This window comes from Camelus ferus, chromosome 35, assembly GCF_009834535.1.
Source record: "Camelus ferus isolate YT-003-E chromosome 35, BCGSAC_Cfer_1.0, whole genome shotgun sequence".
Classification (NCBI taxonomy): domain Eukaryota; kingdom Metazoa; phylum Chordata; class Mammalia; order Artiodactyla; family Camelidae; genus Camelus; species Camelus ferus.
The window spans coordinates 25,874,489-25,945,924 of NC_045730.1; the positions used below are offsets into that span (position 1 = coordinate 25,874,489).

Here is a 71,436-nt window from a genome sequence, read left to right on the forward strand (position 1 = left end):
CCACGAACTGGGCTTCTGTCTCCTCATCTGAGCAGCCCTGGACGAGCGGCGCACTTGCGCCCGGGCATTTCAAGGTCAGCAAACCAGATGAGCGTGAGTTTCTGGGACTTACTCGCTTCACAGCCCAGCTATAGAGCCCAGTCTCTATAGCGCCAAAGTGCCAAGCAGCCAGAATTCCTGTCTGTGTAACTTTTGGGGTCTTGGCTGCAAATACTGTGCAAAATGTTATGGTACCATTTTTTTTCCTGAACAGTTTCAACATAGTCTGAAGTTCATTGCTAATTACTTTTTTGAAAAACATTCGTGTCTAGTGGATTACAATTTTGAGGCTGACACCAGGAGAGATTAAATTTTTGCTGTTTCCTGTTCATTCCAGTCAAAATCTTTATCTTCTAGAATTTCTGATGTTTCCGGAGTGTAGTGTGTAAAGCTGGTCCACTGTCCTCAGGGCGTGCTCTCCGTCTGCGCCGTCCCTTTGTGGCTCTGGGGGAGGTGCGTCACGCCAGGCAAAATGCCAAAGTTATCTCTTCGGCAATCCCACCCAATTTACACAACGAGGGCGAGGGTTGCCTTCATGTTACTGACCAGCTCGAACAGAAACGAAAGGAACCTGAGAGTGAAGACTCACAGGGCGCTCACCCCTGTGGCCCTGCCGTTGCTCCGCCTCTGGAGGGCTGCCCGGTCTCTGGGGCAATGTTACCCTCTGAGTTTTGGGCTGGCATCACAGAGCCCGTGACACTACTTGGATGTGGACACACCTCTGAATTGTGAGAAACGGCATGTAGGTGGTTTCCATAAAGCCTCTCGATTTTGGGGGTGTGCGGGGGGCCCTGTTTGGACTGTAGCTCTTAGGGCACCGTAAGTCCGTGTAAGCGCTGGCGTCCCTACGAGGCAAGATAATACTGCGACCAGTGCAGCTGTAAAGTACTTTGCTGTCAGCATTTAAAATGTCTTCCACACCAGATAAAATAATTGGTTAAAAATCAGAAAACTATTAAAACATTTCACAAATTAATTGTAAGTTGATGATGATTTACTGACAGCAACGGAAAGCGAAGCAATTGGTCTGACAAAGAACATTCTTGACAAGACAAGTCAAGAGAGTGGAGTTGTCCGAACGTTCCCCGCGTGCCAATGAAATATTAATATACACATGAAACTTTCCCTGTTAATAAATTCATTTATTGTTAAATATTTGGATGTTATAGTGAGAGTTCTGTAAATATTTAACTTGGAAGTTCACTCAATTTTCCTAAAAGTGAATGAGATTATTTTATAGCCACAATTTCAGTCCAGATAAATGAATACAGTTTAATGTTTATGTCAAATCCATCACTAAAAGTTTCAGTTAATACGGCCATGTTAGTTTCTGGGACGGTGTTTATTCTAAAGGTCCAAATTTTCATTCAGCAAAGATGACCCATCTGCTGGATTCTGGTTGACACTGGTTTCATGTTTAAAGTCTGTTTCGTCCAATAATACGACGTTGGAAGAGCATAGACTTGTGCCCGTAGGACACGCTGGTTTGACCTTCTCTGGACGCCTCCTCTGAATCCTGCATCCCTGATGCACAGCTCTGTCACGTGACGACCTCCAGCTCTCGGATTCCCCTCACTTCTGTCTTCTTCCTCCTGGGTTGACTTACACGCAGGCATGGCTGCTAATTAGCTTCCGGGAGGGAGGAGGGAGACTCGTACGTCCTCTTGTCCTCTTGGTGTGGTCCCAGGAAGAGCCGGTCCCCTGCCTGGAAGAACGTCAGCTTCCACTCATTACCTCCCGTGAACACAGCCTGTCCCTTCAGTGACCAGCTGCTGCTTCCACAGCTTCAGGGAGGAGCTGAGCAACTTGCCAAGTTAATCTTCACCCCGCCAGGGTCGCTCTCGGCGGGGTGACGCCCGCGTACAGACACTCTTACCTGGATGACTTCTTGAAGGTACACTTTGCAAGATGGAAAAGTTGACAGTGAAAAGGGACCATCTTTCCCACCCCTTGTGGCTGGTTTTTATAGTTTTTTGAAAATTGTGCTCTTGGGGTTACCTCATGGGACTGTTTTTTAAGACCTCTGGCCAATTTTGAATTTATTGAAAACAAGATATATTGGCTTGTTTACATTTGAGGATTTTATTCTTGTTTGTTTTTTTGGGGGGAGGTTATTTGGTTTGTTTACTTAGTTATTAACCTATTATTATTATTTTATTCATGGAGGTACTGGGGATTGAACCCTGGACCCCGTGCACGCTAAGCATGTGTTTTACCGCTGAGCTCTACCCTGCCCCCTGCACTTGGGGGTTCTATATGGTCACCTGGTTGTAATGAGGAAGTAGGTTCTGAAAACATTCTTTCCAGGCGTTTCCAGGGAGAACGGCTTTCCCACCGCCATGCTCCCTCTCTCACGGCGTCTGGGTGCCTTTCTGTCCAGACCGAGATCTCTCGGCTGTGGCGTCTAGGTGTTCCTATTTAATTCTTTCTTCCCCTCCAGCAAAACATGATGGATTTTCCTGGAAGCCAGTGTTGACTAGGTGAGACTGTGTGTCGACATGAGCTTCCGGGGAAGGTTGACACACGGGGCGCCTGAAATCTCTGAGGGCAGACACAGGAATTTCACTCAGACTTCCTTCCACACACGACACCAAGAAGTATGGAAATGAAGGCTGTGGGTCTCACGTCTGATGGAACAATATGCTGCCTAAATTCAGCTAATTGTAAGGCATTTAGTGTTGAAAGACAAAGATATGCTAATCTTATTAAAATGTGCCTGGTTAAATTTAGCTATAAATTCCATTCAGTGTCCTGCTTTATGCATTCTTCCAAGTCAGAATGTCTGGAAAGAAACCACCCACCGTGCAGGATACAGCGTCAGTAATTTGGAAAGGTGAAAAGTTTAATTATGAGTCTATCTTCTGGGAAAAATGAAACAAGGCTGAATTCTTAATTTTTTTTGTTTGTTTAGATTAAACCAACCGAAGGGCTCTTTCCCGTTGTTTACACTGACGTTACTCTGACAGTCAGAAAGGCTTTTAGCATTTTTTTCTGTTTCATTTGAATTGAAGTTGTTTTTAATATATACAAATGAGGGAAAGCGCCTTAGCTAGAGCAGAGTTCAGCGCTGTTTAGACAGACGTGAGCAGTTTTAATTTTCCAGATAATGGAGGACCACAGCCGACTGAATCGTGGCCAGGGCTGCACCGCGGACTTAGAGGCCCAGGGTCTCGGCCCTGGCTTCTCGCTCCTTTTGTGGAAACTGGCAGGCCTAGCGGAGCCTCCTGACAGCTCAGTTTTCCTGGTGTGTCTCCCGGGATGAAATAAGCTGCGCCGGCTTCCTCGCCCTGGGGAAGCAGAGCGTCCCGTGAAGGCTGCGGCGATGTGTAAATCGAGAGGCAGCTTCCAGAGGACACATCTTGCTAAGAAATGCACAGAGCAAACGGAGCTCAAGCACAGATGCCTCGGGCCAAGCTCGCAGCTCCGGTGGCTCAAGGCTGAGCTGCAGAGAGTGGGTCCGGGGATGCAGGCTGGCAAGGCTGCGCTCAGTGCCTCGCTGACAGCCGGACACTGTTTTTAAGTTTTGCCTTTTTTCCTAAAGGTGAAAATCCCCCTTGGATTTCTTTTGGTTAGCAAAACCCAGTACTAGTGTAGGTTTTTTTTAAAAACTGAAGTGCAGTCAGTTACAATGTGTCAGTTTCTGGTGTCCAGCATCATGTTTCAGTCATGCATAGTATAGGTTTTTTTGTAAAAGCAAAGTGGCATAAGGTGAACTTTCGAAAAGCAGGGGATACCTGTGTTTAAAAAGGGCTTTTATTTTATTCTTGTAAAATAAAATATATATTCTTTATGGAGTATTTATAAGCATTCATATGTAACATTTATAAAATTTGGATAAACACAAATATATATATTTATTTACACACACACACACACACACACACACACAAAACACTACTATCCACAATCAACCACTCAAATATAATCTCCATTCTGTTTTGGTTAGATTCCAACCACTTAGCCATCCGTCTGTGTGTGCGTTAACGAATATTAGATCACACAGCGCCTATTTTTATAAATGTATAATTTTTATACATACCATTATTACACCATCTTTCATATCATGAAAATAATTTTATTTTTGAAAATCCACTCATAATTTATGGAACCAGGACCATATTGGGCATTTGGCTAGTTCTGTTTTTTTAATCATTATAAGCAGCGCTTCAGTGAAGAGTCTCCAGGCACATCGACGATTGTTTACTTGTCTGATTTAAATGTATTGTGATAATGTATTTAAAGACGGTATGTCTGTCTCACATGAGTGGATTCTCACGGCATTGCAAGAAAGATAATATCCAGAAAGCTTTGATTTCTGATTCTTTTTGCTATTTGAAAATGATAATAGTTTAGACCTGTTTAAAAATACACAGTATTCAAATATTTACATTTGTCCTGGAAGATCTGCTTGGCACCAGTGGTTATGAGTTGGTGGTGAAAGCAAGAGAAATTAGAAGGATAGAGTCCTCTCTAATGATGTCATAAACGGCCGAATCTGTTTTCTAAATTTCTGTTGTAGAAGAAAGATTTTGGAATTAGGTATTTTGAATGTGCTATGTCTGCTTCACTAAGTTATTCATTTTCTTTACATTACAATGTCCCCATGAGAAAAATGGCTACAGGGTCCCTTACTTGGGTTGTTTGGAAGACGAAGTGAGACCTTACTTGGGTAACGCTTGGCGGTGACAGTGGCGGAAGCTTGGCTGGTGCTGTGTGATGTGGCCGGTCCGTGGTAGCTACCGGGTCTCACCTTCCTGAGCCAAGTGTCAGCCCAGCCCTGCCGAGTCCACCACGTGTGTGTCCCGTCGTCTTTGTCCCTTCATCTGTCGCCGGCTGCTGGGATTGCTTTCAGTTCTTGGCTCTCATAAATAATGCTGCTATAAACACAGGGGTGCGTGTATCTTTTTGAATTAGTGTTTTTACTTCCTTCAGGTAAACGCCCAGTGGTGGCATTGATGGATCATGTGGCAGTTCTGTTTTTAATTCCTTGAGGAACCTCCATACTGCTCTCCACAGTGGCCGCGCCAGTCAACACGCCCACCAACAGGGCGCGAGGGCCCCTTTTCTCGCCAACGTTGGTTATTTGTTGTCTTTTTGGTAACAGCCATGCTAACAGCTGTGAGGCGGTGTCTCACTGGGTTTTGATTTGCACGCCCCTGATGACGCGGGAGGCTGAGCACCTTTCCCTCTGTCTGGCGTCTTCTGTGAAGAAATACCCATTTGAGTCCTGCCCGTTTTTTAACTAGATTGCTGTTTTTGGACACCGAATTGCTGAGCTATTTACATTTGGATACTAACCCCTGATCAGATACATAATTTGCAAACATTGTCTCCCGTTCAGCAGGTTGCCTTTTGTTTCGTTGACAGTTTCCTTCAGTGTGCAAACATTTTTATTTAATGTTGCCTCCTTTGCTTATTTCTGCTGCTGTTGCCCTTAAGGAGACATACACAGAAAAAATTACTGACACCACGTGAGCAGCTTTCCTCCTGTTTCCTTCTAGAGTCTGACAGCTACATCTGTTGTACTGCAGTTTCATTCCGGTTTTCTGTTCTTCCGCTCTGACCGGCTCTTTGCGGTGTTTTCTGTCTCGGGCGCAGCCCTCACTCTGCCCTCCGTTCTTCTCCTGAGTTCAGGGAGCATCTTCACGACCGCTGCCTCGGACTCTTTACCTGGAGGCTTGCTTATCTCCGTTTGGCTTGGTTCTTTTTCTGAGGCTTTTTCTGGTTCTTTGTCTGGGACACACCCCTCTGCCTCCTCGCTCAGTCTGACTCTCTGTGTGTGTTTCTCTGTGTCGGGGGGGCAGCTGCATCTCCGGCCTTGGAGGAGGGGCTTCTGTTGAAGGTGTCCTGCGGGCTCGGTAGTGCAGTCCTCCCTGGCCACCAGAGTCTGGTTGCTCCACAGGAGTGTCCCCTGTGTGGGCTGTGTGCTCCCCCTGTAGTGACTGGGGGCGATTCCTGCAGGCCTCCTAGCGTGTGGGGCTGGCCCTGGCCCAGAGGCTACCGGGCTTCGCCGCGACTGTTGCAGGTGCTCTAGTGTTTGGGGCTGGCCCCCCAGGGTGGGAGCTGCTTTGGGGGAGATGCTGGCCCTGGCTGAGGACACCCACAAGTTGTAGGGCAGGGGCTACTTTGGAGGGCCTCCAGCACCGGCCAAGGGCATCCACTGGGTCTGGGGGCCATGGGGCCATTTTGGTGGGGCTTTGGTGTCAGCTGAAGGCACCCACCAGGTCTTGGGGCAGGAAGCCACCTTGGGGGAGTGCTGGCCAGAGTGGGTTCACAGGTGAATCTGGGATAGGGTGAGCAGTGCTAGTAAGGCAGACGGGAGAGTCAGAAATGGCACCCCCAGTGCCAGGGTAGCTAGAAGATGAGCAAAAAACTGCCCCCCAAAAGTGGTGTCCATCAGCAATTCTGTACCCTCACAGATCCACTCCTCTTGGGCACATACCCAAAAATTAGCCCATGAGTTCCCCTTCACGCACCACCCAGGCACTTTACAAACCGCTGCCTCGGTGCCAGGACTCAGAGCAACTGAGGTTTTGCACGCAGACTTGGAGAGCGAAGTCTCAGTTTCCTACAGCCCTCCCGCTCTCCTAGACGTGAGCCCCGCCGGTTCCCAAAGCTGGACGTTAGGGGCCTCGTCCTCTGGCGCAGGTCCTCGGGCTGGGGAGCCTGACGTGGCGCTTGGACGCCTTGCTCCTTGGGGAGGCTGCACGCAGCTGTGATGCGCCCCCCGCCTGTGGGTCCCTGCGCTGGGGAGGGGGACTGGCCAGACTACCTCTCTGCACCCCCACCTCAATGTGGCTTTTTCTTCTTATCCTTTATGTTGGAAAATCTTTTCTGTTAGTCTTCTGGTCTTTCTCAGAGATGTTCACTCTGTCTGGAGTTGCAGTTCTGGGGTGTCCGTGGGAGGAGGCGAGGCTCAACCAGGTTTGTGCGGGTGTCATCGAATGATGTCATCACCTCAGCACCTGACTCCCTCCTCCTTTAGTCGGAGCATCCCGGGGCAGGTGCCCAACCACCCTGGTACCCTTCCCCTGCCCCCGCGATGAGAAGGAGCCTGGGCCAGTCCACTGGAGGGAAGCGGAGACCACCCAGGAATAGCCAGCCCCCAGTCAATCCATCCTTTTTTTTAAATTGAAGTACAGTCAGTTACAATGTGCCAATGTCTGGTGTCCAGCATCTTGTTCCAGTCATGCACATACAGACTTTTCATATTCTTTTTTCTTTATAGGTTACTACAAGATATTGAATACGGTTTCCTGTGCTCTACAGAAGAAATTTGTTTTTCTATCCATTTTAAGTACAGTAGTTAGTATCTGCACATCTCGAACCCCCCATGTGTCCCTCCCCACCGCTTCCCCCCAGTGACCACGTTTGTCTGCCGTGTCAGAGCGCAGACCCTGCGGTGATGCAGCAGAACCGCCCGGCCCGCCTCTGACTTGTGGGTGGAGTGGACGCTTCCTTTTGTCGGCCACTGATGCTTGTGATTTTTTATTATGCAGCGTTTTTGTGGCAACAGATAACTGAAAAAAACACATTCCTACATCATAGGCTCAGACAGAACAGTCATGCTGCTGTAAAACAGGTAGCAAAGCACCATAAGTTGGAATAAATTTCTTTGTAGGTGGCTGTTTTCTTCATAGGTAGGCTGTGGAGACTAATATTTTAATATAAGTTGGTACAAGCAAACAACAAGATAAGATTGAAGGAATTCCAATGTCACTTTGAAGGATGCTCAAAAACATAGGGATTGAATAACAGTTTGTAACTGACAGTAGGAAAAACTTTTAATTTACATAGAAACTAGAATTTTTGTTATGATTACAGTGACTGAGAAAGCAAAAGTGCACAGCTTTTTTTTTTTTTTTAACTTCTCTCCTTTCTCAAAATTTAGAGAATCATCATTTTCAAAGTTAAGTCACTCTCCCTTGTGACTTGCTGGCATGCACTGCAGCAGAAAGCGTCATCTTTGTTTCCTATCATTACTACGTTCAGACACTCATGTGCAGACAAATGATGCACGATCCTTTATTACCAGCCCTGTTAAAGTATTGATATTAGAGCAGGCATCGCACTCCTGGACCCACAACACTTGGGAGGGGGGGAAAATGATACAAAGGAAAGTAAATATTACAAAGGAAACTGAAAGAGATCGGTCAGGGATGCAGGAAGGCAGCCGAAGGAGGAGAAAATTCCTAGAAGAGTGGTCAGCAGGGGTCAGTGCTGCTGGAAGGTTAGGAGGATTCTTCTGGAGAACACCTGCTCAGTTGACAAGGTGCCATCAGGGGTGGTAGCGGGGAGGCTGATGGTGTGTGGGAGGATGTCACGCTGCCCTCGGATGCACAGACCAGGCGCAGGGTGCCAGCGCATGCATGCAGGTGTCCCTCTGAAGAGCCTGGCTCTGAGAGATGGTAAGAAGGGGTTGTAGCCAGGAGACACAGCACCAGGTGTGCTCTTCTTTTGTATTTCACGACGGAAATATCTGAAGACTATTTATGTTCATGGTGAAGGATCAGTAGAGAGACCAGTGCGGTGAGAACAGAAAATGAGCGTGCTTAAGAAAAGACTGCTGTGGGGAGGGAGTGATTCACCGCAGTTGAAGGTCTTAGAAACAATTCCGTTGTGGGAAACTGAGACCGACGTGCGATCACAGGAGGGGTGCTGTCAGATTTAGGACGGTTGAAGCGTGTTGGCTGGGCTCTCCTGGGACTTTGAAGGACATTGTCACTGACGTGGAATTGTAAGTGGACAGAACTTTCTTTAAGCACATTGCAGACGTCATTGCACCGTTCTGCATTGTTTTCGTCCGAGTTCCAGCAATTTGATCATGAAGCGCCTCTGCGCGTTTTGTTTCTTCTTCTTTTGTTTAAGTCCTGCTTGGGTTTGCTCATCTTGGGTCATGAATTTTGAAACCAATTCTGGCTGCTGTGTATTCTGTCCATCCTCGCTCGTCTCTCTTTCTGGGACTCCAGTTACCTGTGTTACAGAGTTATTCCAGAGCCTCTTATGCTCTGTCCAGTTTTTTTCATTTTTCAGTGTTTTGACTTGGAAATGTTCAGTGTGTCCGTCTTTGAGTTCAGAGATCCTTTCTTACGTGGTGTCAGTCTGCTCTCAGCTCACCCACTGACTTCTTCATCTCAGAGCACAGGTCCCAGAAAGACAGGAGGGAGCCTCCTCAGGAGAAGCAGAAGGAGCAGAGATTCATTTCAGACTCTCGTTTTCATCTCTTACTTGGAGCACGAGGAAGAAACCAGCCACCTGCCGGTGGAGACGGGAGAACCGTCGTCTTCTTACCTGGCTTAACGTGAAGCGGGAGGGATCCCTAGGTCACGGCTCTAACTCCTCTTTGATAAATAACCTGTGTGGAGAAAGCTGCCGCCCAGAGGTTCCTAAATGCCACCAGCCTCCTTGTAAGTAGAAGCTTTATTCACAGGGAAACGGCTGCAGAGGAAGTGGCCAGCGTAGGGCCCCACCGCCAACGTGGCAGCGAACTCACAGGCGAAGGGTCAGGGACAGTGTGCCAGCACGGCCAGCGCGCAGGCCCGGGGCGGTCCCTGAGCACTGCACAGTCCGGCAGTGCTCACACTTTTATCAGCATCACCTATTGGGAAATGCAGTATCTTCACCTCCTTTAATCCACATGCCTTCTCTTCAGTGAGAGTTTTGTTGAAGAAAAGTGAATTAAGAAAAAGTTGTTTTGTGTTGATCATGATTTCCCAAAGATCTCAGTTTAGGAAATCACACGTTCAGACCAGGAACTGTCTTCAGGCCGTGGCTGTCCTTATTTTCAGCGCTTAACGCAGCACCTGGCATATCGTCCGGGCTTAACAAACGCATCTAACATAAACTGGATGCCATTTCCCCGCTTGCTCCTGATGCTGTCTGGTTTAAAGTCGAGATGTTTAAAGCAGACCTAAACTTTGCAGCATTAGACGTATATACACGTCACCATTAGCCGAGAAAGCAAGCGCACATAGACTGCCCTTAGCGTAAGCCTCACGGAGCCACCCCTCCCTAGACGGGATTGACGCATCTCACCAATGAAGTTAGACAACGGTGATCGTTTTCCACACCGGCTGAACATAGCATAGGTGAATTTTCCTAGGATGAAATCTTTCTCATGAATTTAGAACCAATTTTTGACATTAGTTACTGCCTGGAGAGCCCAGCTCTATATTATAGACTGGATTAAAATGCTCTTGCCTTCGCCTTGGTCCACCGTGTAAAATACACGCTTTACCTTGAACTCCGTAGGTGCCGCCACCGCAGAAACAGCGCCGTTTGCGGGACCCTCTGCGCTGAGTCTCGCGCAGACGCCAGTTCATGGTGCGAAGACCTGGGCAGCTACATGAGTTGGGCCCGAACCGCACCTGCCTGAAGTAGCACATCAAAAGCGGAAGGCGGGTTTCCCTTCTGTCATCAGGGTGGCCGCTCTTGCCTTTCCTTTGCGTGCGCAGACAAAGAATACTCGAGAGATGGAAGTGCCACTCCCCCGTGTGCACGGTGGGGCAAGGGGGCCCTGCCTGCGACAAGCCGGGGGCATCTCTGGGTCAGGCCGTGATGTGGCAGTTGTGTCTGCTCAGCAGCAGCAGCAGCAGCAACAGCAGCCACAGCTGTGCCTTTAAAGTCACATCCGCGGTGTGGACCACAAAGCTGGTAGGCGTCCTCATTTGTAAACAGTTCCCCTTTGGCTTTGGGGCAGGGGCGGTGCTGTCCGATGCACCCACTGCTGCCGGGGGCGGGGCCTCCACATCTCCGCGTTCCAGACTCTCATAACTTTGGGGCGTGTGGAAGGGCTGGCTTCCCGCTCTCACTCCTGGCACACCAATAGGTGCCAGTGGTTTTAGAATTCTAAATGCAGGATAATTTGAATTTACAACGTTCTGAATCTAGACAAATCCCAGTCGTGTTACGACTGCTCTGATGGAGAATGACACTGTGAACTTCGGCACTTTTGAGGTTGGAGAATAGTTATGATTTCATTTTTTAAAAGTTAATGAACTTTGTTGTTTAACACTTCAATTTTTAGATTAGTTTTAGGTTCACAGCAAAACTGAACAGAAGTTCACACAGGCCACTCATTCCGTTTCTGCATCAGCTTCCAAACTCTGTGCTCTAAATCTCTGCATCGGCTCTTACCCGACTCCGGCCGCCCACCTAGCCCACTCCGTCTCCCTGCGGCGGGCCCCGTCCGCGGGCTTCTGGGGCTGCGGAGGCTGCCCGCCACTCCCCCAGAGTCACTCCACAGCGCCTCTCCGGGGGGCAAATTCACAATGGGGATCCAGGCTTGACCGTGGGTCCTGTCCTAGGTCTGCGCTCTCACCCTGAGCCAGGACTCTCCTGTGTCCACTCACAAACCACTTAGCCTGTTAAAGAACCCTGCTTCTTACTATCTGCTTTTGCACCACAGTTGCGTTTGCTGTGCTGATTCACTTGTGCATGGGTTCGTCTAGTCCTGAGGTATCTGTTAAGCTCCAGCCAGGTACACAAAGCCCTGCTGAATGCCGCCCCTCCCGGGGGGGGGGGGGGGGGGGAGGGAGGCCAGTCGCAGAGGGAGGGCGAGAACTTATCCTGCCTTTCTTCAAGGAATTTGCAGTCTAGACGGAGACCCAGGGCTTTATTTGCAGAAAGGTTGAGACTGCGTGTGAGTAAGGGACAAACGTTTGGTACGAGTTGGTACAAGCACTGTGTGATCTCGGATGTCGGACGTGGGAAGAGAGGAGAGTTTCCTTTGATGGGAGGATGGCTTCAGAGGGAGGTGTGTAGGGAGGCGGCCTTAGAGTGAGGATAAAATCTGAGAGGCGGGGAGGGTGAGAAAAGCCGAGAGGGGAGGGAGCGGGCGTGGTGTGCGGAGCCTGGGCTGGGGGGGGGGGGCACCTGCCGGCCCTTCTTTCACTGTCTGCAGCAAGATTTTTATTTATGTATTTAACACCTTTACGGCGCTAAGGCTCTTGCACAGTGGACTACACATGTTTCAGACGTGCAACCTGACGAGTTTTGACAGATGTGTAACTGCAGCAGGATTTTTAACCGAGACACAGAGGCAGAAGCTGCCTCTTCTGCCTCTGGATAAATGCTAAGACATTTAACATGGATACACCCGCAGTTTTCTGTGATTCTGAAGAGGTATTTAAGTCTCCACAAAAACACTGTCCCCTCCTTTGGGCTTGTCTGCCTTGAAAAGGGCCCTGGAGGTTTGTAAGAGTCTGACCCTGAGTTGGTCTCTCACATCCCCGAGATGTGTCGTTTATACACACGGGCGGTCTTGAGACTTGTCCCGGAAAAAAGGGCTTGTTTCCACCCCCCCCCATGCCAGTGGTACACAAAGTACAGTTCTCAGAGTTAGCTGAGGCTTGAAGACGATTCAGTCTGTTGGTCCTAGAGCCTGACCCTCACGCCCCTCTGTCTGTCTGTGGGCTGCCATCTTTCTTTCTCCCTCCTTCTTCAGTCTCTGTTCCATCTCTCCACCTCTCCTCCAACCCTGCATGTATGTTTGTAAACATATAAAAACCATATCCTGATTTTTAGGGAAAATTGAATCAAAATAGCACTTTTTACCAGACTAATGATGAAGTAACCTTAATTGAAATACATGAGAACAAAACACTATGTGCCAAGAAAACAGAGAGCAGCAGAGCCTACAGAGAGTTTCAGAATAATTGCAATTTAAAGAGTCTTGGAATTATTTCCACATTCAAAATCCAATTTTTTTTTATTTGAAAAGTTTTGGTCGAGGGAAAATTACTCCTTTCCCCGCTGAGTTGTAGTTAGAGTTATCCCTTCTTTGGCCGTTTGCCACACATCTTGGCAAATAAACCATGGATTCTAATGAACATCAAATTCCATGAGTTGAGGAGTATTAACGCAACTCGCGATTTTGCTTAAATCAGGCAAATCACCACGTACACGGAGAGTGAGACAAGGATGGTCTTACAGAGTGTGCCCCTGGGCTCTGTGCTCTCTGCAAACGCTGACTTGCCGTGGGTTTTACGTGCCGTCCACAGCACCCACAGTTTGGGGCTCACTCTGCTTCCTGAATGGTACGTGCTTCTCTGCACCCACCCTGATGCTGGATCCCCAAAGCCTTCATCCAGCCTCTCCCCCCCCCTTACCTCCCAACCGCCCCCATCGCCTTGTGCTGAAACGACGTCAAGTAAGTACCCATACTTTTAAACAGAAAAGACCATTCTGCTTCCTGGGGTCAAGTGACTGGTTTTCGTCTTTCCCCTGGAGAGCTCTGGTTCGCCTGGAGTGCTGGGAGCTATAGGGAGGGTCACCAGAAGGCACACGCAGTCAGCAGATTGGCCAATGAGTAGAGCAGCTAGTCAGCAGACAAAGGACAGGGCTCCGGGCCCACAAGGCTGGATGGGACTGTTCATGCCGTCCTGGGCCCCCGACGTGGACACGGACACGCCAGCCCACTGGGCGGGCTCAGAAGAGTAAGTTTGTCTTTTTGCTAAACCAGGTCTTTCTTTAGCTGGTGTGGTCTGTCTTTACTCAAACACCAGACAGGTGCCTGAGCATCGTGCCGCCGGACGCCACGCGTTTCCTCACCTCATCTCAGCTGCCGTCCACTTTCTTCCCTCCCCCTGTGCAAATAAACCCCCAAGACACACACAACCGAACAGCAAGAACCAGCCCCAAAGCAACCAATCCACCAACCAGCCCTCAACAGTGAAAAGGGAGAAAAGAAAGCACAGTGCAGGTTTAGTGACGCGGATCTGCAGTCAGGGACCTCCGCCGTCCCCGCTGCCACCAGGAAGTGAATGGAGGGGGAGGCCAGCACCGTTACCCGCCCATCAGGAAGTGGCCTTTATTCTCTGCATGGAGGTGCCCTAAGTACATGCAAATCCATGCAGATAAGCATCGGAATCTTAAAGTGTTGCAGGCTGCAAGTGACCTCAGTTGCGGTGTTTCCGGCGAGAAGTCTCGTCAAATTCCTTTGCGGCTTCGGATGCAAGAGTTAACCCATCAGAATAAGGTTGCCTTTTCTGGACGACGCGGATGTGGTGCCCTGGCATTGTGAGGCTTACCCACGGACTCCTGTGATACGCTGCAAACGCGAAGTGGTGATTATTAAGAAAATGAATTTATCAGTAACACCGTGCCCGGGGGCAGTTCTGAGCTCAAGCAAACAGTTCCTCAAACAGAATGACGCCTCTTCCCCCAAGGAAAGCATGCATTTGGCATAAAGAAGGCACGGTCACATTTGCTTTTTAAAAACGGAACTAGCTTAATAGTTAACTTATTTCCTGAGTGGAGTGCAGGCCTGGAAAGAAGGCTGGGGTTTTCTCCTCTCCCCGAACCCGTGTGCTGTTTCACCTTCTTGGGATGCATGTTGGAAACAAAGGAATGTTTAAAAATGATTCTCTCAGGCCTTGTGTTAGAGATGCAGCTCTTTTTGAATAATTAGCTGCATTTGTTAAATATTTGAAACCCTCTTTACTCTGAGGTAAAGAATGGCCTCGCGGAAGATGGGTGAGCGACGCGGGTGTTTCAGAAGAACACTTCTTATCAGTCAATGAGGAGAGGCCTGTGCTACCTCCGTTTCCTCTTATTTGGAGCTTCTTCTCTAAAGAAATACTATTTTTTCTTCAAACATTCCCGTTTCCTGTTTCCTGAGTGACATTGTTTCAGAGATTGGCACCCACAGCAGGAGGCGGGAGGTGGTGTCACTTCGAGCCTGCGTGAATCACGGGCACAGCCCCCAGAGCCATGCCCGGGGCCTCAGTCCCCCCCCCCCCCGGGCAGAGTGGCCTTTTAACTGCGCTTTTTTTGGACTTTTTTGGACCCACAGGGAACCTATTTCAAGTGTTACTCGTGTCTCGGAATTCACCTGGGACTTAGGGCCAGGAGAGCAGGCCTCAGGTTTGCTGCTGCTGCCTCGGTTGGGTGCGCGTGGCATCCTTAGCAGCTGGTAAAGCTTGTGAAAGGCCTTCCTTTCTGACCACTTTTTCCTCATCGTCCTGATTTGCCTAATTGCCGACAGTCTACCTTGTTTCCTGGTGGATAAGGCTCCTTCATCTCCTGGGGACTGTTTTAATTACCTCGGCCTTTCCCACAGCCCGTCCTCTTCCTGCATCTGTGGACGCTCTCGGCTGGACCGGGTTTTAGCACAGAGCAGCATAAGGAGCGGCAAGTGGGGCCCGGGCGAGAGTGGCAGGCAGTGCCGCCTGCACCACGTGACGTGATCAAAGTCTTCCGTTCCAGTCCGTGTCAGATTTTTTTGCCTTTAACTCTCACACCACCTGGTGATATTCTTATATTTTACTCATGTGGAAACCAGGACTTGTCATGGAATTAGTAAGAGCCAGGTCCAAGCTCAAGGTCTTCTCGACTCCAAGGGACCTGCTCTCAACCTTCCCTGTAGAGAAGTCTGGTCCCTGATCCCAAAGGTCCTCCAGCTTGACGTCCCAGGGTCCTACACTGGGTGATCACCCTCCAGATATCACAGTCACCTTCTGTTTTAGAAGAAGTATAATTTTAAGAAATTGGAATTTTGTTAAATTCTTAGTTGAATGACCTCGGAGTAAGCGTAGCAAAGCTCCTCACTTATTCGTGAGGGGGGCCATTGCCCTGAAGTCTCCAAGCGCAGGAAGCACTCAGGGCGAGACCGACGGCTTTGGCTGACAGGTGGCCACCCTCTGCGTATGGCTTTTTGGGTTGCCAAGGGCCTCCCGCCACGTCCAAAATAACTGCTTCACCAGGCTGCCATGTTATTAGCCATTCCCACCCCTACGCATTCATCTCTTTGGCTTAAAAATTGTCTCTAGAACTCCCTTGATAACCTACCAGTGATAGGAGACTGATTGAAATAAGGCACATAAGCTTTAGCCTGAATGATCTGATGGCATTAGAAAAACTTTGAAATAATAGGAAAAAGATAAATTATAAAGTATTTTATTTAAACATATTTAATAGTGTCTAGTATCTCGTGAAAAAAACCCCAAAAAACCAAGCACTGTTAAATGAGTGAAAACAAGGGACAGGGGTTTGGAAAGGCCGGGTAAGCAGACTTGAGGTGTAGCCGGGGTGGTGACCGGCAGGGAGCAGGCTCAGTGTGGGTGGTGGGCGAGAGAGAGCGGGACGGATCCGGTCACGGGGGTGGTGGTGGGGCAAGTGCAGCTGGTGCCTTCCCTCCGTCACCAGATCAGAAATCAGGCAGACATTTGCCCACGACCTGCTCTCCAGGCACTTCCTGGTTCCACTGTCTTGGGCCATGGTTTTACGTCTTCTGTTGAAACGTACATATTTCAAACACGATGATCACACACCCAGAGAAGCTAAAGAAAGAAACAGATGTGACACTAAGACAGAGGGACAAGCGTTCTAGGCTTCTGCCTTTGCGGGGCATGGAAGCCGGAAGGCTGCGAACTCAAATCCTGGGGAACCGGCTGCAGCGGGTCGTGCAGACAGTGTGAAATTTATGGGCCCCGCACGCAGACGGTTATTCGGCCTCTTGTACTTCCTGTTCCCAAATCCTGTTTTAAGTTGAAAATGGTAGAAAGAATAAATTATGTGATAATGAAAACTTCCTTCCTCTTTTATTTGTGATCAGGAACTACCGTTTGCCTGTGTGTCACGGGGCTGCGGCGGCGGCAGAGCAGGCGTGGGCTCACACGCCTGAAGAGCCAGAGCAAGCAGGGCCAGGCCAACGGGCAGCGGCTGCAGGAGGAGCCAAAGGAGCGGGCTGGGCCCTGGGCTTTTGCAAAATGAGCCCCTTCGGGGCCGAGCACGTGATGGCTCCTGCACATGATGGAGGCTGATGAACAGGCAAGGGCCTCCTGCCTGTGATGGAGGCTCTGGGCCTGGACCCGCTGGGGCTAAAGCAGACCCGCTGCCTGGGAGCCGTGCACCGGCTAGAGTTCCCGAGATGTTGGTCGCCAAGGTGGAAGGGTCACAGCGGCCAGCTGGCAATTCATGTGTGTATATGCCTGACTGGGACAGGATGGCAGACACCAGAAATGGACACACTGTAACTGAGTGTGCTTCAATTAAAAAAAAAAAAGATCCATTTGGTGATGGACTGGATTCCAAATAGGAAGTGGAGTCCAAATTTGGACCAGATGATGAAATGTGGCCCCTACCTTCTGACAGGCAAGGCCAGGGGTGGGGTGTGGGTGTGTGTGGGGTGTGGGACCCTCCCCTCCTCCTCGGGAGCTGGCGATGTCTATCCCTGAGGCTCGGCTAGCGGCTCCCACAGCAAACACGTGCCGGCACCCAGTCAGCCCCAGCTGTACGCACGTCACCAGGCGTCCGGCTTGTCCCTCCATGCCTGGAGACGGGCCTTTCAGGAACCACCACCTGAGAGCAGGGAACAGAACCCACGTGTCTCTGCCTGCTTACTTTCACTTTAATAAGTGGCTCTGAGAGCCAAGCGGCTTGCCTAACTATTTATTTTTCAGCTAATACCAGGAACCGACTAGAAATACATTCACAAGGAAAACACAGTAATTAATTTGTCACTGAAACCTGAGGGGTCCGGCTCCACTTACAGGTGATAATGAATGTTTTGCATGTAATTAGCAAGAATAATTAGCACCTTCCTGGTAACAAACAGACTGCCTGGTGCTCTGCAAACAAAATTAATTGTCGTCCTAACAGAGGCAATTGTGTCTCTGCTGTCTGACAACGTCCCATATTTGCGCCAACAGCTCCCTGAGACCGCCTGGCTTTGTGAGGGTAGGAAGGGAATCTATGAATTGCACCTCTTCCATCTGCTTCCCAGAAATTTCGGGACCACCAGGGGACTTGTTTGTCAAAACCTGCTAAACAATTTGTAATCTTTGACATGTGTTTCACTGTATTAACGGATGAACTGTTCACATCAACTTACCGGTCAAGCCAGGAGAGCTCCTCTAATCAGTCAAAGGCTGACATTTGAAAACTCCGGCAACTTTTCCCCCCTATTTTCCCTGGGAAAGGAATAGATAAAATGCTGAAGTGGAAATGAGGGGGGCAAACTCCAAGCTGGGTTCTCCTGAAGCCTCCTGAGAGGTCTCTGCCCCTGGAGGGAGGGGTCTGCACGTGGACACCTGCCCATGCTTGTGGGGCTGCATTTTCCAGTCCTTTGAACCATTTCAAATGACATAAAACTTGCACACACACTGGGTTCCTTTCTCCCTAACTTGGAACCATGTGTTTTAAACTCCTAGAGCTTGCAGTTTGGGAACATCATTTTCACGACCGCGAATATTCTCGCGAGGCCCGGGGTGTTCACAGCAGCTGAGAAAGCCTCACTTTAAAGAGGACCCTCCGACAGACTGCGTCCCGAGGGGGCTCGGGGAACGAGGCACCGCACAGCCTGGATGGAACTGGGTGTGGAAGCACAGGCTGTCTTCAGACCCCGTCCCGGGGAGTGGCCCCACTCTTGCTGGGGGCACGGGGGTTCATGTGGGTGCCACGTGGAGACCCCGGGGGGTTCCTCCCGTGCGACTTCTCCTGGAAAGCGTCTGTCTGCCTTCCTGAGACTCGGTTCTCCCGGGGCTGCCCTGGCATCACCTCCAGCCTTCCCACTTCTGCCCTCGTGCTGGACCTGGCCCTCCAGCTGTCCTCCACCCCCTGCCCTTGGCCCCCACCTTCAGGGCACAAAGGCCATCGTGTCAGAGCTTGGCTTCCATCTCTGTCTCAGGTTTCCAGCTCCTGGTTGGTGACTTCAATCCATGCATCACTTTCCTCCAAATGCCACACACTGACCTGGGAGAGACTTGATTCTCCTCAGATGTCTGTTCACGAACCGCCCCCCTACCCCGGAAGCCTGCCATCTCTGGGTGACCTCTGTGTCCTCCGCCCCACCCGGTCTCTAGCCCGAGCCAGCATTTCTGGGTAATGCGTTTTCTCTCTGTTCCTCTTCCTTCCACCTGCCCGGCCATGCTCACGCCCTCCTTGGGACAGTGCTGCCTCCCCACTGGCTTTCCTGTTGTGGGCAAACTGCTTCCCTAGTGCTTTGGTCCAAAACCCGAACTCCTTCACTGAGATTCAGAATTCTCCATATCTTAGCCCCGAGGCGCCCAGACACATCTGGCATGCTGTGGCTCCAGGAAGCCCCCCGGCCAGCCCCGCCCTCCTGCCGCCTATCTCTTCGAAGTCTATTGGCCCCCAGCACCTGGCCTACTTTTCCTTCCCTGCAGAAGCCCCCCCCCCCCCACTGGAAGCCCTGGAAACAGTCTTGTCTGCGCCTGGTCTGCTCGCTCGGGGCAGAGCCAGCACCTCCCTGCGTTCACCCTCTGTGCCTGTGATGCTTGTCTCTCAGTCACATTTCTCAGGGCCCAGGACTGCGGCAGATCTTAAAAGTTGCTGATGATTCAGTTTTGTATCAATCATATTTAAAAAAAATTTTTCTTTTCAATCGTTTACTTATTTGCCTTTTTTGGCAGCGCAGCTGATTTGCAGCATGCCCGTTTCCGGTGCACAGCGCAGTGGCTCAGCCGCGTGTGTGGGCTCTTCGCCACTACAGGTCGCCCCACGGTACTGGGCTGCGCGGGAGGGCTGCGCTGTTTATCTAGTCGACGCACAGTGGTGTGTGTCTGCTCACTCCCAGCTCCGGGAGTAGCCCTCCCCCCCGACCTGCCCCTTTGCTGACCGCACATTTGTGTTCTGTGTCTGCGAGTCTCTTTCTGTATTGTAAATGAGCTCATTTGTATTATTTTTTAGATTCCACGTACAAGTGTCACCTGACACTTGTCTTTGACTTACTTCACTTAGTATGATCGTCTCTAATCACGTTTTACTTTCACTTCAAAACAATTTTATCAGCAGAACTGTCTTTTAAGATCATTTCCCCTGTTTGGGGCTCAGCCTGAGGCTCTGGGCCTTCCACTTCCTGGGCTTCGGCGCCTGCTCCTCCCGATGCTGGGCGCCCTGGAGCGAGGATGCTAACTCACGCAGGGGAAAGGGCATGTGCCCAAGGCCGTGCCTCTGGTGCTGCTGTGGACACAGGGGTCATCTGTCAGAGAGTGAACGGAGCTGTCGGGTGGCTGCAGGATTTCCCAGGTCACACGGCTGGAGAGCGGAGAGCTGACTGCAGGTCAGGGAACAGGCTCTAGCCCTTGCCTGCTGCTGACTTGACTGGCTGTGTGACTGAGAAAACTGCTTGCCTCTCTGAGCCTTGCTTTCACACCAGCAAAATCCCCCCATCCTTTCATTCACTGGGTACTCGCTAAGCTCCTACTGAGCAATTTTGACCAGAGGATCCTCACGTAACGGTGCTTGTCTAAGGCGCAGGTCATCCCTGTATGACAACTCACATCACACTGCCCTAAGATTAACTCCACATTTGTCCTCCTCAGACTAAAGGCCTCCGTGGGAGAGGCCACGCCCACTGCCTCCATACTTCCCAGCACCCAGCACAGTGCCCTTGGGGCAGGAAGCGTTCGGCCAATCATTCCCAAGTGACTGAGTGTAGCTGTTAAAGGACAGTTATTTTCCTTCGAGTCTCCGTATAGGATCCGGTCTTTGAGCGCTTCCTTCGGGGAGGTGAAACACATACTCAGTGGAGACTTCCAGCTCTGGTCAGTTGCCTACCAACTGTAAACAGATTGAGTTGTAGCTAATATTCTGGCCCTGAGGCACCTCTGTTGTGTGAATGCACCCTCAGAACTTCGCAGCTGGGTCTCAGTTTGACCACATCTTACATGGATGCCACATCTGTATCTCACTGATCGGGCTGAAACGGTGACATGAGTTTTTGGTTAAAGTCGACTGCGGTGGGGTTTACGTTCCTCGGCACTTGGGAGGAGAAAGGTGCCCCACAAGGGGGAAGACTGCAAATGCCAGAAACGTGGCAAGTGGGGAGAGATGAACCCACGATCCCCCTCCTCCAGTAGACAAAGCTGGGTTTAGCTTCCAGCTGCGTCTGTGCCTGCCAGGCCGAAGTGGCTGCTTGTTTTCTGGCACAGCTAGAATTTGCATGTCCTGTTGATCTTGTTTGCCATCCTTCTGAACTGAGAATGTGGCATTGACTGAATTCTTAAAGTGAATATGGAGATTTTATTAGGCTAAAAAATTACTTTTTTGGGGTGTTGACTTTTTAAAATTGAAGTACAGTTACCATGTGTCAACTTCTGGTGTACAGCACAATGTCCCAGTCATCATGTGCATACATACATTCATAAAAATTACTTCAAAGTATTTTCCTTTCAGTGTTCAGTAAAGATGAGTGAATCAAGAAAGCTTTCTTTTTCTTGGGAATAATCCCAAGCTGGGCTTCCATCAGGTGTTCAGGAAAAGAAAATAAACGTCTGGTTAGATTTTTTTCGTATAAGCACTAAGAACTGTAAGTGTTTGGAAGACCTATGATGCTACAGTAGGATCCGGCACTTTCAGAGTCCCAGGTAAAATGGTAAGTTAGAAGGCTCCCAGGTTGCCTTCTCCCTCACCACGTCCGTGCGACCTGGCTCTGGGAATGGACTTTTTCCTCTTGCTTACGGGGCCACTCCTGTCATTTCCCGTCCTGTGTCAGGGGACGGGACAGGGACCATTGGTAGCCGTCTCGAAAGAGATGCTGTTTCTGGCTGCTGTGAGCTGCTGGGGTAGCTGGGGGGCTGTTTCCTAGCTGGGAGTTTTGCACAAGTGCAGCAGGAAGCCTTGCCACACGTCAGTGGAAACGGACAAGTTCATTTGATGAGTAATCAGACTCTATGGAATTCGTCATTTGAGAAGAGTGTGTTCAAGAGTATGTGAGTCCTGCCCGTCAGAACCGGAACGTCTTTCAGTCGGGGTTTCTGGAAGCACATGCATTAACCAGACCATCCTTAATCTGCATGCGTTTTGTTTTTTCATGTGCATTCAGACTTTGACTAAGAGCTCACAAAGAATGACTAGTAGAAGGAAACTAGGTGCAGCGGGTACAGAAGCCAGGAGGTGGACACACTTAGTCTTTGTTATTTTCTGGAAGCAGAGAGTCACATCTGCATGCTTGTTTTCGTACAGTTTTTGGTGCAAGTGATACCTAAAATGTCCATCTTAACTGTATTATAGTCTCCATGTGGAAAACAGTCATAAACACATAACATTTGAAACCCAAATTCTAAAGCTTCCTCATAGTAAAGCTAAAAATCAGCTAAGGAATAGTGAATGACTAGTGGGACAATACAATTAAGTTTTATTTTCCTGAACAGAATCAAGCTGTTTTTCTTGTGGGAATGCTATTACATGACAGAGAACTGGGAGGCTACACCAGACGTTTGGTTAAAGCTCTATTTAGCTTTTAAGCCTTGACTTTCTGAACTTTCAACTTAGGAGTCGAACATTTCCCCGTGTTTCTTTAGCATATTTAAATGAATTCCTCAAGACTCCTGAACTTAACATTGTGTCAACTTACAATAATAAATGGATGTGAAAAGCAGTCAGTGTAAAATCAATCTCTATTTACTTTCCAAAAAAAAAAAAAAAATGGATGCACATATGTGCTGTTCTGGAAATTTGTGGCTGCCGGTCTAAGAAGTTAGAAACAGTGGCTGACTTGAATTTGAATCAAAGAGGCTGCTGTTTTAATATCAGAATCCCTGTCCTACCGGAAAGTTCTTCGTGGCAAAATTTTCGATGAGTTTACTTTCAGCGAGAGCATTTTCAGTAGCTTGTACCTGATTCATTGAGCACATGGGGAAGGTTCATCCTCCCCTCCTGATTTCTGTATGAACGTCGTTTTTTAGTATGTGAACTCCTTGTGGCAGTGGGATGGGGCCAGCGTGCTCTTGGGTTCCGGACGTAACCACGGCCCCTCCCGTCCCCCAGCCCACACAGTCTTGAACTCAACTTCGTAGTTTGATTTTCCCTGAACCACAGCAATGAACTCAGAAAATGACTTTAAGGTTGAGTAATTATGTCTCCAGGTGTCCGACATTTAAACCTTGACACTGAAACAGGAGTCTGGTCTCTGGATTCACTTATGATGAATGTCCTTGAAATATTCCACTCCGTTCTGCTGCAGGCTGTGCTTCAACTGTGGACATCATTAGGGGATGGAAAAAGGAGTCTTTACTCCTTAATAATTGGGAGGCAGGTGTTGCTGAAAGTGGAAAGGCTTCCCCTTGAGCTGGCGCGGTTGGATCCTTCCCCTTCCACGCCTCTCCCCCAGCCGCTGTCTCCAGGGGACACTGGGGGCCCCCGGTGGTGGTGACTTTCCTTGCCGAAGTTGTGCGCATGTTTATTTACCGTCACAGTAAGCTTCCAAGAGTAGGCCTCCGGGAGCCTTCTCAGTATCCCAAAGGGGTAGGTCAAATCGCCGCAACTCTCAGACTCCAAACGCAGTCACACGAGTGGGCAGCACGCGACCTAGACCATCCACGAGCCAGGCTGAAGTAAATACCACAGCGGTGATGAGGCTGATGCCAGAGGGTGTCCGTCCTTTGCCTCTGGAAGTCTCTGCGTAATGATCTGCTGTGACTGGGGAGACTCGCTGTGTACTTGGATAACTGTTTAGTGGAATAAACTTTCCAGTGGAGTCCCTTTCTTATTGCTACGGTAATCCTCTCCCAAGGAGAAACATTTTGTTGTCTCAGGGATGTCCGATATCTCCTCTGTGTCTGGGCCACAGCTGGGCCACTTCTGCCTCCATTACGTCAAGCACGAGGCTTTGTCTGAGAATCGGTGCTCGTTAGCTGACCTGATGGACCATCTGAAGGAAGGGGGATGAGGCAGAACTGGAAGAAGTAAATGAAGTGCTCCAAAAGCAGTTTAGAAAAAAGAATTAGTTCAGACGTCAGAGAAGTCTTTAGCAACAGAATCAAGCGCCACATCTACAGACGGGGCTGGAGGCGTCCCAGGGCCCCATTATCTCACGTCTGTGAACCTTTAAAGGAGCCTCCTGGCGTTCAGGAGTGAGTGTGAGCCCCTGGACCACTCGGCCTGCTTACACTGGACAGATGCCACTGCCAAACTGAAGACCCTTTTCAGTCTCTTCTTCCATCCTCAGGCGACAGTGGCATCCCAGGATGACAACATGCGCATCAGCCACCGCCACTGGCTCAGCCCTTGGCAGCTGCGCCCCAGTATCTGTGCGCTAACGACCCCCTCCCTCAACCAACCCCTCCCTCAACCAACCCATCCAGAGCAGCCCCAGGCGTGGCGCAGTAATTGGCACCAGGTAGGCGATGAATGTGCATTTTCATTTGATGCTCACAAACCCAAAATAAATGGTGCAGAGATGAAGAAACCAGGACCCAGAGAGGGGGGTGCGTTGCCACAGCCTCCATAGGGTGCGTAAGGCACATTTCAAGCCACTGCTGGCCTTTAGTTTCCACGGTGGACTGAACAACCGCACGGGAGGCCCCAAAAGCCCGTCCGTTACTCTCTGGTGTCCCGTCCTCAGTGATCCAGCGTGGAGACCGCACGCGCTGACGGCAGCCCGCCAAGCGCCGTGTTCTAAGGGGAGCTTGCTGCATCTGTACTGGTGGGTTCTGCAGCGACCCGGGAGAGCCACACAGCCATCAGACAAGGAGCGGAGGCACATAGGGAGAATTGACAGCCCAGTTTTCTCAACCAGGAGGTAGCAGGGCTGGGGGGTGGCCTCAGGTGGCTGGAACCCGTGCAGCCACATCTGGGGGTTCTTGCCCTCAGCTGCAGGGTCCAGCGAGGCCAGCTTCTGCGCATGCTCTTCCAGATGCCCGTCCTTACCAGGAATTCACCCCATGGTTAAGGCTTTCCTAGGGGAGGCCTGGCCTAGCTGGAAGTGTTGCAGGAAAATGGGACAGTAATCTGCCTCTGGGCAAGGAATGAAGCAGCACTCTGAGAGCCGGAGAACTTAGGATTTATCACACCAGTGGGGCCAAAAGAGTTAACACCTCAAGGTCTGGACCCAGCCGTATGTTTACACAGGCTTTTATAGGCTGCCAGTTTACACTTTGCAACATCGTATGCAAATGAAGTATAACGAAAGTTGGCTAATTAGGAACAAGCTTTGTAGAAATGGACCAATCAGAAGTGAGCTCCATGCAAATGAAGTGCTACAACTGGACCAATCAGAAGTTAGGGAAATGGACCAATCAGGGGTGAGAGAAACAACCAATCAGGAGTGAGCTCAGGGAACCAATAGAATTTTAGGGGTAAGTAAGCCGTTTCAGAGGCAAAAAGTGAGCTAGAGCCCCTGGGCCAGGGAACCCAATGGTGCTGGCAGGAGAGTAGTGGCCCTGCCTGGGGGTCCTGCCGGTCTTTTTATGGGGCTTTCTGCCTCAGGGGCTCCACCAGGCTGTGTTCCCCACTCCGTCACCCACGCCCCCGCCTCCAGTGTGCAAATCCGCCCTCATAGGGCCGCGCACGAAAACATCGACTTTGTGGGACCCCCGGAGAGGAACCGGGCCTCGCGTCTGCGCATCCCGGCCACACTACGGGGTCGGCTGCCCCAGGCCGCCCCGGCACGTGGGTCGGGCTCCGCTTGTGTCTCCGCGTCCATTTTGAGCTGTGGACACGAAACCCGGACACAATGCGTTTGGCAGTCAGTCCGCCTCAGCTAGCTAGAACCTGGGCCACCCCCACACTGGCCTGTCATTCGCCTCTCATCACATCTGGGGCCAGGCCTGCTTTCCAGAAGCCGTGGTCCTACCGTGGGGTGGGCATTGTCACTCCCGGGTCCTGCCTGTCATGTTAGTGTCGCCTTCTTTAAGGATGTGTTTAACCTCCAGATTTGATGACTTGCCTTAAACTCTGGGACTTCCTTCTGTTTCTGATGAGCCATTATTCTTCGAATAACACTGTGAACATTTTGATAATACAAACCTCCTTTCATTAAAGGAAAGGCTTTTGACAAAAAATGCAACCCCAAATACACTTTGTAAATTATGTTCATTAGCAAGAAAACCAAAACACAAAATGCCAAGACTCTGCACTTTCTTTATGTAGCTGATTGTTGGAGTACACACACAGACACATGTACAGACACATGGAAACACACACACACAGGCAGACACACAGACACATACAGACACAAACACCTTTGAGAAAGTTTTCCCCCACAAAGTCCAGGGTCAATTCTAGCAAAGTCTATATGCAGCTTTGTTTTCCACCCCACTACCAAGGGAAGTGGTGAGAAGTCCAGCTTCATGACCGAGCTGGGACAATCCTAGAACAGATAGGGAATTGCTGTATCTTGGCAGGAGGACAAACGGCTCAGAAAGTTGCTGTGGTCTGTTCTGCAAGTGTTGGCTCCTTTGTGCCAAAGATTTCCTAGTCAAATCTCACAGTGTTCAATGGCCTACCCAGAGGTATGTTTTTTATTACATAGCTATCATTTGACCATATGTATAATAAAATAATGTAATAAAACAGTTCACTGTTTAGAGAGAGAATGTTATAAAATGATAATTGTCATGTTCTCAAGGCACGTAAATGAATTTATTACTCAGGACAGATGCAAATGTCGAATACTGTCTGAATAAGAGGAGCCCTTGTGACAACCCCTAATTATTCCTAAAATAAATTTAACATTGATCCGGCTTGTTTTCATGATTTAAAAACGGGAAAGAGTGCAAGGAGTATAAATATGGAATTAAAATAAAGCTCCGTGTAAGGACACTTGGTGGTTGTCAATTACTACGTTCTAATCATTGCTTTGCTAGTAGGTGTGTTTGAGCACGTGTGGTCTATGCACATGTGTGCACGTGTACCTGTGGATGGTGTGTGTGTGCATATACGCAGGTGATGTGTCCGTGTGCATGTCTAGGGCACACACATGCCATATGCATGTGTGAATGCATGTGTGCACATGGCATGCAAACGTGTATGTGTTTGTGGGTGTGTACAGCATATGTGGTGTGTGTATGCATGGCATGTACATGCACACGTATGCACATGCATGCGTGTGCACACGCAAGTGTGTGAAAGACTGCATGCATTGTGAAGCCAGAAACAATGCAAGTCTGCATATGTGCTCTGGCAGCTGGCTCTGCCTTCCCAGATCTTGCTGTGTTTTGACATCGTCTGAAACAGAAGCTTTATTGCCCCAGGGCTACTAATTGCACAGACCACATTTTTCTCTCCGGATTTCTCATGACATTGTGGGTGACACACAACATTAACGTCCAAATGCTGAAAAAACTTTTTTAATGAGACGACAGCACACACAGCTGTTTTCAGATGCAGATGTTTTCTCATGGTAACCGCTGACTTCCAGCAAGACCTCCTGGAGGGACGGGAGAGGCCGAGGAAGTGGGATGCTCTGGGACCAGTTCCCCCAGCCAGCCCGCCGAGTCCCACCCAGGCCAGGTGCACCTCATCTTCCTAGTTTCATCTCTCTGGCTTTGCTCAGTTTTTCTGTTTTTGCTTTTCTTACTGTTTCACCTTCCCTAATTCTACCCCGTCAAATTCCAGGGTTTTCACAGGATGACACCTGCCACAGCCCCTCCCATTCATTTTTCCATTTCCATCCCACATGCAGGCACTGTGACAAGGACTTTTCATATTTTATCTTGTATGAGCCACACAATAACCCTGTGAAGTGGGCACTGGTCCTGTCTCAGTTCTACTGCCTTACAAAACAGTGCAGGATAAATGTTTGCCCAGGCTCGCTCAGGCGCCGGGCTCGCGCAGACAGACGCCAGGCAGAAGACTGAGGGGAAGCCCTGCTGCGTCTGCTGCCACCGCGTTACGCTGCCCGTCCCCCTCTTCCCGGCACACCTTTAGCCTCCAGACTAGTGATGCATATTCTGAGTTTTAATAAGAGGCCATCTGGTCTCCGGAACTTGCTTCCTTTGTTTCCTATGACTGATCCCATTTGACCAAAGAGGCTGTGATTGTGCTGTGTCTCTTAGCTGGTGAGTTTGTCTCTTGGTCTTTGGGTGTCTTCCTACCATTTTGTTTAGTTCTTGCTTGTCCTGCTTTTATTATAATCCATCCACCCCTTCCTTCTTGCTGTCTTTCCCACACCCCATCCCTTTCATTTCATCTCCTGCTGTGTGGAAATTAAATTTTGTTTCTATTACTTACTGGTTTCCTTTGAAGGTACGTAAAAGACATGTAAAATGTAAAGTAAATCCGTAACTTTCTTTCTCCTCTGGAAGAAATGCGAGGACCTGTAGCGCCGCACGTGCCCGTGTGCTAATGCTCCCCGTCTTTAGGATTAATCTTCTATTTTCTAGACCTCACCAACTGGATGTCACCAAGGTTGCTTTTTATCATTTAGATTTTGCATTTTTATTCAACTCGCCAGTTTCTGTTTGCCAATTTCTTTGCTGGCCACTTCTTCTTATACCCTAGATTTTTTTTGTCTGGAATCATTTCACTTCTTCCTAAAGCTCTTCCGTTAGACATTGTTCAGGTTTTTTAAAATCTGAAAATGTTTTGATGACCATTTTGTCCTTGCAAGAGAGCTTTGCTTGATACACCTTTCTGAGCTGGAAGAAACACCTGTGCACCGCCTGGAAGGCATTCCACTCTCACTGAGCTCCCACTGCTGCTGCTGGGAAGTCTGCTGTCTGCCTCACTGACCTTTTGTTCGTGATCTACATTTTCACTTAGGACGCTACTAAGATCTTTGCTCTCCTTAAAATTGTTCTTCAACTTGTCTGTTTTGAAGAACTGATGTTTTTGTTTTGTTGACTTGCTTCACATACTTTGTGCTGACTTAATCTGTGGTTTCATGCTTTTAACTGATTCTGGGAAACTTGAGCTATTACCTCCTGTGTGTGTCCTGTACGCTACGCCTCTGCACTCTTTGGTGAAGGAGCCAGTTAAATGCATGTTCGAGCTCCTCCTTCTTTCCTCCACATCTCAAGACTTCTCACCTTTCCCCATTCTGCCTCCTCTGTGCCACATCATAGTCATTTTTCAGTTTTACGTTCCAGTCCAGCCAAGGCATGTGCTTCATTTTCCAGGGTATTTTTTCAGTTCTATTTTCTTACGATCCCGCTTGTGACTTCCCTCTTACATTTTAACCTCTGAGCCTCACTGGCGTGTATGTATGTGTGAGGCTGAGAATGCTGAAACACATGCAGCTGCTCTTACTTCAGTAATCAGGCATGTGAGCACTGGCCCAGATTTTCATCCTATGTAACTTCACGGGAACCCTCCCAAGACATGATTCAGATGACTGACCTTAAACAACCGCCTCCCTGTTCATCCATCAATCATTCACAAACCCATCTGTTTCTGAGTAGGTTACTGCAGTTGCACCGAAATACCTAGAATCTGCAGTCCTGGGGGACGTGTGTTGCAATCCTCATCAGTGGGAATTTCCTTAAGGAAATGTTAGCACAGAAAACAAGCCTCTCACAGTCAACTGTGAGTGTATCTTCCATCATCTGCTTTGCCTCCGACAGAGCCAGAGACCATGGACGTGATGAGTGCAAGAGTGGAGCTGGTGGTTCACCCAACAAGGAAAATTCTTCTTGGGATGGAAGAAGCAGCCCCGCGTTTCCCCTCAGCTCACGTGTTGACCGTGAGTGTGCTCTTGTCGCTCGTGCTTGGCTTGCCTCACGTTGCCGAGCTGCCAGCTGTTTCCTTCAGTTGGGTCTGTGTGTCATCATTTAGAAGATGCCTTTGGGTGGAGGCATTTAGAGACCTTCCATAACGTGGGGAGCTTATGTTCAGGAGTGAGTGTGTGGTGCATGCGTGTTGGGTATTTACGGACAGTGAAGCAGGAAAGCATGAAGAAGGTGTGGGTCCCCAAAGCCGTTCCTATCAGTTTCCAGCACCTCCCTCTTCAGCCCACGTCCTTGGGGAGATTGTTCCCTTCCATGGTTTTCAGTGGCACCTGTATGCCATTGATTTTCGAATGTGCATGAACCAGACGCCACACCGGACATACTTCCTGGCCGTCTCCGCCTGCATTTCTCTAGCCGCTTCAAGTGTCGCAAGTACAAACTCAAGATGATCTGTCTTCCTCTTCAAATTAGTTTCCCTCCTTGAATTCTTTTTTCATTGCCGTGTAGTCAGTGTACAATGTTGTGTCAGTGTCTGGTGTCCAGCGTCATGTTTCAGTCATACGTGTCCATGCGTACATTCCTTTTCATATTCTTCTTTATTGTAAGTTACTACAAGGTATTGAATATAGTTCCCTGTGCTGTACAGAAGAAACTTATTGTTTACCTATTTTATATATAGTAGTTAGTATCTGCAAATCCCAAACTCCCAACCTCCTTAACTTCTTCATTCTCTTAGAGATTTTGCAATCATTTAAACTCTTGTCTTCCCTTAAGCCCCTCAGCCAGGTCTGGTTTATCCGTTAGGCTCCATAAGCACACGCCTAGGGCCTATTATCATAATAGGGCCCATGATAGTTTTAGGGGCCCATGAAAATGCTTAATTTCTTTTAAAATATGAAGAAAAGGTGGGGGAGGGTATAAATCAGTGGTAGAGTGTGTGCTTAGCATGCATGAGGTCCTGGCTTCAATCCCCCAAATAAACAAATAATAAACAAACAGATAAATATATAAACCTAATTATCCCCCCAAAACCCCCCAAATTAAAAAAAATGAAGAAAAAATTTAGGTGAAACAATCTGTTCCAATATGTAATACTTATATTTTCATTTGATACCATGACATCATTACCATCATATAACGGGCACATTTTATATAACGTATTACATACAACGTACATTTCATGGAAGAAGGGGCCCGTGATGACAGAGGGGCCCAGCCCGCAGCCACTAGGCCATCGCTGAGTCTCGCCAGCTCTCCCGCTGCGCCTGCCCCTTCCCTCTTCGTTCCTCTCCGCCCGATCAGTTTAATTTAGCCTCTCACGGCCCCACTCTGGACCTGAGGCAACTGTGCAGCCTCGTGAACGTGGCTTCCTTTGCGTGGCTCTGTGGCCGACCTCGGGCGCCTTGACGGCCCCGCCCTCCTGGGCCCCTGGCCCCTGCAGACCCCCAGGTGCCGGTCCCTCGGGCCTCAGGCACCCGCAGGCCCACCCTGGGCTCCCCGCAGCCCATGGCTGGGAAGCTCTCCCGGCCACCTCTCCTTCTGAATTGCAGTGCCAGCTCTGTGTGTATTTTCCCAACCAGTCTCATATTCCTTCAGGACAGATTTTCTTCTCTGTTTATCCCGCGGAGCCTGGCGCGGGGTCGCGCATCTGTTTCATGTAACTGCTTGATTTCCATGCCTGTGTGCTGTTCCTCCAGCCACAGCTCTCCGCCTCCCCAGCCGCCTCTCTACAGCCCACTGAGCTTTCAAAGTCCCACTCAAGGCCTGAATTCTTCCTAAAGCGTTTCCACTCCAGCCCCAGGGACGCCCTCCTCCGCCGAATTCCTGCTGTGCTTCCTGAATGGTTTAGCACCTGGCTTCGCAGCGAGGCCCTTTCTAGAGCGGGAAGGAGAGAAAGCACTTGGGTTACAGCCCTGCCCGCCTTGTAAAGAGATTAAGACCACTTAGATGGGCCTATTTTGGGCCCAGTGTATATTTTTCATAATTAAAAGTGACCAAAGATGAGCTTCATTGGGAAATGCAATGTAGAGGACGTCTAGGCGGCCCAGACGCAGAGCAAGACGGCGTTTGTTGCTGTGGTTGAGGGAATCGCGGCTCGTTGCTTCAGCTAAAACGCGGGCACCCCAGGTCCCCAGACTGCCTTAAGGAACCGACGGCAGCCCTGCTCTGCGTGGTCCCCGGCGGTAACCTAACTCTGCTCCAGGAGCTGGGAGCTGGCCCCACACCTCCTTTCCCTGCCTGATTGCTGTGATTAAGTTTTGCACTTGTAACACAATACTTGGCTCCGCCCCATGACCAGGACCCCAAGGTCTCGAAGCTGTTCAGTTCCTGGATAACTGAAGCAATTCACAAGTGACCTGAAGGTGCGGGAACAGCCGTTACGAACAGCAGCTGGCCGTGTGGGCTGAACGAGGGCTGTTTCTGGATTCCTGCAGTTGTAGGTATGGCGCGGGAATTCTCGCTGTGGCACGAGGGAAATATCTAATGACAGCAAATTGCTTCTTTTGGACCGTTTTGAACCTGGTTTTAACATTAGGGGAAAACACACCATCTCTGCTAAGTGCAGACCAGACAAGGCATTTCAGTGTGTCTGGTCCTGGTGGGCGAGCGTCGAGGCTTCCCCAGGCCCAAGGAACAGTGAAGGTGGATGGGAAGGTCGCACAGACTGGAGTCTTCCGGGACGTCAGCGTAGCGGACCTGGAAACTCCAAAAGCAGGGGGAGTGGGCGTCTGGGGCCTGGGGACCTGGGTGTGGGGACACCCTCCCTTGGGGATCCGGCTCTTGCAGGAGAAGAGGCTTCCGGGGGTTGTTAGGCTGTGCCGCTCGGTGCAGGGAGGCCGTTCGGACCATACACATCTCGTAAAACAAGGCATTTATCCTCCCAAATGAAGCAGGTTGTGATGGGCGGTGGGATAGTGCAAAAGCCCCAAGTTTCTTGTCTCCTATAGAGACAAAAAGTCCTGCTTTGTGATTGTTGTTGGTAGTTAGATGCACATTTCAGTATTATTTTGGAAAACGTGGTTGCCGTCATAAGAATTATAAACTGAAGGTCTGGCTTCGAATCCTGTGGAAGAAAAGGAAACTCTGCAGCGTGTAAACGCCCCCCCACCCCCCCGACTGATGAACAACCCGCCCAAGAGACATGGTAAAAGTAGGTCTAAAGGAAGAGGACATCAACAAGATCACATCAAACAGTTATAAGGAATCTAACATGAGCTATACTTACTAAAAGATTTGTGGCCTGAAATCGAGTTAAAGACAATATTCAACTCTCCTGTCTTTAAAAAGTCTGCAAATAGGGGAACTTGAAACGCTGCATTAGGGCTGGGACACCTCGAAGCCTGGCTTGGGCACAGGGATGGGGGCAGCCCGGGAGGTATGACCCAGGATGAGAAATGGAAACAGAAATGCAGGCAGAGTCCCAAGTGTTGTCCTAAGCAGCTCACCGCTGAGGCAGGACGCAGGTCACCTGACAGGCGCAAGGGATTCAGCATGAAGTTAATGATGCGGAGTCTGGGAAGAGTTTCCGAACCACTGGGTAGTCGCAGGATTAAAAAAAGTGCCTTTGCTTCACTGTAATGGTGAAAAGAGCTGATTAAGGAATAAGACCAAATCAAAGATGCTGTCTGCAAGGGACACTGCTGCAATAACTGATGGGGAGAAGGTAATAACTCTGGGGGGTGGACGCCAGGGAAAGAGTCATCTGTGCCCTTCCCAATCCTCACCTGGCTGTCTCCTGAACACTTTCCAGTCAGACTTCTGCCCCTGCTGCCCTCACTGCCTCCCTGGATTGTTATCTGAGTCCTCGTGGGCTCTGGGAAGCGGTACCGACCAGGTGTCCATCTCTGGGAAGTGGAACCCACCAGGTGTCCACTGGGCTTGTCTTGCCTGACTTACAGGCACTGGCTCGGTGGGTCACTCTCTGGCCTTGGCTTCCAGGACACGGCTCTTCTCCTTCCACCCCCTTGGCCTCCCTTTCTCAGCCTCTTTTGTTGATTCTTCCTCATCCTTTCAATCTGTACATGTTGGAGTGGCCCAGGACTCAGTCCTTGGACCTCTTAAAACAATTTTAAAAATTGCTCTCTGTATTCACTTTCCAAGGGAACTCATTTAGTCTCATGACTTGAAACCCCATTTATATGCTGATGAAAAAAGGGGAGAGGTTTGGTCTGTGTTTGAGCTGCTTCCTGTCGCGCTGACCAGTCTCAAAGGCTGGATGAACGCACCATAGCGGCCGAGGGGTGAGTACCGTTGGCCCAGCGGAGATTCTCCATCGTGGGGGTTTCCTGTGCGGTGTGGGGTGTGTGGCAGCACCCACGAGGCACCAGTAGTGACACCCGCCTTCCCCAGGTTGTGGTAATCAGAAGTGTCTCTGGGGGGGAGGGCACAGCTCAAGTGGCAGAGCGCGTGCTTAGCATGCATGAGGTCCTGGGTTCAATCCCCAGTGCCCCCTCTGAAGATAAAGAAGGAAATAAACCTAACCGCCCCCCCCCCCACCAAGAAGTGTCTCCAGACATTGTCCACTGTCCCCTAGGCATGTAGTTACCCTGGCTGAGAACCGCTGGTGTAGACAATGAAAGAGGAAGGCTAGAAAAAATCCCCATAGGCCAGGAGGAAAGAGTGGGTGTGAGTACTCGAGAAATTGAGTCAGTTTACAACTTAAATATGAGGAAGATTAAATCTAGAGAAGCAGGAAGGTCCTGAGTGAGGCCGGGCCGTTCTTCTTCTGACTGTGAAGAACTATTCTGTGTAGAGCTGGTACCAAAGCCCACTTTGAGGAGCAGTGGAAAGCCTCCAAGGGCCAGGCTGATGGCTGAATTTGCACAGTTTCTGTCTGTGAAGGGAGGGAGTGAGCTAAGTCGCTGGCAAGAGAAGTTATAATTCTGGGTGTTCATTTGCTTGATTGCCGACCCCCCTGAATAATATTCTTTTTCCACTCAATGTTGCCAAGTGAAACTGAGTATTCCTTAAGGATGCAACCCACAAGCCCAGGAATGTTTAGCTCAGGTGATATTTCTCTAGGGCCAATCAGTATGGTCAGTCGGATCAGCTGTTCATTCATCAATCACAAAATGGTGATTTTAGGTCGACTGTGCAGGCTTCGGTGGGCCACATACTGTCTTAATAGCTGAGCAAATTAAACCGAAAGCTGAAGGTTAACTTTACAGAGGCACTGAGATTTGAGCCCTCCCCACTCTGCCTTCCTCTCCTCTCTCGTTAATTTCTTTTCCTCTTTTTTTATGTTAGTATTCTTTTCTGAATTCAGAGAAAAAAGCAAGGAGCAGAGTAGTTACTATGGGGAGACGGCCATCTATTTTTGACAGAAATTAAGAAGGAATTGCAGTGTTTTAAACAAATCAAACCCTGAAGTCTTGTTCCTTTTCCAGTGGAGCACAGTCAGTTTGCAGTGCTGTGTCAGCGTCTGGTGCACAGCGTCATGTTTCAGCCACGCTTACGCACACGCATGCTCGTTTTCATGTTCTTTTCATCCCAGGTCACTGCAAGACGTGGAGTGTAGTTCCCCGTGCCCTGTAGAACCCTGGGGCCTTCGCGTAATCATTGGTCTATTGTGGGGGGAACTCCTTCTGGATTAGAAAAAGATGACAAGTTCATGTTGTTCTTAACATTTATCTTTTGTAAATCTTACATTTGTCAGGCTGTGGTCTTATTATAGGCCTTTATTCATGTGCCGAGGCTAACTGTGAACGCAATCTGAATAATCTTGTGATTTGTTCAGAGTTTTGTGCCGTGTTTTGCAGTATTTCCTGTAATTTAAATCCATCAAATGCCTGCCTTGTGCAGTTTCTGTTGAACCAGTGATTATTATTATTTGAACTCACAAATATCAAAATTCAACAACATCAATCTGATTTTGCTTTATGTATGTTCAGATGGTTTTAAGAGAAAAGGCAAGGTGGAAAAATGAGCATAACGCTACATTTATTATGATGACATTGCAGGAGAATGTTGAAAAGGAAGCAGGAAGTTTGAAAAAGTCTTGATTATGTTTCCATAAATACATGTTCTGAAGATGCAGCAAATTCCAATATGCAAAAGCTACTAAAATAAACCTGTTCTTTTTTTCCTTCCCCTGGAGTTTTGCAGAAATTCTAACTACATTTTTCCTCTCTCCCTGCAGTACTATTCATTTGCACGTTTTGAGGCTGCATATTTAATAATAGAAGCAGAAATCTAAAGGCAAAGCTTTATGCCGTGGACCACAGGTCTGGACGTGTAAAACTGCTGATGGAATCAGACACAATGGAATGAGTGTGTTAGCCCCACGTGCTGCACCCTGACGACTTCTGAAGGAAGTGGTCCAGACTTCGCAAGTTCTCATGCAAGACAAGAGGATATTTCAGTTCATAAGATAAAAACGTGCCTTCGTGCACAGTTGCATTTCTTATGCATAAGAGAACTGAACTGTGCTCTCAAAGATAGATTGAGAATCTGCTCTAATAATCAAATTCTTAACATTACAGACCAAAGGCAAGACTTTACCCAGGAAAAAAGTAAACATCGTTCAAACAACTTGGTCAAGCAACTTGGTCAAACTACAACTATGCTTATTTTGTCCCTGAGTTAAAACCCACCGATTAAAAAGTGTTCTGGAGATGGCAGCTTGGTGTCTTCTCTGACTACAGGGCATCTTTTCAGGATGTTCCCTGTGGAGGCACGGTCCTGAATCTCAGCTCTGGAATCCACAGTTCATCCCGGGAAAGTCGGCAGACCTTCCGAGCCCCCGTCAGCTCTCCCGACGTCCCGCCCTGACCTACTCGTTGTCTTTAAGGGCGATGGTTATGGCAAATCAGGGAAACCTCTGAGGGTGATGAGTTACTTTAAATCTTAGACCAAAAAAGGGGGAAAAAAAGGTAGATATTTTTTCTTTAAAGTTTTGTTCTTCGGTGAACTTGTGTTTTTGCTACAAATTAATTTCTTCCTCTGTCAAGGTTCCTCTGGGAACCTAAGTTCCAAAGCAAACCTAAGTTCTCTGCTCTTTTCCCTCTAAAGCCCCCTCATCCTTGAATTTTTCAGAAGTTGGTTATGACTGTCGTGTTTTATTTCAGCCGTGGGGGAGAAGCATAAACCAGCTGAAAACGCAGAATAGCAGGAAACCTAGGTCCCGCTGAGCACTCGGCCCAGAGCTCCGGGCCCTCCTGCCCCAGCGTGGCAACACGATTTCCTCACAACCCGCCTTGCGTTTAAGTGATCGGAATGGTGATTGTTCAGTCTTCAACCAAAACAAAACAAAACAAAACACCCCATGGAGCAGAACATTCTTTTTTACTGCCTCTCTTTCCAGTTTTCTTTCATTTGCGGGACCGGCTCAGAGGGCCCAAGTGCACAATGAATAGATGTGAGAGCCGTGGGCTGAGATCGCCCTTCCTGACCTCTCTCGATGGGTTACGAGGAGATGTGAGTTACTGTAACACAGGGGTTCTCAGTCTGGGGCAACTCTTACTCCCTAGAGGACATTGGCCATGTCTGGAGACGTTTCTGGTTGTCCCAGTGGGGGTGAAGGGTGCCACGGGCATGTAACAAATGGACACAGGGATGCTGGCAAATGTCCGGTGAGATGGGACCGCCTCCCAGCATCTCAGTAGTGCTGAGAAACCCTGCACAACGTTGTGATAAGCATTCCTGAGGTTTACCAGTTGGTTAACTTGCACTTTTGTTTCAGATGCTTGGGTGTTACAGAAACACAGAACCAGCACGGAAGTGGAGACACTCCTGCAGGCTAATAGAATTATGCAGCGCATAAGGGCTGGGGTAACTTTGAAGATTGTCCAGTGATGACTTTCTGTTTTAACCTTCCCCATTAAAGACGAATTCTGATTTTATGCCAAACTCCAACGAGAAGACCGAGGGTAGGGCTGTGTCCCCAGGCAGTTCCTGGGGCTCCTTTCTGAAACCCTAGGCTTCTGTGCAACACAGTTTGAAAAATATTCACTAGGCTGACAGTTCCTCAGTCAACCTATAAGAAAATGGAAGGTTAGAGAGATTAAATGATTTTCCTAGAACCTCACAGCTGGCTGGGGATAGACCAAGGTCTTCCAACTCAATGCTCTTCCAAAACAGAGTAGACAAACAATGAAACCATGTGTAATTGCTCTTTTTGAAAGTAAGTTTTATCAAGCTGTCTCTGTGTGGTCTATGGAAGCAGGGGAGACAATCACACACAAGATCGCCGCGCTGAAGCCGCTTTCCAGCAGCCTCCCTCTTTGGCTTGCGGATGGCCATCTTCTTACCATGTCTTCACATGGGCTTCCACGTGTCCCCGTGTCCAAATTTCTTCTTATAGGGACATCAGCCATATTGGACTCAGGCCCACTCTAATGACCTCATTTTAATTTAATTACCCTTTAAAGATCTTATATTCAAATGCAGCCACATTCTGAGGTCCTGGGGTTACAACTTCAACATACGAATTTGGGGGACACAGTTCAGCCCATAACAGTGTACAGATATCAGTTTTGTGTTTGCTGAAAAGAGTCACCACTACTCAACTTTCTCAGCACCACCTCATTATATAAGACTAGCTCTTATTTGTGGAAATGGGAAAAAAACTTACCTACCCCTTTTAACCAAGTCTCCATGACAGTGATCTACAGAAAGGATTGTAAAAACCTAATATTGGAAAGTGATCCAAAGATACTCGATGTGCTGTGAGATCCTTTGATAAAACTCAAATAAAATTTGCACACAGGTGGGTCTGGACTATAATTATATTGGAGTATCGTTCCTGCCACAAGCACATTTATGGCAAAGCTGGGAACTCCCCGAGCGCTTTCTGCCTGGCAGGAATAGAGAAAGCCGACCCGAGGAAATGGAGGGGAGGGATTCGCCACTCATTAGCTTTCTGAATTTATCCAGAATATGAGCTTTGAGATTTTATGCCTGCCGCCTTCTGCCTTCAGAAACATAAGAGATTAGGTTCAAACTCCACGTTTGAACTTTGGAGAATGGGCTTTCTAGTCTGGCACTTGAATTGTGTAGTTGGGGACTTTCATGTAAAATATCCGTATTCAGTCGTACAGTGTGGGGTTTGTTCAAAGCAAGTGAGGCTTCCTAACTTTGGGAAGATGTCCAAATCTAGGTTGGGAGAATTCTCCACACAGAAGGAGGAAATTCAGTGGTATGACTCTGGGCTACACGGTGGCTTGGACCTGGTCTAGTCTCTGCTGCGAATGCTCGCAGCCTCGAGCTAAGTTGGAGCATGTGTTTGTGTAGTATGGGGTATGTACATATAATACATACACAAACATACATGTAGTGTCGTATGGTGACCCTAGTTAACAGCAATCTATTGGATATTTGAAAATGGCTAAGAGAGTAAATCTGAAAAGTTCTTATCCCAAGACAAGAAATTGCAACTGTGTGTGGTGATGGATGTTAACCAGATTTATTACTCTGATCATCTCACAATATACACAAACATTACACCATTACCGCGTATACCGGAAACGAATGTAATGTTACGTGTCGGTTACATCCTAATTTTAAAAAGCAGGAAAAGGTAACGTGCCCAGTTCAGATGCTCGTGTCCTGCTGCGTACTTGGGGTGCGTGGCTCATCTGAGCGCTGGCTACTGATGGGCCCTTGCCACCCCCCAGGCCCTCCCATCCGTGTCTTTTCTGTAACCTGCTGTGGACCTATGCTGCAGCCCTGATTCTCAACAGGAGGCACTTTTGCCCCCACAGGGGAGATTTGACTATGTCTAGAAACATTTTTGTTGTCACAACTAGGGGCTGCTCCTGACTTCTCCTGGGTGGAGGCCAGGGGTGCTGCTAAATGCCTACGAAGCCGAGGGCAGCCCCACGATAGAGAACTGCCCCTTGCAGACGTCAGTAGTGCCTGGCTGAGGACGTCACCTGAACTCATCCTCAGATCTTCACTGGATTTCCACGTGTTAAACGTGAACTCTTCATTTCTTTTGGTTGTATTTTGGGTACCTTCATCAGCAGCGGGTCCCAGGTCTCTCATTTAGTCTCTGACTGTTTTCATCTTAACATGTATCCACTCGGGTTTTCTTTTTAAAATTTACTTAACTGCATTTTTTTATTTCCAAGATTTTTGAATGGTTTTTAAAAATAATTAATGCCTGTTTATGCCTTAATCTTGTCCCTTCCTCCCCAATAATTTCTTACTTTCTTTTAATAGAAGCTATTGCACGTTTTTCTTTAAGCACTTAAGTATATTTTTAAAGTCAATATTCTCCTCTTCCATCCCGTTTTTTATTTATTACTTTTGGGGGGGACCTCACACAAACTGAACATGTGCTCTGCCACTGAGCGATATCAGCCCATCCCATTATTTTTACCTGGAATTTATTTATTTCCATTTTAAAATTTGATGGCCATCATATTTTTATTAGATTTTTGCATAGTTTTTGGAACTTAGATTTTTCAGGCTTATTTTAAATGGTGAGTTTTAGTGGTTTTTTTTTTTTTTAGTTTTAGGTTTACTTACATATATTTTTCTTTTCTTTTTCTGTTCTTACTCCTCCTTATCTATTGCTTTTCAGTTCTGTCCACCAGGATCTCTGGGCCTTCGTCCAGACCAGGTTTATAATGTTATCTTGGGGACACCCATCCCAGGTCAAAGCAAGGACGTTGCAGATTCAGTTACTGGGTCAGAAGGTGGCTTGTTTAATTTTTGGTCAGGAGGCCGTGTCTGAGCTTTGAGGTTTTTTAGATCAGATGCTTGTTCACATCTGTTACTTTAGGGAGTGTTCAGTATTGTCTCCTTATCTGCCGGCACAGAGCGTCTTCCCAGCCCCTGGCCCCATGCCTGGCCTGGCCCGTTGTGTGAGAAAAAGAACATCTGGTTCTGTCCAACCTGCAGGAACCCACCTCTGGCCACCAGCACCGGCGGCACCGGCAGGCTCGTGGCTCTAGTCAGACTCGCTGTTTTGTTTCTTCTGTGGTGCCCTTTCCTCATTTCTGAAGTGGGTTCTGTCACTTTCTTTTTAATTTCTGTATTTTATTTGTAATTGCTATGTGTTTGAAAGAGCAAGGGTACTTCAAATGCTGTTGTGGCCAGAAGATTTTAAAAACCTCCAATGCCCATTATTTCTTTCAAGTCTTGGTTAAAGGGCACTATTCCTGCTTCAAGCATCTGTAACGCTCTCATCTCTACAGCTTTTAAAAAAAAAGAGATTAATCTGCTTCTGTCTTACGAAGTCTTTTCTATTCTTAACTTGATCTGCTATTTTTATTTCAGTAATTCTCTTCATTTATTGCTTTTCATTCCAACTAGACTGAGTTTCTTAAGTGCAAGGACTCTATATTCTACAGTACATAGAATAAGACTTTGAATCGAATTAATGTTCTCTATTTCTGTTTGCTTTTGTTGGGGGGGGTGAGGAGGTAATTAGGTTTATTTATTTATTTTATTATTGCTATTTTTTTTTTTTAATGGAGATACTGGGGACTGAACCCAGGACCTCATGCATGCTAAGCACGCATTCTACCGCTAAGCCATACTCCTGCCCCCCCCCCCATTTCTATACTTCTGTTGCATTGATTATTCTGCACAAAGAGCACGTGTTAATGAGCTCTAATTAGGGAAACCATTTGATCAGAATGTAGCCTCTAGAGTTTGGGAAATAAGCATTCTGGTGTTAGAGGTAAGATTTCTTCGATCAAGTCCTATCGATGAGGTGAATTTGCATTGAATCCTGTCAAAGATACTGACAGGGACTCAACTTCTTCTATTGACCTGTTCCTCCAACTTGGTGGATGTCTGGTGTTAAAGCGGTTGCCATAACTCCAGCTGTTGTGGATGCATTCCAGATGGGAATGAGAAGGGAGGGAAAGGATGAAAGGCCCATGTCAACTCTACTGTTTGATCAGGATAACAAAACTTTCTAGAAGTGTCACTCAGAGACTTCTACATACATCTCATTGGCCAGGATAGGCCATGGTGTGTCTAGGGAAAAAAGTGTTTTTAACTGGGTACATTGCCACACAAAACTAGGAGCACTCTCAATTTTATTTCACTGTTAGATTTTGATTAGTTCAAACACTGAAAACATCGTATTCTTAGCAAAGGATCTGCATTTACATATTTTGCATAGGAAGAGAAGAAATAGGTACAAGTCAGCCTCAAATTTCAGGCGTCAATAAGACAGTGTTGTCTGGCATTTCACAATCGAATGTGTGATCTAAGAGCTCCTGATATGGTGAGCACTGAGCTGCAAACATTGTGAGAACGGCTCTTTTTTTGGGAATTTGGACTTGAAGCAGCACACACCAACTAATTTTTTAAAAAGCACTTAAATGCTATTATAAAACTCACCACCAGTTTCACATAATATGACTGTTCTATTTGGACCAATTTACTCATCCTTAGGGCCATCCTGGGAATAGGGGTGGGTGTCATGACACCCCCTTTGGCTAAATCAGTAAGAACAGCTTGACTTTCTAGGTTTGAGAGAGCAGTGGGCACCTTCCTGAAGGCTACGGTGTCTGAGGTGCAACTGAAATGTGAGCACAGCTCTCAGCTGTGGGTCAAGTCTCACATCTTCCTTTGACCAGGGAACAAAGTAGCCCAGTATTAACACGCTTGGGGATGAGCATAAGAACTGAAGACTAGCAGTTTGAAATCTCAAGATTAAAAAACATGCCGTCCTGGAGGGTACGGACTTCACCTCCTCAAATCTCTCTCATTTGCAAATATTAGGTTTGCCTAGACAATGTAGAGTTAAATTCAAAGTTAAAGTGCCACATAAATTCAAAGTTAAACTGGTACAAAAGCGAAACCTCAGGAAAATGAAAGATTTGAAGGGGTGTTCAGGCCAAGGAGAGAGGAAGCAGCTTTGACTGGATTTATGCTCTGGCTCCCTGGCCCTGAACTTCTGGAGGTTTCCACATGTGGTGATGAGTCGTAGAGGAAATAGATCATCTGGGTGCCCGACTGATGTTTTTACGTCTTGCTCAGAGAGTGGTGTGTGTGTTTTTACTGGATTTATCAAACACATGTCTGGCGTCCACGACTTTCAGCCATGATGGAAGTTGCTTTTAAATTGGTAAAATGAAAGCTCCGAGCCCAGATGGAAGCTTTGTAATTTATTCTTCAAAGATTCGTAGATTTCACATTATAACGATTACTTATAGGAATAAACAATCAGCTCATTTAACTTTTTAAAAGCAAATGTCAGGGATTCAGGTCGAAACCGGGGCTGTGGCGTCCTGGGGGTAGGAGGTTCATCGCGCTCGGCCTCACATGCGCCCTCAGGGTCCTTCCCGCTGTGGTGCCGGTCTACCTGTTAGAAGTTCCGGACCTACAGACTGAAACGCAGTCTGCCGTCGTCTGAAGGTTTGTGTCCCCCCAAAATTCATATGCTGAAACCCTAACTGATGGGGCCAGGCGGGGCCACTGGGAGGTGCTCAGGTCATGAGGGTGGCGTCTTCTCCAATGGGATTAGCATTCTTGTAAAAGACACCCCACAACATGGTAAACTGCCTGTAACTCAAAAAAAGCCCCCCAAAACCAAAAAACCCCACAGAGCTCTGGCACCTGCCCCCACATGAGGATACAGCGGGAAGGTGCAGCTGCAGGCCGGGAGGAGGCCCCCCGCGGCCCGGGCCTCCAGCCTCAGGACCATGAGAGCTGCCTTCCCGCTGTCCGTCGGCCGCCCAGCTGGCGCAAAGAAGTCTGAACGACAAACCTGGGGGAATGACATTATTTTCTTCCCAGAAAATACCATGCCAAGGAAGATGGGTTCCCTTGATGAGTGGACGAACAAAGCCTGTTGATCATGCCCCCAAATCAGAGGGCTTTTCCAGGGCACTTTTGAAAATTTTAGAGTCAGACACAAATACAGCACCATGTGAGCCTCCGTGGATTCAACGTTTCTGTCAATGAGAGTGGCTGCAGTGTTCAGCTGAGAAAGATACTGGGGGAGAACAGTTAGCTTTATTGAACCCAGGGCCTCGCACATGCTAGGCACACACGCCACCGCTGAGCAAGCCCCTCCTCCCTGCTCAGAACGTTACTGTGTTAACTTGTGCTTCAGATGATTGAAGGTATTAAAGAATTTACATAGTTCTGTGACCTAGCAGCTAGGGTAGAGTGTAGTTTAGATTGTCAGTCCAATATAATTCCTTCAACTGATGTATTTCTAATTTAAATGATGCAAATTTTTTTAAAAGGAGAAAGAATTTTTTTAAATGGGAGTACAGTTGATTTACAATGTTTCAGATGTAAGTAAAGTGATTCAGTTATACATACAAATATACATATATTCCTTTTCAGATTCTTTTCATTATAGGTTATTATGAGATCTTGAATATAATTCCCTATGTCCTGCAGTAGGTTCTTGTTAATCTATTGTGTATATAGAAGTGTTTATCTGTTAATCCCAAATTCCTGATTTATCTCTCCCCACTTTTCCCCTTTCATAATTATAAGTTTCTATGTCTGTGAGTTTATTTCTGTTCTGTAAATAAGTTCATTTGTATCTTTTGTTTTCGATTCCACATATAAGTAATAACATGTGATATTTGTCTTTCTCTGTCTGGCTTACTTCACTTAGTATGATGATCTCCCGGTCCATCCATGTTGCTGCAAATGATATTATTTTATTCCTTTTTATGGCTGAGTAGTATTCCATTGTATAAATATACCACATCTTTACCCAGTCATCTGTTGATGGACATTTAGGTTGCTTCCATGTCTTGGCTATTGTAAATAGTGCTGCTATGAACATTGGGGTGCATGTCTCTTTTTGAATTAAGTTTCCCTCTGGACATATGCCCAGGAGTGGGATTACTGGATCATAGGGGAGGTCTAATTTTAATTTTTTTCCTTGTTTTTTTTTTTGTTTTTTTTTTTTTTTTTTTTAGCAAGACCAACCACAGCAAAGAGCTCAGCTTTTTACTGAATGTGTTACTAAAGACGTTTAGTCAAAAAGCCCAAAGCCCACGTCGTCATCAGACTCCTCGGACTCTTCTTTCTCTGCTTCCACTTTCTCGTCCTCAGCGGGGACAGCAGTGGTGGAGGGGGCGGGTCCCCCTCGTGCTGGGGCGGGACCTCCACCCCCAGCCCCAACGTTGCAGACGAGACTCCGATATAGAGACTCACCAGAGCCTTTGCAAACAAGCCTGGCCAGACAGGTTCAGCATTCACACCCGGCTGCCTTAATGAGGGCGTCGACCTTACCCTCCGTTACCATCACCTCATTGTCGTGCATGGTGAGGGCCGGGTAGATGTAGGCGAGCTTGGGCCGAGGCCGTGGCACGGGAGAGCTGTGGGCGGGTGCTGCTGGGCGCCGTGCTGGTCCCGGAGGAAGTGAGGGCCTCGCCCCAACGCGGCCTTGGCTCCCTTGGAAGAACTGAGCACCTTGGCGGCAGCTGAGGAAAGAGCTATTTTTAGTTTTTAAGGGAAACTCCATACTGTTTTCCAGGGTGGCTGCGCCGAACTGCACTCCCAGGAGCGTGTAGGTCCATGACCAGAGTGAAAGAGTGTCCCCTTTTCCTCCACAGCCTCTGCAGCACTTATCGTTTGTGGACTTTTTGATGATGGCCATTCTGACCCGTGTGAGGTGATACCTCATTGTAGTTCTAATTTGCATGTCTTTGACAATTAGTGATGCTGAGCATCTTTTCATGTGTCTTTTGGCCATCTGAATGTCTTCTCTGGGGAAATGTCTATTTAGGTCTTCTGTCCATCACTCAGAGAGTTTTGACCAGTTCCATCAATCCTGGGGTGAATCATGTACCAGAGGTATGTCAGGACCAGGAGAGGAGGCAGGGGTGGAGGCGAGGCCTGTGGTGCACGTGCAGCCTCTGCATGGGGCTGACCTTCTGGCCGTGCGTCCTGGCTTCACACCGGGCTCACGGCTCAGCCATCTGCCCTGCAACACAGAGGTGATGGCAGTGTCCATTCCCAGGGCAACTGAGAACAAAAAACATAGTGCCTGTGAGACACTTGGAACTGTGCTGTGCACGGGGCCATGTCAGTAATGTTGGCTCCTTTATGATGTTTCTAACAAGTAGATCGAGGGCCATTTCTCTTTCATATTTAATTTAACTTCACTTAATTCAAAATGATTTGGAGAGAGAGGAGCTTTTCAGTCACACCCAGGTGCCTCAGGGGCTGGCACAGGTAGCTGAGTCCAGTTTCAGAAATCCAGGCAAGCCGCACCGCCTGATGGAAAGTCACCAATGTGCGTGCCTGGAAGCATCCCCAGTCCTCTCCTCTGACTGTTCAGTGACTGCTGAGGGACAGACGTCTCACTCTTCTTTGGCAGAGTCTGAATCTGAGCCTCAGTGCTTCAAATGCGTGGAATCTAACTCTAATTGAGAGGGATTCCATCTCCTCACATTGATCTAAGCTCCCTTTACCTTTTTTATGGACAACGAGCTACGCTGAAATGAGCACTTTACTCAATCAAGTTTGCCCTAATTGCTGAATGATTATAACTTGACCCGAGTTCCAGCTTTTTCTGTTCAGATCCAACTGGACCGGTGTGATTTCCTTGACATTTCAGTTGCTGAGAGCTGAACAATAAAGGCTGTTTAATTCTAAGAGAGATGTTTTTAAAGATGCAATTGCACCCTGTTATTGGACATCATTTCTACAAGAGTGGAAGTGACCAAAGCATGGGAAACAAAAGGAAAGTCCCACGAAGGGATAATTATTTCAAAATAGAAAGAGCCCCGCACCTGTGGCGTGCTGAAGGAGCTGAGGCAAGTGCGGGACTCAGCGTGGCGCCTGGTGCACGGCACGTGCTCAGTGGCACTGGGGGCTGGTACAGCAGTCTGACCAGCAAGGAGAAATGAACGCAGGAAAGTCAGCAGTCAGTATTAATCGACAGACCCCGGAGACTGGGTATTAACAGGTAGCTTTTATGAATTAAATGTCATGCTGGTTCCACAATTCTCCAGGTCCTGGACAAGTCATGTCGCTCCTGCTGTCCTGAGACAATACTAAGATGAATTCTAGGGGGCAGAGCTCGCAGCTAGCCTGTGGTTATTTTTTTTCTGTCTATGAGGCTATAATCTTATCTATGTGATCGTGTGACTCTGCCTACTAATTCTGTTGGTGCCCACAGTCCAAATAATGCAGGTGGGTCATATGATTGTCCCTGTATCTGATGGACTATGTGATTTGGACTTGAAGACACAGGAAGGGCATGTTAGGAGATGGCAAGTTCTAATTCATGTCTATTAAGTGAGGGCTGACCACAACTGAGACAATCAGGGAACTGAAATCTGGAGAAATAAGAGGACAGGTTTTCTAAACGCTTGGGGAAGAATTAATTTTGCAGATCTTCTGTTCTTTTAGCTCTAAAATAGCAACATAAAAATTTGTTGATAAAGGCTGAGGCTTAAATGAAAACCAGAAATTCTCTTTCCCGGATATTTTATCATGAAGCAGGATTTTTGCTTAATTTTCAAGAATTATTCCCAAACTTAAACCTATTTAGCAAATAGAAAACATCATTAGATCAAAAATGTTCTTAGACGTACAGCAATCAAAGTTAGACCAAAAGTCAACTTGATTCGAAATGATTTTTCATTTGTTTGGAAAATTTTCTTGTCCAAAATGTCTGTAGAATATCATGAGTGACCTAAAACTTTTGCCAGTGTTTTCCTCACTGGGAGCGATGACAGACGTTTAGGAACAATTCTTGACCTAGTTTGAGGTTTGAGTGTGTAAGTTGCCTCCTGTAATTGTCAGTTAACAAGCTGGAATGGCCCTCTTTAATCACCAGAATCCAAATGGCAAGTGACTTCACCCAGGATTCAGCTTGTAGAAGGAAAGACTAAGAAGGCATCCACCTTTTTATATTCAGCAAGTATCGTAGCAACATCACAGTCAGACACTATGAATGTCAGAGCTCACAGTCGTCCCACTGGGGTGAGGTGAAGATTTTGTAACTATGAAAAAATATTTCTTGCGATAACTGACTTCAGGGATTTAACATAATTTTTTAAAATTTTTATTTTTTTATGGGGGAGATAATTAGGTTTATTTATTTATTTGTTTAATGGAGATACTAGGAATTGAACCCAGGCCCGCATGCACGCTGGGTGTGCACTCCCCCACTGAGCTATACCCTCCCCACTAGGGATTTTTAAATAAATCATACACAGTCATATTTCACAGTATGAAAATTACAGGTAAAAACTATGGTTCTTTTTAAAGGTAAATAAACCCTTGTAATTCCACCATCCTCCCGTCATTCACAGCGCACGTCGCCACGTGAGTAAGAGTACCTGGTCCCCTAGTCCCAGCAGTCACTTTGTAATTGAGGTGCCACTTATGTACAGTAAATAAGTCCATGGGTTTTCACACAGGGACCTTGCTTCCCCCAGGGCATCCTGGAGGACCACTAACTCACAGTCACACAGCTCCCAAAGCATGACTTACAGGGTCTGGCTGACACACAGGACTCAACACAGCAGACCCTCATGGGTTTGGGCTTCTGGGTCAAGTAGAATAATCCAGAGTGTGCTTTGCACCCGCCGGTGCAGCCCCTAAGGGCACCACCTGTCTTGCAGGGTCATGATATGCTTCCTCCACTGGGCTTCTGGTCTGCGAGTGACTCCTGGGCAGCACACACATCCTAAGGACAAATTGTAATTTGCAGAGAGACGGACTTTTAAAATGAACCCAGAGAATTACCTTCCTAAAGACAACGTGCCCAGGGCTTCCCTCTCCCGGTGAAGATAGAGTTTGAGGTTGTCACTCAATGCTGTCATCAGGACCCCATCTCACCCTTCCCTGTCATGCCCAGAGCCCCTGTACGTGGAAGCAGTGCCTCCCACTGCGCCTTCCCAACCCGACCGCCATCTCCCCTGGCCATGACTGTTACCGAGTCCAAATTTGTTCTGCTCGCCACACAACAGGCCAATAAATTGGGAGATGAGGTGTTGGGGCAAGGAAGAACAACTTTATTGGGAAAGCCAGCAGAATGAGAAGATGGGGGACTAATGTCCTGGAGAACCATCTTCCCCAAGTCAGGATTCAGGCTCCTTTTACACCAAAAGGGGAGGGGGTGTGGTTGGTTGTTGCAAACTTCTTGGTGTCGGAATCCTTTGTTCTTGCAGCTGTGCATGTGGGGCAGGTCATGGCGTCCCTGTAAAACCCTAACAAGACAAATGCTATTCTCTGTTCTGCAACTTTTCATCTCTGTATGAATGGGAAAGTGTTCTCCCCTTCAAGGTCAGAGCCTTGAGACTGGTCTCCCCTGTCTATTTCAGGCTCCAGGCCACATTCTTTCACAAAAGGTGCAGACCCAGCAGGACTGAGCCCAGGAAACAGAGCCCAGGGTTAGAGCCGCAGGGGCAGATCCAGTGTGGGGTCAGGCTTGTTCTCCCCTGGTACGTGACTGTGAGCGAGCCAGGAACAAACTTCCTCCACTTAGGCCAGCGGAGTTGTGGGCGTGGCTCCCTCCCTCCCAGCATCTCTCTGGGAGCAGAGGTGCCTGTTTCTTCCTTGTGCAGAAGCGTCTGTGTCCCTGGCCGGGCTCTCCAGGTGGCGTGGGAGGAAGGAGACAGGTCACCACGTCTCTCTGGCAGAGCTCTCCCTCCACGGATGCTCCTGGCTGCCGGCTGTGGACTAGATTCAGGACTTTCTTTCCTCTGGGATTTCTTCTCTAGCCCTTCGAGCACTGGCTCTGTCCGGGGGCGGTCTCCCCTCCCGGAGCGCGGCCGGCTGCCCTGGCCTCTCCGGCTGGTCTTCCTGGCTGTCCGGCCCTGACCCCGGCCTGACTTCCTTTTGGGGAATTGCACTTCCCTCACTGGATGCAGAGTGTGGGACTGTTTATCTGGGAGTCCTGCCCTCCCCCAGCTGAGGAATGCGAGTCTCCCCTGTGGAATTTCACTTCTGAGCGCAGTGATAAAGAGCCGGCTCGGATCCTCAGTGACGGTGTCAGGACGGGGCTGCCAGCTCCCCCTCCCCCCCCCCCGCGCGCAGCGGGCGTCCCGCCCAGTCCAGCCCAGGTCCCCAGCCTTGCTGGACGGCACAGCGAGCTCCCCGGGGCTGCCAGCGGCTTCCCTTCGGGCCTAAGTCAGCCGGGCGGCTCTCGGAGGCCCCAGCAGCCAGAGAAGCCCCTCCGGCGCGGCCCGGCCAGCGCGCGCCTCCTGGGTCGCGCTCCCTGCGCGGGTCCCTGCTCTCGTGTCTTCACCTCTCACTGAATTCGTCTTGCCCGTCAATACTTGTTTTAGCTGCTTCCAAAACTTCTGCAGGTTGTGGTTGTGGCTGTGCCTTCATCGCAGTGTGGCCCCAGCGTATTTCAGCTGCCCCCCTCCCGCTCCGCACTGCGGCCGCTGTGAGTGGCCTTCCCTCCCGCCCGCCCTTCTCGCCTCAGCCTTCCCGCCGCGCGCGCGGGCGGCTGCCCTACGTCATCCTGAAACGCTCTACAACATCTCGCTCAAACGCCGCCTCCCCTTGGCAGCCCGCTCGGGTTCCCTGGACGAAGACGACTCCGCTTTCCGTGTTCTCTCTCGTGCAATCCCTGAGCACTTTGATCTGCCCCTCGAATTAACATTATTTCATCATGTCTGTCTTTTCCAACAAACTGAGCTTCTTGGGGATGAAGTCTGTGCTTTGCTTGTCTCGGCGCAGTCTCACACAGCGCCCGGCACTTCTGTCCCCAGCCAGTGTCTGTTGAGTGATGGGATGGCTGAGTGGGCAGGTGAGGGGTGCACACAGAATCCGCAGCCAGGCGTGGAAGGCGGACTCGCTGGCAGCGAGCTCTTGGCCGTAGTGTGTGGCGTGCACTTGCTTGTTTAGGTGTGTGGCTCTGCTTTGCAGCAATTGTGCCATGGGAGTGATACTGACCTTTGGGCGGTCATTGGCTCTGGACCCCCAGCATCAAAATATCTGCTTGGCTTCTAGCCTTGCCGAAAACAAGGAAGGCTGCTGCACACGCCCTTCCCAGCAGTGTGCGCTGATCCCCCACCATGCACAGAGCTGGTCAGTGCGCAGGACGTGAAGGTGAATCCCGGACAATGCAGTCCTCCGGGGGGCCCGGCGGAGCGACGTGATGTCACAGGTGGCCACATGCTAGGCAGAGGGCGTCCCGTCAGACGCGTGCCTGAGGCCCACGGTCAGTGCTTCGACATCGGGGGATGAGAAGGAGACAGTATGAAGCACCGGTTTATAAGGGGTGCCTTTAAAAAAAGAATGAAGTGCATGTTTCTTGAATTATAAAGGCCCCTTTGGAAGACCTTTCATTCATAATGTGAACTGATCCTGAATTTCTCGCAGAGGTCATTGACCTTGGAAGCTTCAGAAAAGGCTTTACAGGACCCTTCAGCTGTGCTGCAAAGTCCAAGATCTAGTTTCCTTGACATTTTCACCGTGTTTTCACCACAAGAGACAATTTTGTTCAAGCATTTATTCAAGAGTTTCTGTCACCTGCCTGCTGAAAATTGCTGTCCCTTTGTTTCTTTTGAATTGACATGAAGTTCACACCAAATTGGGTCCAAAGTTACTAAGACGAGCAGAAGCCTCCGCTCCGGGGCCTGAGGAATGGTGTCGCCTGGAGGCGCTGTGGGAGCGGAGGCCCCGGGCGGGTCTCCCCCCAGCCCTTCCCAGCACCAGGCAGGAGGGAGCTCTGGCCCAAGGAGAGATGGAAGCCACTGAAGATCACAGACCCCGAAAGTGCCTGTGGTCTCGCCCACCACACTTGGCCTTGAGGGGCTTGTGCAGAACCCCCTCCCGTTGGTACAGTCGGTGAGGACCCAGCATTTGCCACTTTTTTTAAAGTAAGTGCAGAAGCAGGCTAACAGGTACTCACAAGGGCCTCACAGGAAACAAAAAGCAGTGCAGCTGCTGTGGGCGGGAGGAAGGGCCTGGAGGTGCGGATGGGCGGGGTGACGTCCTGAGCCTCTCAGCCAGGAGGAGCCAGGGACGTGTGTCAGCCACCGGGCTTCCCTCAGCGTCACCTACGCCAAGTGTGCCTGGGGCCGTCCGGGTCCCACTGCAGGCGGTGTGTGCAGTGGCTCTCGGCTAACTCTTTCACTGTCCCTGTAATGTTCTGAAGGTGGTGCGGAGTGAAGTACTGGATACAGAGTCACAGTCTGAACGGCCACGTGGTTGGGAAGCCGGCCTCAGACCATGGAATGTTTCCCTGAGTTCGATGACCGCAGTTCACGGAGGCCGTTCCCGCCTTCTGCTGGAGGAGGTGTGGGGGTGAGTGCGGTTCCCCTTCTGTGGGTTCTGCAGCCGTCTTCTTCGTTTCTGCGTGGACAGGACTGATGTCTCCCACGTCCACCCGGGGCGGGGGGGGGGGACTCTGTGGGGCCCATTCCTCCTGCTTCTGGATTAGGTCCCTAAGGACACGGTGCCTTCTGGGCTTGTTTGAGCCATTATATAATGAGAAGGATTCTGGCATCCTCATTTAAAGAAACTCTCATTATCATTAATACTATTTTTATTTTGTTTTGTTTTGCAAAGTTCATCCAAGCAATAACAAAAAGAAACATAAAATCATGGAACCTCTCATAACCGTTGAGAGGTCATTAAGCTTGGCAAGAGTTGCTGGATCCAAAATTTTGGTCTCATTCCTCGGTTTTTGGATCACATTTTACAAAAACAGTGATTACATAAATTTTAACATAATAAATGATATTTGGCTAAATCTTAACTTGTATTTCTTTGGGGAAAAGACAAAATCTTGTGAACGGAAGATGGAAAAGAGACATTGACTCTTAATTACTATTTACAGTTGTTTCATACAATTTTTAACCACCAGAAATGATCTATATTTTGAGGGACCAGAAGCTTATCCAATTTTGGAATACTTTCTTTAAATTATGAATATAAAGTTAGGCATGAAATTGAATATTTCCTTAGAATGAAAAAAAGAATGGAAAAAAAAAACCCTACAACAAATCACAGACTTACAAATACTGCAAACATTACAAATGCAGAAAACAATGTACTTATTAAATGAATCAGGACATGCTGCTAGAATGCTTTTTCCTCTAAGTCTCCTTAATTTTTAGTTTTATACTTCAGGCGGTTTGAAGGCTTTCCCACAGACTAGCTTTTGCCTCCATCAATTTTAAACACTGTTTCTCGTCTTCTCTCACTGAGCAGGAGGGACTCACTCTTACAACCATGAAACTTACGGCCCTGGCCTTCTGTCTCGATGCCACGTGGGCTGGCAGGGTGGGCCGTAGGGCTGTTGCTGGGAGCCATTCCTGCCCTGGACTGGGTGTGACTGCAACTGTACAAGTACGTCCCTCTGGATCTGGATCAAACGTACCCTAGACTCGTCTCCTTAACCAGAATCCAAAATGCCTGTGGCCCCTGCAGCTCTGCCTGACACTGTGAGTGTGACAGGGAGCTGGAGAGGGAAACAGAAGCCTCAGGTGATTTCAGGTAAAATGCCGCACAGCCCTGCCCTTGTGAATGCCCTTCCAGGGTGCCTCCTGAGCCCGGGGACCCATGCAGGGGAGGGTCCCAATGATGTGAAGCCACCTCTGCTCACACTGCCTCCCTCTCCTAGTGACCATATTTTTGACAAAAGTGATGCCGTCATCCATGTCCTCCTGTGTGTCCCCTCATCCCAGCACCTGTCAAACGGGGAGGGGTTTGGCATTTGAGCCCAGAATTGTCCCTCCTCTGTCCTATCCTGGCTCAGTCCCGAGGACCTCAGAGTCCAGGTTGGCCCCTCCATCCCTCGACCACTCAGTCCGGCCTCAGCAGCTGAGGCTCTGTCCATGCAACCATGTTTACGGTGACTTTCCCAGACCTGGGCCACCCAGAATTGCTCTGCTTCTGCTCTCTGACCACAGTTTCCTACCCTCCGCCCTCCCCTGCCCCCCTCCTGTGACCCCTGCTCCTTCCCGGCTGCAGAGCATCCCACAATCTCGAGTCCTTCCTCTACTCACACTGGCAGCCCTTCCATGACCTCTGTCTGTTCACGCTGCTGCCTCGGCTCCGAGCTCCTCCACCTCAGATACTGTCACTGTCTCCTCCCCTCAGCCTCTGCGTCCAGCTGTCCATCCCAAACTCAGGCATCAGTCAGTCATTGCCTTACCCCTCACCCCAGACCCAGACCTTCTCCACCGGCTCCTTCTGGCCACGCTGGCCACATCGTGGTGTCCATACTGGGCTCAGCTCTCCTCCATGTCCATCAAGAGCCTTTCTTGGCTCTGCCTCTCTCTCTGAACTCTGAGACATGGACATTCCCTGCCATTCCAGAGATTTATTCTGGCTGCAATAAACAATGACCAAGAGGATGCTTAATGTCCTCAGTTACAAAATATACCAAACACTCGAAGAGAACAGATAATAGGATACATTTGTGTGTGCTCAGTACCCAGGTACCACAAATGCTGTATTTGCTTAAGGTATTGGAAGCTTTTTGTTTGTTTGTTTAGCAATAAAATGTCACAGAGATGCATCTGAAAACTTCCTATTCATTCTTCATCCATATCCTTCCCTCCCTGGCAGTTAATCAATAAGATGAAGTTGGCATTTATTCAATATGTAGTGTTATCTTTTTTTAATTGAAGTATAGTCAGTTACAGCGTATCAATGTCTGGTGCACAGCATCATGTCTCAGTCATACATATACACACATACGTTCGTTTTCATGTTCTTTTTCACTATAGGTCACTACAAGATATTGAATACAGCTCCCTATGCTATACAGAAGAATTTTGTTTTTTAAGCTATTTTATATACAGTAGTTAATATTTGCAAATATTAACTCCCTTTCCCCCAGGTAACCGTAAGTTTGTTTACTGTGCCTGTGAGTCTGTTTCTGTTTTGTAGGTAAGTTCATTAGTGTAGTCTTTCTTTTTTTTTTGGATTCTACATATGAGTGATATCAACATGTACTGTTATCTTACGTGTTTTAAAAATTCACACAAGTGGTAATGCAGACAATATATTGCTCTGTGACTTGCTTTTCTTACTCAAATTAACGTGTTCAGTATTTACCCACATTGATACAGTGACATCTTATTTATTTTAATTTCTCAAAAGTGATCTGTTTTATGAACAGACTACAATTTGTTTATCCTTTCCTCTGTTGACATTCAGATTGTTACTAAGTGTTCAATAGATGCTGCAATAAATGCTCTAGTGCCATCTCCTTGGCACTGTGATGAAGTCACACTTTGTAACAGTCTTCACTGGGCTCGCAGTGTTACCAAATTATTCCAAAGTGGTGTCTCAGTTTATGCAGCCATTAGCAACACGAGGGTTTCCACTCCCTTGCATTCTTGCCAATACTTGGAATTCTAACACTTTACAGTTTTGCTAATATGGACATGAACTCCTATCTCAGTTCAGTTTACAATGACCTCACTATTGGAGAGTTCGGGTATCTTTTGTGAATTTCCTGTTAGTATTCTTTATCTCCTTTTCTTTTTTGTGGGGCTCTTTCTATGTTACGTCTACCAATTGTTCATTGCGTTGGAGTATTGCTCTGTCTTTCTCTTTTTAAACCATTTGGTCTGTGATCGACCTACGTATAAACAGAGGAAGTTTCAAATCATGACCTTACATGTTGAGAAGTTCTGAATTTGTTTTCCACTTTATGTTTCTGATGATTTTCAGAATACTACTTATTATAGAAAAGTGTCAGGAAAAGTACTGCCCATCCCTGAGGCAATCACAGATAATGCTCTGGCTTACTGTTGCCCATTTTTTCTTCCAGGATATACTTTTCTTTCTTTCTTTCTTTAAGACACTATTTTTCTTTTTTTTTTGCATTCTGTTTATTGGCTGAGCCTAATTGACATGCTCTGTCTTTTTGTTTTAGTAAAGTCCTATTTAAATAGATTTTACTGGGGAGGGAAGGCAGCGTTTTGAAAGGTGGGTGCATAGCAGGAGGCACGGCTCATCTTGGTTCCCTCGCTGACTCTGCCCCTGCAGGGCGGAGTGGTCCTGGGCACCCTGAGGTCCTGGGCAGCGTCACTCATCTTTCTCAGTTTGGCTTGTGTGTAACGGAAACCAAGAACGTTGTTCCAGACAGTGTCATAGGAGGCAACTAGAGCTTCCCAAAGTGCGGTCTTCAACTAATTCACTTACTAAGAGAACCTGGCCAGAAACATGCCAGTGTCCAAGACACAAAGGCAGCATTTTAAGCACTTCTCTTCAGCTTCAGAGATTTATATACCCTAAGAGTAAAGATACATAAAGATACAAACCCAGAGAAGTTTGTTTTGTATCTTATGGTTTATCTTCCCAAATATGAAACATCACCACCTGCCCCCACCATCCCAAGTTCATTCTTGAACTTGCTTGGTTAAAATGGAATTTTTAAAGACTAAATAATTTGAATAATTTAAAACTGTAGACTCTGTTTCAGTAAGAGAAGTAAGATGCTTCTGTCTGGTGGTCGTCCCCAAGCCCCAAGGGAGCGGACTGGGTCTTAGAGCCCGTGGGACCGTGTGGCGCCGCCTTCAGCCGTAGCTCTCTGTCAGCGACCCTTCATTGGCTGTCACTGCGAGAGGTTCGTTCACAAGCCCATTCAGTTGACACATTGTCCTCTTGTCCCAGGAATGTGGGTTTCAGGAATATGCTGGACGGGTTCTAGAAAGGTTTGCAAGCTCTTCGCAGCCCAGTGCTTCTAGGACAAGGTTTGCTTTTGGCTTATTCTTCTTCTTCTTTCAATTATGGCTGAAACAAGGAACTTAAGCAACTCATTGAAAATAGAAATATGACTTGAAGTCTGTATGGCACGTGTCCTGGTTCATCTTATTGTAAGGTCTCCATAAATAACTACCCCGGCCGTTACCTGCCCACCATGACCCCGGACTCTCATCACCGCTCCCCAGTCAGGTTTGCTGATTCAAGACAGAAAATTCTAGGGGGGCGGGTAGAGCTCAGGGGTAGAGCACATGCTTAGTGTGCACAAGGTCCTGGGTTCAATCCCTAGTACCTCCATTCAAAAAAAAAAAAAAGACAGAAAATTTTGGAAGGACATCTGGATGCTGAGTTGGTTTCTCCACTTCACCTCAGCTACTGACTGGGATCTCACTGGAGTTTTAAGAGGAGATCAATAACTGTGTTTCAAAAAAACTTCTTTTTGCCTCTTTAGATGCACTGATTGAATTTCCAGGAGCGAAGCTGTGTCTGCCGTGGGGTTCACTTTTCAGTGGAGTCTGTGTTCACACACAGAGCTTTCTGTGGCTTCTCTTCTAGGTTTCCCTCTCCCCCTTTGGAGTCCCCTCTGGGCTTTTTGCTAATATGTGTTATTCATTTTTTCACGGGAAAACCCAGCTCTGGGGCCTGGTGGCAGATGTGATTCCGTGTAATTGATGAGGGGGTACATTTCAGCTGCGTCTGTTCTCTGCGGTATCGGTGAGGCCCAGGCTCTCAGACTAAGGGCCTTTTGTGTCTTCCTAAGGTTTCAGGAAGTTTGAGTCATTTATTTAGTGTTGCACAGTGAAGAAAAAAAACCAGATTTGTTTCTCTGAAGCTAGGACACGCTTGTGTCTGCTTGTTACTAAACCACTGAAGCGTCCCGGGTCCTGAGAAGGTTGGGGGCCACCGTGCAGAGGTGCGGAGCTCTCCCTTCCAGCTTGTGACATTTTAACCACGCCTGGCCCAGTTAACCCCTGACCTTTCTCAGGTTCATCAGGAAATAGACTAGTCCTCATTGCTTAATGCGAGGCTTGCGGCTAAAATTACACATCACCAAGAAAAAGCCTAGTAACAGGAAATGTGTGAGAACGAATCCACAGAAACAAAAACAAACCTTTGACTTACCTACGGTTTTATTGGTGCTTCCCCTCTTGACTCCATTTCCCTTTAAGTCAATAAAAAACTAGGGCAGCTCGTGAAAACTTCTGGAAGGCATTGCTGGCAGCCCCACCGCGGGGCCCTATGCTCCATTTCTTCAGGAGACTTTCCTGAGTCTAAACGATCTTGGGTGCACTTCTCAGGAGGCGTATGGGAACCACCGCAGACGCAGTTTACCCTGACGGGAACTTCCTAATGGAATCATTTTTACTGAAATGGTGTTCAAAGCACAGAGTTGGGTCCATGAACAAATTGGGCAGATCATGTTTTAATATGGACTTTTATCTCTGGCAAAGACAAACTCTCAACAGTAGATATAGAACAAACACTAAAACAAAACCAAACAAATAAAACTACCATGCGTATCACTGAGGGAGACACAGGGAGATGTGCAGCCTCCCGCGAGAAGCCTTGGGCACCAACCGGGGCACATGTTTATCCAGGTTCCGCACCGTCTAATGGCCCAGGGCTGTTAACTTTAGGTCTCCCAACACCTTTGCTTTTTATTCTCAAATGGAAATCAGAGAGCATGTGCAGCCTCTGTATTTGCCAGAATGTTTTGGTAGTAATGAAATAATAGCTTTTTAAAGAGTCGTTTATCAACATAAAGAGGCTCAAAAGCGTAGCGGTTAAAACCCTAGGTTCTCTCCCATTTCTCAGCTGTGTGCTCTTTACTTTCCTAAACCTCAGTTCTCATCTGTAGAAGATGATCTGGCAGCTGGCAAGTAAAAGTGTGTAGAATGGTGTCTGGGATGCATAAGTCTTAGCCCTAGGGAGCCAGCTCATGTGCACAGTGTGGACAGAGGCCGCCCGGTCAGTGCGGGCGGGGTGCGGACATGAATGGCCTGGTAAGTGTGGGCAGCTGCTCGCCTGTGTCCCTGCCCTGAGCCGGGGGTCCTTCTCCAACCACGTCTGCCCCCCACAGGCCTCCCTGCCCTTGGGCCCGAATCCATCACCACAGGGGCAGCTTCTCTCCCGGAGGCTGAGTCCTGGTGCTGAACAAAGCCCAGGGAAGGCTCAGGCCTCCCTAGCCACCCCCCCGCCCGGCACCCCTCTCCCCTCCCGCCAGCACCCAGCCAGGTCACATTCCTGAAAGCTCACTCCCAGCTGGCTGTCAGCTAAGGTGTTAGCTGATAACGGAGCTATGAACTGATAAGGCTTAATTCCTTCAAGTGGTATTTTAAACGGCCAGGAAGCCATGGAGAGCTAAAGAAATAATGGAGCAATGACAGGCGTTAACTGTGTGTGTGTGTGTGTGCGCGCGCGCGCGTGTCCGGGAGACACGGCTAATTGGGGCCAGGAACCTTGGCCATCATGAAACTCCGCACCCCTTGGTCACAACCAGGCAGCCTCTTCAGTGAAACTGATCCCGTGTAGGAAATAACTGAAGTCGTGGTTTTTTTGTTTGGACTCAATGCGTTTTACATTCAGCCCAGGAAGACTTAGGACAAGCAAAACAAAATTGAAGTTAATTAGAATGTTAAAATATTTATATGCCACTTTCCTGGTGGTTGAATAAGAGACTAACTCACCCCCATGGTCCAAAATCAGATGGTCACAAGGAGTAAAATAAAAAATTAAACAGCCCTGAAGAATAAATTGCTCCCCAAGCATTTCAGATTGAAGAAGGCCATGTTGAGAGAATAGTGACCATAAGAAGGCAAGTTCACGTGGTCCTTAACTGAATCATCTCCCTCTGGTCGTGCATGAGACAAGTTGGACCAAACAGAGAGCTGGAGCCTGCTGCGAGCTGAGCTGTGCTCAGGGGATTTGAAATTCAACAATGTCACAGTTCAAGCTGGGGGGAATGAAACCTTCTGGGGACCTCTCTTTAAAGGGTTTACAAATATTCAGCTAATTTTGATTTGGGGCAATGGTTACTGAATGTTGGCAAGGATGTGTTGGTGGCAGTGTGACCACAGGTGGGTGTGGATTCTGTCTATGTATACTGCCTTTTAAATAGTTACTATCATCATGCTTTAAAGGTTGCACCTAATAGTAGTTTTTGATGTCTTCCATGCATCATTTTCATGATTCTATGCATGACAAGAAATAAGTTTTAATTTTTCAGTATTAGTGAGGAAGATACTAAATTTGTATTTTTCAATCCAAATGTAAAGAAAAATGGCACTAAAAGCGTTAATTAATATCAGAACTGTGCAAAGCAGATTAGAAATGAAGTTAGCCTACTGGGGCAGCCTGCAGTATTTTGAGCTACATTTTGCATGATGGAAGCGAGGTGACCCTTGATTCTCTCCTGCGAGAGGAGGGCACGTCCTGGGTCTCCGGGACTTTCCTGAGGTCTGTGAGCCCGGCAGGGCTGGCACAGGTGAGTCAGGAGACGCTGCAGGAGGGATGATGTCACTCACCACTTTGAACCCCAGAACGAGGTTCATTCATTCACCAGATGTGGCTAAGCCGCTGTCTGTGGACCTGAGCAGACTCTGCAGTGAGCACCTAAGGCACCCGGTCCCCACTCATATCATATGGTGTTTTCTTTCTCTGTCTGGCTTACTTCACTTAGAATGATGGTCTCCAGGTCCTTCCATGGTGCTGCAGATGGCATGATTTCATTCTTTTTTATGGCTGAGTAGTATTCCACTGTATAAATATACCACAACTTCTTTATCCAGTCATCTGTTGATGGACATTTGGTAATTAGGTAATTAGGTTTTTATTTACTTATTTTTAGTAGAGGAACTGGGGATTGAACCCAGGACCTTGTGCATGCTAAGCGGTCCATTGTGTGTGTATACACACACACCACAGCCTCTTTATCCAGTCATGTGTGATTGCTTTTTACATTGTGTATCTTCCCTGACAGATTGTGTACTTAGTGAGAACAAGGACTCTTGTTACAATACAGTCCTAAGGCAACTTTAGAGGTGTAACAGTATTTAATACATATCTGTTGAATACATAAATGATTAAATAGCCACCTGGAATATGCTTTTCTGTTCTTTATTCTTGGATTTCCCAACTCCTCACCCTCGCCTGCCTGACTCTGCATCTGAGTTCCTGCTCATCACCGGGTCTCTCTCTAGATGACGCATCTGCAACTCAGCCTCCTGTTCGGGTGTCAGAAGTCCTCCCAGAACGACCTCTCAGATGTCCCACTGTGCTGTCCACTGGCCTCCATGGGCCTCCACCCCCCCTTTCTCCCATCTAGAACCACCTTGACCTCACCCCTCTATACTCAACAGTTTTTCATTCAACTTCCCCTGACAAACCTTTTTAAAAAACCTCACCTCTCTGGACTTGCTCTGAACTTCTAACTTGCGATGCCCCAGACAGGACGGTCTGTTCTGGGGAGGCTACTTCCTCCAGAACCTTCCTTCACCGGGGCCAGAGTCACAAGTCGGCCAGAGGCTTTATTTTCTCGCAGCCTGGCGGGCACCGGGATTGCCCGGGTCAGGAAACCGTTGCATGTGACCTGATGTATGTGCCGGCAGCCTTAGATTCTTCTTCCCAGCGGACCTCCTGGGAGCTTCTGGGAGTGTGTCCTCCTGGGTCACCAGTGGGAGAGTCCACCTGTCCTGGGAGCAGAAGGACAGACAGCAACACACATGTGGGAGTCAGAGTCTCCAGTCCTCGGGCTGGGAGTATGTTACATAAAAGCGCTAACACTGTGGAAAATGATCATCCTGACCATCCCTCAGTCCTGCACAGGATTTGTGTCCAAAGTGAGTTGTACAAAGTCAGGAGGGAGTGGACTGGCTGGTTTCGAAGGGCCACCCTGGGTCCTGACGGGAGGAGGGGGCAGACCATCGTGGGGCCCCTGGGGTCAGGCAGGGGACAGTCAGGGCAGCTGTCAGAGGTGAAGGGAGAGTGACAAGGGGAAGGAGAGCTGGAGGAGAGAGGCAGACGGGGCCGCAAACCAGATGCTTCCTTCCTAAAGACATTTGCTGGCACAAACCGCGCGCAGATGCGGGGCACGGCCTCAGCTGGGTACACGCAGGATTGAAGGGTCCTGGTGGTGCAGCCCCTGCCTCGGCTCACTTCTCTGATGCCGGTGGGTGACATGGGACTGGGGCTATCGAGGGAGATGCAGCCTTAGTTACAGGGATGCTTCACTTTGCACACCTGTCGATGAAATCTCCCCAGTAAAGACAGACTTTTAAAGTGCCTTAGGAGAAATTGCTCTTCACAGAAATGGGTGGTGACTCAGTTTTGGACAAAGCAGGCAGTCTCCGTCATTGCCTCAGGCGGTGGACAATCCCGGACTGCGTCTGCCCTGCGGATTTTGTGCCTGTGTGGGGTTTGCTGATTGCACCTGCAGGGGCTCCCCGGGCACGGGGACCAGCCGGGGCTCCCGTGAGCCGGTGGGATGGGGATCTGAGCAGCTCTTGAGTTTCCCACAAGCCAGGGTGAGTGCGAGCTGCTGGACCCAGCAGGCTAGTGCCGTCAGCTGAGTGAATAACCCTCTCCTGCACCTGTCTGACCAGATGCTGGGCTGCGGCCCGTCAAGGCGCCGTGTTAACTTCCGCGTGCCGTCCTCACGACCTGCAGCCTCTCTTCAGGAAGATGCGCCCGGTGGACCTTTCGCTTCTGCGGCTCACCCTGCGACACTGCCGGGGTCTACTGTCTGCGTCTGCAAAGCACAGCTCCACGCTTGTGTCCATTCACACCAGGGTGACCGCAGCTCTGGCAGAACGAGAGACACTTTTCTGCTGAAGTCGCAACACGGACGCTGCACTTAAAAGAGCCCCTTTGATTCTTTCTTTGACTCAACACAGCCGAGAGAGCAGGTTCTGGGAAAACAAAGCCTTGAAGAACATGGATAAAGTTAATCCTTAACTTGAGACCGTTCAAGCCAGGAAATGGAGGTGAATTTAAAAATCCTGTTGGCAGCGATCCTGTGTTCGTGCTGATAATTACTTCCCTTTCCTCTCCTCCCACGATGATGACGATGGTGACGGGCATGGGCGGGGGAGGGGTGAGCTGAGAACCAGGCTGAACATTGTGATCGGAATTTTTATCGTTAAAGTAGCTTTGCCACCAGGTTTCCTTGCGTGTTGAATTCAAATCACTTTTGCTTGAAAAGTTTGGCTTTTTTTCCCCTGCTGCTCCTGTACTCTTCTATGTATAAGTCTGGAAATCGCCCTCTGTGAAGAGGCTGACGTGAACAGTGGGAAGGCTTCCGCACTGAGGAAACCCCGAGCTCACCAACCACGCATCCCCACCCCCAGGTGGGGGGACAGTGACTCAGCATTCATCACAAGGTGACTCAGCAGCGGCCCTGACCCCCTTTTGGGTGAGAAGACAATAACCAGTTTCACGGACTTGGACCTGCTCAAGATGATGATCAGGTACCTGTTCCCCAATTAATCAAGAGCTTAATCTTCCCACCCGTGTGATGCGAACAGCAGTGCGCTTTCCAAGCTGCCCTATTATATTTCCTCTGAACAAAGGCTAAAGCGGGTGGAAATGGAGAAGTCAGACCTGCTACTCTAGATTTTGGGCCTCACAGCTCAGAATGAACAGACTCTCCTGTTTGCTGTGAGCTGGGCGAAAGCCCTTCACCACAAAGCCAACACTCAACTCGCCGTCTTTTCACCGCAGAAGCATCACTCTTTAAAAAATCTCCACCGATCATCACTTCACAGCCTGCAAGCTGGTGCCCGTCTCCCAGCTGCCTTCCTCGCCTGCACTCTGGTGCTGAGCCTGGGGGTGGAGAGGGGTCACCGTGGTCCTCTTGGCACCACCCCTCCCAGACTCTGGCTTCCTCTTCTCTGGAGACCCCAGACTCAGAGTCCTGTCACTGCCCACACTGCATGGTCATCTACCGTCCCCGGGTCTCCCCAGCTCAGCGAGGGTCTTCCCACCATGACTGGTACTTTCTTGGTGATTTAAATATCTGAGATCATGATCCTTTCAATATTCTGGTCTCCCAATTCCTTGACCTCTTCTGTTGCACAAAAAATGTGTGACAGCTCAGTGTGACAGCAAACTGGATCCGAGCGAGAGACCAAACAGCACTCGGAGAGTTGGAGAACTCAGGTTTATTACACCAACGGGCCCACAGGAGTTAACGCTCCAAGCTCTGCACCCCATCTGTAGGTTTACATAGGCTTTTATAGGCTGACAGTTTACACTTTGCATCATCATATGCAAATAAGGTATAACAAAAGTTGACTAATTAGGAACAGGCCTTGTAGAAATGGACCAATCAGGAGGGAGAGAAATAACCAATCAGGAGTGAAGGAAATAACCACTCAGAAGTGAGCTCAAGGAACCAACAGAATTTTAGGGGTAAGTAAGCCGTTTCAGAGGCAAAAAGTGAGCTAGAGCCCCTGGGCCAGGGAACCGGGTGGTGCCGGGAAGAGAGCAGTGGCCCTGCCTGGGGGTCCTGCTGGTCTTTTTATGGGGCTTCCCGCCTCACTCCAAAGACCTCAGCTCAGACATCCCCTCCGCCACGCCCTACAGGAGCTGCCAGCGTCACACCCCACACCAGTCCTCTCTCCTGCAGCCACACCCTCCGCTCACCTCCAGCTCTACTGCCCGCCGCCAGCCGTGCTTCAGCCACCAGCTCACTTGTCCGGTTACTTTCACACCCTCCAGGCTTAGAGCCCAGCGTCACCATCATCAGCATTCCTTGCATCACTCTCCCTCCTCTTCCCGTCTCTTCCAATCAGAAAAACCCAAACACTGGGTAAATCCAATCTCCATCCACGCTGTGTCTGGACCGATAGTTGAATGTGGCTGGAGAAAGACACACACCCCCAGCTATAAAAAAGGATAAAATAATGCATTTGCAGCAACATGGATGGACCAGGAGATCGTCATTCTAAGTGGAGTGAGCCAGAAAGAGAAAGATAAAAACCATATGAGATTGCTTGTGTGTGGAATCTGAAAAAAAGGACACAAATGAACTTATCTACAAAACAGACAGACTCACAGACAGAGAACAAACTTTTGGTTACCGGGGGGGAAGAGGGTGGGAAGGGATAAATTGGGAATTCAAAATCTGCACCTCCTGGGGAGCGATGGACATGTCAGGAGCCTTGTGGTGGTGGTGGTTTCACGGGTGTAGACATCTATCACAGTTCATCAAAGTGTGCGTCTGGAATGTGTGTGGTTTACTGTACAGGAACCAGACCACAGTGAAGGCTAAAATAAATTAAGCACGCAAGAAAAGAAAAGACAAAGAAAACACGCGCCCTGGGCTGACCAACCCGACTGTCGTTCTCGACCGCGTGCCTCCCTGGCCTGCGGGGCTGTGGCGGTCAGGCCCGGCTCCGGGTGCGCTCGGGCCTCCTGGCCCTGGCCCAGGGCTCCTGTTCCTCCTCCCTCTCGTGCCTTCTTCCCTCCAGGGATAGTCTTGCTTCCCGCCTAACCAGAGAGCAGAGGTGACCGGAAGCCAACGCGCACACCTCGTCACTGCGTCTGCTGCCTCCCTGCATCTGGTTCAGGACAGCTTGTCTTCCCTCTGCTGCCAGGACTGCTGGGGCAGGGGGCAGGGGGGCCACGGCGTGAGCTCGATGAGCGGAGGCTGTGAGGGGGCAGCCGGCACGTGCGGCTTAAGACTCTATCTTCTGCCAAGAGGAGCCCTTGCTTCCCCACCCAGCCCCCACCTTGGAGAGTTTAAAGACTCAACATTTACCCAAAGGGATGGGGTCAGCGAACAGAGATGATCAAAACCAGTGGCAAAAGGGAGCTGAATCTTGGGTTGATTACTTACCTCAAGGACAACATTTGATCTCTAGGAGATGGTGCTGTTTTTCATCATCTGGGTCGTTTTCCCTCCTACCCAGGTTGTGACGCCTGAGTTACAGAGAAGCAAAGAAGCCGTGTTTTCCCGGCGCATCGGGGGAACACGGGTCCCTTGGTGTCGGGCGCACGGGATGTCTTTGCGTCCTTGTTTCTGCGTCTCACCCTCTTTTGAGGGCGGGGCCAGTCCTGACGCTGAGCTGTGGACAGTGTTCAGTGAATATTCGTGGAAGGAAGAAAAAAAGGAATGAGTCCTCTAACAGGGTGTTTACCTTTTCCCAATGTCTGGGGCTGGAAGAGCCAGTGAATGTAAACATTTAAAAAGTAAACAGTAAACAACCACAAGGCCACGACAGAAGCTGAAGGGCGTTTAAAGCTCTGTGTCGACCCCCCTGGGACCCTGGACCCACCATGCTGGGCGGGCAGGGCGTCACCGTCCCTCCCGTTTTCAAAGCAGAACTTTCAAACCAAATGATGCTCACCCTTTTGAAACCTTTGTTTTTAGAGATAGTTGAACATGGCATGTGCTTAGTCAAGAGCGTTCAGCCGCCCCTGGCAACACCGCCACAGATCTGCGTGGCCAAGCTCTGCGGCACATGAGTAAATGAACAGAAAACCAGACGCTGTTCTTTGGACACCGGGATGTGCGGCCGACTAGTGGAAGGTACCGGCCTCGTCCTATCAGGCAGCAGCTGCGACCCGGGCGGGTCCTGCCAGTGTGGCTGGAGCTGAAGTCCTGCGCGTGCTTTGCTGTGAGTCCCCGAGCATCCTTCTCCCTGTGTCTCCCGGTGCTTGTGCTGTTCCGTGTCGTGACCGACGGTGGATTTCAGTTAAATAGGAGAGCACCCCCGTCGGTGCTGCAGTAACCCCTTTGCACTGTATTCAGCCTAATTTTATCTTATTTGCTCCATGAGCTGTAGAATTCTTCCACATGGGCTCCGGTCTTACAAAACTTGAATTGAGCAGCAGCTATAAATGATTAAACTTTTCCTCGCTGAGACTTGCCAGCATAAAGATGTCACAAACCCTGAGCCATCCCAGGGACAGCGGAACAGGGACGTGTCATCGCTCAGCCCGCCAGCTGCCAGCTTCGGGGTTTGCGTTTCTGTCTGGCTCGTTGCTGAGTCTTGAAGTCACTTATGGCCACAGCGCCCCGTGGTAGGGATGGAGAAACTCCTGCAGTGGCTTTTCCTGACCGTCCTGTGAATGGGCAGGTGATGGTGAGACTTGTCCTAGCCGACTCCAGTGGATGCTTCTGGAAGGTTCCTCTCAGGTAGGGTCCACCCGTGACTCCAGTGCTGGTGTTGGAAACCCACAAGGACACCGGCGGGGAGCGTGGCCTTCACCCGGGGTGGGGGCACCTGCCTGAGGTAGCAGGCACACCGCTCCTTTTGGCTACTTTAAAATCCTAGCGGTTCATTGTTAGAGAAACTCACGTCAGAATGGGAGCACAGGTGTTTCCAGACCCGTCTGCAGCGACTCACGTCTGCGACAGGGCTTAATTACGATCTCAGCTCAGGATAAAAGCTTCTGACGGTCTCTATATATTCTCTCATAAATTTGATTACCGATTCCGCAGGAGAGTTCTGGGGAGGTTCTGCTCACAAAGGTAAAGATGAAATGAGGAGGCATTGCCTCTAAAAGGAAATGATTGCCAGAGAGAGAAAGAGTGCGTGTGTCCGACGTTCCTGAGTGTGGCGCGGGGTGTGAGGGGCGGGCGTGCAGCTGAGGTGAGACGCCGTGGGCACCTGGCACCGGCTCTGAGGTGACGGGCGCATGGCGGTGGGTGTGCTCACGGGAGGATGCGTCCCAGCTGCAGAGAGGGCCGCTCAGTGCTCAGAGGCGTCCTGCTGAGCACAGGGACAGCGGTGTTTAAAAGGCGGATGCTGTGCAAGTTCTGCAGACGGTAAGGATGTGAACAGCAAGAACTGCGTGTGGGGAAGGACTCGATCCCAGGAAAGAACGAGGAAACGGGGCGGTGGGGAGAGCAGGGCTCGCAGGGAAAGAGAAGAGTGACACTTACAACGAGTCCCAAACGCTGTAGCTCGAGGTTGCCTGACCCGGCCGGCATCGTGGCCACCAGGCCTTGCCTGTGGTTGACACTTCAGCTCCCAAATCCCGCCTACTCAAGAAGCCCCACCATCTCTAGGTGTGAGTCCTGTGACCTTGGGCTGCAGGCAACAGCGATGGGTGAGGAACGGCAGCTCGCAAAGGCAACTTCTTCCCGGAACGACGCTCGGCCCCGTGGGCGGCAAGGCTGGCTGGGTGACGGGCCCACCTCTTCCCTCCTGGGAGCCTCTCCTGGGGTGGAGGTTCCCACACACCTCTTTTCAGTGGTCGAGCATGGATAGCAGAGAAGCTTTTTCCTGCTTCCACTGACAGCTGTCCCCACATTTTTCATTCCTCTGTGAGTGATGGAACTATGCACTGAGTTGTCTCAAGAAAAAGTCTTCCATTTGACAGTATGAAAAAGTCATTATGTAATCGTATCTGAGCAGTTCCATTCTCTGCAGGTCCCGCCACAGTTACCAGCCATTTTGGAGGGCTCTGTGTGTGGGCAGAGATGCCAGTGGAAACCCCCCAGGCAGACTGTCGCAGGCTCCTGGGCCGCTCCGGCACTGACTGCCGAACTGGCCTGGGTCTCCCCAAGCTGCCAAATGGCGAGGATGATTCTTGGATGATCATGGTGAGAATGAAATGCTTTAAATGCTTAAAATGTCAACAACATAGTCGATGTGTAATGAATTTAGATTTTAATTCAGGAGCTAAGCCAGGTGCAAAGTTTCAGAGCAAGACATGATTCTGATTCTGCCTCCGCAGTGAACCGAGAACCTGGGAGGGTGAGGTGGCCGGGACGAGAGAAGGTTCCCCAGGGAGCAGACGGGTGTGTGGGGGGACGTGCTTGGGAGTGATCAGGACAGGCTACGAGCATGGTGGGGAGACCCCCAGTCTGGGGGTGGGAGTGCAGGGAAAGTTAAGAGAACCTCTAAAGGTGGCAAGTTGCCTCTGCTCATCGGAAGTTGTGTGGTGGGGGGCCAGGTGGGCGGTGGGCACTGTGAGAGCAGGCTGCCGGGCCAGCCCTGCTCTGCTCCTGCCTGTTCCCCACCAGCCCAGCCTCCTCGGAAGGAGGCAGCATGAAGGAGCCAGTGGCCGGGGCGTCCGGCCTGGTGTGGCGCCCTTGGACCAGGGAGGGCACCTGCCAGGGCTGGCACTTGGAGAGACTCTGCGCTGGGCAGGCAAAGGGCCCAGTCGGGGCAGACGTCCACTGGCTGAATGGCCACTCTTCCTAGGCCATGGGAGCATGGACAGAGGCCTGTCCTGGGGGAGGGACCACACGGGGCTCTCAGGCCTGGTTTCCAGCCTCAGGAGCTGTGGTCAAGGCCGCTGGGCTGGCAGGTTTCAGGAGGCCTGTCTGGCTGGTGAGGGGCTGCAGCATCTCTGATGTCCATCCATCAGGCGAGCCCCACAGCACGGTGGCGGGAGAGACCCGGGAGAGCAAGATGTGACGTAACAGAAGGATGCCTCCCCGGCAGCCGGACCCGATAGAAGACGGCAGGGCCCTGCCGATGCCAGCACGGCCCCTCCGCCCGGGTGTGAGCTCTGCCCGCCCCCATCATTTCAGGGGAGGACACGCAGCTTATGTAACTCTCGAGACTCAGGAGGAAGCGGGTGGGCTGCGGTTGTGCGGGGCGGGGGCAGACGGCGTGTCAAAGGGGGCCGTGGGAAGGGTGAGGCTGGATAGCTCCGTGTCCCCCAGGCTCAGGGCCGCCCTTCCCATCTGACAGGCTGGCTTCTTGGGCAAGTCCACTGTTCCCCAGGCCTTTCTGGTCCCTGCCCGAGACGGCAGTGCCACCTCGCGCCCGCTGTCCCAGTGCCCCTCGGACCCAAGGGTAGGAATCCTGACCTCCGCTGTACAGGAGGGGACCCTGAGGCCCAGGGCTGAGGGCCTGCGTGCGTTTGTGGAAGGCTGGGGAGATGTGCGCCCAGGCCTGCCTTGACACCACATCTCTTGTTCCCCCAGTATACTCCGCTCGATTAGTTTTAGAAGTTTGAGTTCTGTGTCTGTTTCCTTCAGACTGAGACCTCATGAAGCATCGGATGATGTGGGTGACTGTCCCGTGGGCTTCAGTGGGGAGCGTCCCCAGTCATTTCCTCAGGCCACCTCACCAAAGGCTCGAGCCACTTGTCCCGAATCCCCTGACATGGCATCAGCAGGGATGGCTCCCACCCTGTCCCCATCCTCTCCGCTCAGCATCCCTCTGGTGGTCCCCCTGCTGCTGGGACTGTGGATGGCGGGGCAGCCACCCTCCCCTCTCCATTTCAGTAGTCCTCCGATGTTACTGTGGCCTGAGTCGCAGAGCAGGGGAAGGAGCAATTTAATCACGGTCACGTCAGCCCCTCTAAGTCAGGGCATGCGTGCCCTTAAAAAGCCAGGAGCTGGCAGAAGAAGGTTCCAAGCCAAGGTTGTGACCCCCCCCAGGACCTCCCTTCCCCCTGGAAAATGTGGTTGGAAGGTGTTTAAGGCAGGTGGAACAGGTTTTAAAAAATCAGGTCACTCTTTTAGACAGAAGCCAAATACTTTTGTGTGGGTAAAACCTGTTAATTGACAGCTCTTTGGAAGAAAACGTTATGACTTACTCTGTTGGTTTAACACTTAGAAGGTCCGTGTCCCCCCTCTTACCCAAACCAACCTCTCTGATTACATGCTGCACAAGCCGACTTGTCAAATGCCACTTCCCCCGAATGAATACACTAGATTAAACATATTATATAATCTCACCAACGGGAGAGCAGCCGAAGCTAATATGAGCATGTTTTCCTCATAGAATTTCCATCCCCGCGTGAGACGGGTGCTGCTTCTCCGGTGAGCACCTGAGTGGCTTGCAGGTGACCTGAGGTCACAGTCAGGATCAGAGTGTTGTTACTGGCATTGGTCTCAGGACCGCGTTACCAGTGTTTCCCACCACGAGGCTCTTCCATTTGTAAAAAGGGAAAGAAAGAAAAGAAACCCTATGGAAATTACTCGTGTAAAATTGCCCTGTGTAGATGCGGAATGTCTCTAACTTTGAGTAAGAAGATGGAAGAGGCTATTGGTCCTGATTGGCGGGACTGTTCACCTTACGGATCTGGTTACACTTACAAGTGCTGAAATGTGCCAAGTAAATCATTTGATCGCAGTTTTAGCTAAGAGTGTGGAATGCTCCCCAAATTAGTGAATTTATGAGGCTGAACATGACCTTAGGACTTTGTACGTTCTCACTTACCGGTGAGGGGACCAAGGTGCCTGAGATCAGACAGCTACTTAGTGAGCAATTCAGAACTAGAACTCAGAGCTCTGCCCGTGGATGAGCCGTCTCTCCACACGATGCTGGACCAAACACCGCCAGCCTTAGCCGAAGGTACGCGGCTCACACACAGAGACAGGGTGAGGCCATGTGGCCTCGTAGGAAGCTCTGCCAACACATGGATGGTGGGCGTCCGCCGGCGAGCGGGTGTGACTGGCTGGAGGCAGACAGGCCGTGAGCCCTGGTGCAGCGCAGCTGCCTGCATCCTGGGGGATGGCCGCCGTCCCAGGCCGCAGCGGCGTTTAGAGTGAAGCTGCTTCACTGGAGAGCACTGGCCCTGGGAGAGCAGGATGTGGGAATATAACCACAAGGAGAGAACGGGGGCACTTTTGAAAGCGTCGAGGGATTTGCAGGACCTGTCAACACCCCTGACACCCCCAAAGTCTTTCTCTCAATCAGGCCCTGGGACTAGGAGCCACAGTGCTTGTGACATGTGACATCCGCAAGCTTCAGTGTCTGGCAGCTTCGGGGGCCTGGGGGCTGGAACGGGATGAGCCAAGGCAGGTCCCTAACGAAGCAGGAAGCTCTTAAGACATCTGTCAGCAAGGGCGGGAAGGCCCCTTCCCCAGGTGCTTTTCTCCACAGGGAGCCTGGAAGGCCTCCGCCAACGTCGCCTGTGGGATTCGGGCTAAACGTCCCGCTGCAGAGCGAGGTGCCGGAGCCCGCGGACCATGCTGGCGTTCCTTTGACTCCATCTGTGTCCGTGCAGGGATGGCTTCCTTGAAGGTCTTTGCTATTTTTTTTTAATAAATCTTTATTTGGAGGGTAGGGTGAGGGACAGAGAGACAGGAAAGGGAGTGAGGCAGTGAGGGGGAGGGTGGGTGAGGGGAAGGGAGGGCTGCCTTCGCACCTGGAGACTTGGAGATCTGGGTTTGAAAAAAATACATTGAGCCTTGATTTTCAAACTGAAAAATAGCATTCAAATGGTATTCCTGAGTTCTCATTAAGAGTAAATGCAGTGTACCATATTCAGTTCTTGTTATAACCTTCAATGAAAAAGAACATGAAAAGGAACATATGTCTGTACACGCGTGACTGGGACATGGTGACAGCACCAGACACTGACACGTGGTGGCTGACTGCAGTTCAGGAATAACAAACAAAGACTGGATGTGGTGACGACTGCCCTGCGTGGGGGCCCGGACGCGGGGTGTCCTCCTGCTCCCCGGGGTGCACACGGTGCCACATCCCGGGTGAGGACCTAACAGTCTAGCTGGGTTTGCAGTCACTTGTCTCCAGTGGGGCCGTGGCAGCCTGGGACCCTG

The 71,436-nt window shown here is 49.3% G+C and overlaps 1 long non-coding RNA gene and 1 pseudogene across 1 annotated transcript; both read right to left on the minus strand.

Moving 5' to 3' along the window:
- Window positions 1-15,966: 15,966 nt before the first annotated feature.
- LOC116661534 lies at window positions 15,967-18,764 on the minus strand. Its single transcript, XR_004317420.1, has 4 exons — window positions 18,615-18,764; window positions 17,873-17,951; window positions 17,124-17,340; window positions 15,967-16,319 (listed from the first exon to the last, which is right to left on the minus strand). It is a non-coding gene; the product is annotated as an uncharacterized LOC116661534 (long non-coding RNA).
- Window positions 18,765-44,205: 25,441 nt separating this feature from the next.
- On the minus strand, window positions 44,206-44,787 carry LOC116661541 (annotated as a pseudogene).
- Window positions 44,788-71,436: the final 26,649 nt, after the last annotated feature.